Here is a 51076-nt window from a genome sequence, read left to right as displayed (position 1 = left end):
ATTTTCTGTTTCTGTTTTAGATGCATTCAATGTCACTGGGGTCAGGAATCTCCTAGTGGTTTCCTTTAATTGTTTAAGCATTCACTTGGAACATAATTTGTATTGCAACTTTTTTTGGCTTCTGGATCTTGCAGAATTTGAAAGGAAATAGTAGAACCAGCATTTACTGCCCATTTTCTGACAGTTACAGGATGTTGCTGATCTCTGTAGCCTGTACATACACCTGTGTCGAGTTACAGCTGTTACTGATACACTGACCCCTGTAGCCTGTACATACACCAGTGTAGAGTTACAGGCTGTTGCTGATACACAGACCTAGACTGATCCTTGTAGCCTGTACATACGCCTTTGTAACATTTGTTGCTGGTGCACTAATCTATACTTATCTTTGCATGTAAACAAATTCATGGCTCTAACCAATGAGGTGCCAGATGCAATGATTGGGTTACCTCCCATTGCTCAATACAACATCCTAAAAGGTACATTTCAAGGGACCTTTGTTGTTGTATCACAGCAGCTGAAGAACAGAGCCATAAAGTTGTGCAGCACAGGAATAGGCCGTTTGCTCCACAATGTCTACTTTAACCTTGAACTATCTGTCTGTACTAATCCCATCAACAGGAATATGCTCCATAACCTTCCGTGTACTGGCAATTCAAGTGCATGGCCAGATACTTAGATGTCGAGTGTCTCTGCCTCCACCATCCCCTCAGGCAGTGTGATCTAGATTCCAACCTCAATGTGGGGGAAAATAATCTTCCTCAGACCCCCTCTAAACCTCTCACATCACCATAAACCAATGCCCTCCAACGTGGAGTGACCTTTCTCACCATATCTCTCCTTCTTTCTTCTGTCCCATGTTTCCCCCCTCCTTCCTTCCTTTTCTTTCTTCCCCTGCCTCACCCCTCCCTTTCTCCACTCTCTCCCTTTCTGTCGCCCCCCCCCGATTCTTTGTGAATCTCTTTCCCTCTTTTTTCCTCTCTCACTGGTTCACTGCCAGATTCCTTCTTTATTTTGTTTCAGTTAATCTGAGCAAACTCTAGAAATGTTACTGAGATTAGACCTGTCCCGCAGAACCCACACTGTTGGTGAAAATAAAAGGAAGAAACCTTTATTCCCCCAAAGGAGCCAGTTCAGTGAAGCCAAGTGTGGGGGTTAACAGGGTAGACACTGTACGTTCGAATTAGTTCCTGACATGACGATGGCAGATTTCCTCCCAGCTTTATAAATATAGTAAGAACAGGAGGGTAACTGGGAAAAGAGTAGGGCCATTTGAGTCCTAAGGGCTAATGTGTGTGTGTGCGTGTGTGTGCGTGTGTGTGTGTGTGCGTGTGTGTGTGTGTGTGCGTGTGTGTATGCACATGTGTGTGTGTGGGGTGTGTGTGTCTCTGTGTGTATGTGTGGTGTGTGTGTCTGTGTGTATGTGCTGTGTGTGGGGGGGTGTGGTGTGTGTGTGGGTGTGTGTTGGGTGCGTGTAAGTGTGTGTGATGTGTGTGTGTATGTGTGGGTGTGTGTGTGTGGGTATATGGGGTGTGTGTTTGGGGGTATGTGTGGGGGGGTGGTGGTGGTTTGGGGAGTGCTAGAGGACGTGGGCAAGGCCTTAAATGAATAATGTTCATCCGTATTCACCGAGAAAGACGTTGTAGTTGAGATTTCAATTGGAATGGTGAATTTTAGAGCGCATTAAGATAATAAAGGAGGTATTAGATGGCTTATTGAGCATAAAGGCGGATGTCTCCAGGGTGACACAGTGGCACAGCGGGTTGTGCTGCTAGCTCACAACACCAGAGACCCGGGTTCAATCCCAACCCCCAGCTCTGTTTGTGTGGAGTTTGTACGTTTTCCCTGTGACAGTGTGGGTTTCCCCTGGGAGTTCCGGTTTCCTCTCACATCCTGGGGTCAGTTGGTTCATCGGCCACTGTGAATCACCCCCCTAGTGTGTAGGTGAGGGGTGGAATCTAGCGGTAGTTGGTGGGAACGTGGTTGGGGGGGGGGGAACAAAAAATGGGATTAATGTAGGGTTAGTCTAAAATGGGTGGTTGATGGGCTCAGTGGGCTGAAAGGCCTGTTTCTGTGCTGTATCTCTCCCTAAATCTGTGACTACAACTCCCCAATCTTTGTGGGGAGTATTTGAATTTATGCCCCCAGATCAGTTATACAGACTTCTGAATTATTCGTCCAGCAGCTTCACTGCTCTAACATGATATCTGTGTGCACAATGACAGAAAAGGATGGGAATTGATGCATCAAGTGGAGACAAATCTACTGCAATGGAGACCTTCGTGGCCCATCTGCCACCTCCCCCTCACACGTTCTGCTGCAGTCGAAGGGCAAACAGAACCTCATCCCTTCATTGTGAAATGTCACTCTGTTTTCTTACCACAAATGCTGTCTGAGGGGTTGAGTATTTACAGTATTTCCAACTTTTGATTTATCCGGGAGGGACAGGGGACGGTGGGGCGGGGTTCTCAGGCCACATTCAGTAGCAGTATTGGGCACATGTGCTTGGGAAGCCTTGTTTAACTTCCCAACAGACGGACAAGTGGGTAGGTACAGAGGAACAAACAGGTAGACACAGACGGACAAACAGGTAGGTACAGATGGACAAACAGGTAGGTACAGGAGTACAAATGGGTATTTACAGATGGATGAACAGGTAGGTACAGACGGATGAACAGGTAGGCACAGACAGATGAACAGGTAGGTACAGACAGACGAACGGGTAGGTACAGATGGATGAACAGGTACGTACAGACAGATGAACAGGTAGGTACAGACAGATGAACGGGTAGGTACAGATGGATGAACAGGTAGGTACAGACAGACGAACGGGTAGGTACAGATATCAGGATGACAGGGAAAAGAGTGATGATGATCATATCTGGAGTATTGACTCTAACAATGGGCAAAGTCCAGAGGATAATAAACTTAGCAGCAAGGGCCTTGGCAACAGGCAATGGCTCAATGTATCAGTTCCTTATATTACAGGAAGGTTACCTTCCATTTCTTCTGCAGCTGTGGCAGAACCCAAATGGAATAATAACTACCAATTTCAAAAGTATATCTACCAGCTCTGAATCAGAATCAGAATCAGATTCATCACGGACTATGACACTTGTCTATTGCATTTGGTGCTCTCCATATGGCCTCCTGTACAGTGGTGAGACTCCGTACAGAATGGGCGATGGCTTCACAGAACTGCGCTCCATCCACTATGGCCTTCTGGAGCCAGACATTTAAGTTCTGCTCCCCAATCCCGCTCGCTTGCTTCCTTTTCCCTTTTCTCCTGATCTATCCAGTTCCTCCTACACCCACCCACCCCCCATCACCCTGTCTCTTTCTCCCCCTCCACCCACACACCCCTCCCACTGGGTCCCCTCCCCCCACTGTTCCCATCTGCCCTCCCCACCTCCCTCCCCTGATTCCACACTCCACCTTCCTCTCCTATCAGACCCCACCATCTGCAGCCCCTTGTCACCTCCCCCTCCCACCCCCGAGCCTCTGTCGCTATTCCCACCCTTCCCTCCCCCATCTGCCCGTCACCCTCCTCACCTGGACCCACCTATTGCTCCACTTCTTGCTCTGTCCCTTCCCCTCATTACACTGACTATCTCCCCTCTATTTTTTAGTCCAGATCGACCGAAATATCGACCATCTATTTCCCTCTACAGACGGTCCCTGACCCTCCAGCATTTTGTTTCGTCTGCTCCAGATCCCGGCACCCCCAATTTTGTTTTGTGTCTGCACGAAGTCGATCATCTTGCATGAATTCCCCGCATCTGGTGTTGAAATAGTTTGCTGCATTGGCTCATACGTAGCGTCGCAATATTGTGCAACAGTCGGGGGAAGAGTGTTTTAATGTCAGGAGGGGGGAAATGGAAGGTGGGTGCGTAGCGGGGAGGAGACTGAGGGGGGAGCAGAGGCTATGTACACATGGGCTTCAACACGATAGCGTTCGGCGGACACCTTACTGCCCACCCGAAGTAGACCCCCGAGAGCATTGATGTCGCTGTGCCGACTAGAGGCGGGGCCGACAGCCGCTTTGGAACATACGGTCAGTTGTCAGAACTAACAGGAATTTGAAGACTGGTACAGTGCACACTGCAATCAACGGCACCGAAAGGCGAATAGAATTGGAAGTCACAGGAACCGATCGATGACCATCGCCGCTGATCTCCATTAATGTGCATTTTCTCCCGAAGATACTTGTACCCGAGTTCAGCCACACTTCACGTGAACTTCGGGCATGTGTCCAGACGAAGTGCTTTACATTCGGTAAAAGGCTGACTGAAGTCAGCTTCCTGCGCATATTATTGGGCAACTGTGCTGAGCTCGCTGGAGAAAGAAAAAGTGGCAGAAGATTCACGAGCGGCTGAGAAATGCAGCCCGTGCCAATTCCCCTTCGCCTTTTGCTTTTCACCGCGGTTTTTTCTCCCGGTAGGTATAAACTTTTACAGATAAAGCTGAATTCTAACTGCGGTTACCGGTTAGTCGCCTTTGTTGCCTTCAAACTGTGATTTGCGGGACTTATTACGTCAACGCGAGGCAGTTGAGTTTTGATATTGTCAGTTACGGTGAGATTATTTGACACATTGACTCGTCCCTCGAAGAATGACGCTGGGTACAAGTTGTCTATTATTGAGACAAAACAGAAAATGCGGGAAACAGTCGGCAAGTCAAGCAGCGTCTGTGGAGAGGACCACAGTGAACGTTTCACTTGGAGATCCTTCGTAGAATCAGAGAATAGTACAGCATGAAAACGGCCATTCGGTCCAAATCGTCCACGCCTACTGGTGGGCACCATTCCGTACTAACCCCATGGAGCCATGCCCTCTTCTCGTTACTACCATCGGGGAGGGGGTACAGGATTGGTATTGGTATTGGTTTATTATTGTCACTTGTACCGAGGTACATTGAAAAACTTGTCTTACAAACCGACCGTACAGGTCAACTTATTACACAGTGCAGTTACATTGAGTTAGTACAAAGTGCATTGATGTAGTACAGGTAAACACAGTAACAGTACAGAGTAAAGTGTCACAGCTACAGAGAAAGTGCAGTGCAATAAGGTGCAGGGTCACAACAAGTGACGTGAGGTCAGAGTCCATCTCATTGTATAAGGGAACCGTTCAATATTCTTATCACAGTGGGGTAGAAGCTGTCCTTAAGTCTGGTGGTCCGTGCCCTCAGGCTCCTGTATCTTCTACCCGATGGAAGAGGAGAGAAGAGAGAATGTCCCGGGTGGGTGGGGTCTTTGATTATACTGGCTGCTTCACCAAGACAACGAGAGGTAAAGACAGAGTCCAAGGAGAGGAGGCTGGTGTCCCTGATGCGCTGGGCCTGAAGACCCACAGTCAGCGATTCAGGAACAGCTTCTTCCCCTCCGCTATCAGATTCCTGAACAGTCCATGAGCCCATGAACACAACCTCGTCATTCCCTTACTTGTACTATTTATTCATGTTGTAATTTATAGTAATTTTATGCCTTGCACTGAACTGCTGCCACAAAACAACAACTTTCACGTCATATGTCAGTGATAACAAACCTGATTCTCATTCGCCCAGAAAAGGCCTACCTCTAATCTCCTCGAAATCTCTTCCCTCTTACCCCTAAATCAATGTCCTCTAATGGGAAACATTTCCTGCAATTTGGCCGATCTATACCTCTCGTTATGTTACGTACCTCAGTCCTGTCCCCTGTTAATTTTCTCCGCTCCGGGGAGAACAGACCCTGCCGCTCCATTCTCTCCTCCTAATTGAACTGCTCTGTCTGAGGCAACACCCTGAGGAATCTCCTCTGCACCCTCTCCAGTCCGAACACATCTTTTCTGTAGTGTGCTGACCAGCACTGCACGGAGCACTCGAGCTGAGATCAGACCAAGGTTTTATAAAGTTGAAACATCACCTCCCGACTTCTGTATCCAGTGCCCTGACTAATGAAGGTCGGTATCCCACGTGACTCCCAAAGCAAGTCGTCTACCTGCGCTGACAGGGATCTAGGGACGTGCACTCCAAGGACTGTCTGTTCCTCAACACTCCCTAGAACCGTACCAGTCATGGTTTATGTCCTGGCCTCGTCTTACATTCATCCCAGATCTCAATCATCACCTGATTCTCTTTCCACAGATGCTGCTGGTGTCTCCAGCGTTTTGTGCTTTTATTTCAGATCTCCAGAACCTCCAGATCTTTTGAATTTGAGTCACGGCCCCTAGTTCCCAGCTTTGGTTCTCACGTAGGGTTTTGGCTTCTCCGTTTATCAGTGACATTTTGAAGGGATTTAAGTCGTGTAAAGAAAAGGAGAAATACTTGAAAAGTTATGAAGGCAGAAATAAAACGTTTGGGATTGAAAGGCGAGCCTGGCACAATCTATCCTTCCTTCTTGCATGCTCTGTGATTGTAGCAGTGAGACAAAAATAGGAAGGAAGGTGAAGGCACTGAATTCAAGTAAGTCCTGCTGACTAATCAAGTTGAAATTCCAGCTTGGCAAATTTCTGGTCACATTTTCCCTGAAACCCTCAGATCTACTTTAATATTCTTCTCCTTGCATCTAATGTCGGTGGTAAAACGCTTCCTGCTTCAGCCTCACAGTTCCGGTGACCCTGGTTCGGTGCTGATCTCGGGTGCTTCTCGTTGAAGATACTCCCACAGTTTATTCCGCACGTTCTTCCGGTGACCCCGTGGGTAACCCCGGGTGTTCTGGTTTCCCCCACATCCCAAAGCCGCGCGTGTCAGTGGGTTAATCGCTGCTGTAAATTGTCCCCAGTGTGTAGATGAGGATCAGAAATGGAATTAGAGTAATTGGGTGGTTGCTGGTTGTTGATTATTCGGTAGGCTGAAGGGCCTGGTAATTACCCCTAGTGTAGGCAGGAGAATGGGGCAGAAAGCGCTGTGTGAGAAATTCAGGGTTACAGCGAAGTAAGCGGGGAACAGGACGAATGGTATAACTGGGAGCCGTCCTTAACTCGATGGGTTGAACGGTGTCCTTCAACATGATAAATAATCAGCTCTCAATCCTTGACTGTCTTGGCCAGAATTCGAGTTATTCTTTTCAAGGTATCTCTGACATGGTATCAACAAAACAGAACATCATTTTGGTCACTTTGTGGTTTTATTCGCATCTTGCATGCGAGCATCACTGGGCTGTACAGCATCTGTCGCCCATCCCTCACCGGCCCTCCGGAAGGTCATAGAGTCGTACAACATGGAAACAGGCCCTTCGGCACAACTCGTCCATGCCGACTGTGTTGCCCAGCGAGCTCGTCCCATGGCGAGAGTAAGCCGCCTCATTGAACCGCTGCAGTCCATGTGGGGAAGGTGCTCCTACGGTGCTGTCGGGGAGCGAGTTCCGGGATTTAGACCCAGCGATGGTGAAGACAAGGTGATAAAGTGGTAAGAAATATTCAAGTGTGGGTGGTGTGAAACGGAGGGAATCTGCAGTGGTGGTGTGCCCCTGCGCCCGCTGCCTTTGCCGCTGGTGGCACAGCTGGCCAACAGAGGCCTGTTGGTGCAGGACAGCTGAGTTAACTGCAATGCCTTATATGGCTCTCAGTGTGACCCAAGTCAAATCTCATGCCAAAATGACGGTCTCTTTACTATTTAGTTGTTCTGAAGTTTCCAAATAACGGACAATTATTCTTCATGACAGCGACAGGCGACACGAAAGAGGGGCACCGTGACTGCAGAGAAGAGAGCTTTGGTGATTGGGCTCATGATGTGGCGCTCAAGTGCTCAGACCCATCCTTTGCACATCCGCTCCTTGTCCTGTGGTCTTGGTCCGACTTCTCCGGCGTGACGAAGGAAGTTCTGCTGGCGAAACTCCTGAATGGCAGCGTCACGAAGCACGAGGAGCGGGCGGGGGCGGTGCTTTCCGCACAGACCTGCGTCAACATCGGAGACTGTACTCTTACCCTAAACCCCAGGAAGGAAGATGCCGGATTCTACCATTGTGTGGTTTGGACCAATAAACGCGTCACAGAAACCAAGATCTGCTTGGTATATAGAGGTTAGTCGTTCATTAAATAAACCTCCATAGAGTCACAGAGTTGTACTGCACAGAAACAGGCCCTTCGGCCCACCGTGTCCGCATCGATCACTATGCCTATCTACACTAATCCCACTTGCCTGCATTAATTCCGTATCCATCTATGCCGTGATCATTCACGTACCTGTGCAGATCCAAGTGACGTTACTGTTCCTGCCTTCTCTGGCAGCTCGTTCCATATACTAACAACTCTGAAAAATGTACCCGGCAGATCTCCTCTCTCTCACATTAAACCCATGCCTTCTAGTTTTAGACTCCCTTATATGGGAAATAGACCGAGTCTATCTGCCTTATCTATTCCTCTCTTAATCTCGAAACAGCCCTAGATTATCCTGATAAATCCTCCAATCCAGGTAACATTCTCGTAATTTTTTCTGCTCTGTCTCCATCTTAGTCACATCTCCATCAGTGTGGTGACCAGAACTGCACACAAAACACTGCATGCACACTAACCAACGTTTTGTGCAGCTGTAGCATGACGTCCCAATTCTTGTATTCAATGCCTCGACTGGTAGAATGCAGGCACGCCATAGACCTTCCTCACCACCTTGTCTACCTGTATTCCCATTTTCAGGAAACTGTGTACTTGTGTGCAAGGTCTCTCTGTTCTATAACATTCCTCAGGGCCCCACCCTTTATTGTATATGTCCCACCCTGGCTTAATTTACCAAAATGCAACACTTGCAGTTGTCTGAGTTAAGTTCCCTCTGTCATTCCCTTGCCCAGTTTCCCAGCTGATCCAGATCTTGTTGCAAGTTTAGTCGACTTTCCTCACTGTCCACCACACCACGAATTTTGGTATCATCTATAAAGTTACTAATCATGCCACCGACATTCTCATCCAAATCATTAATACATATCTCAAACAACAGAGGACCCAACACTGATCCCCGAGACACATCATGGTCACAGGCCTTCAATCTGGAAACCGCCCTTCATTGCCAGCCTCTGACTCCAATCACCAAATCAATTTTGTATCCAATTTGCTAACTCACCCCGGGTCCCATGTGATCTAACCTTCCGGACCAGCCTACTCTGCAGGGCCTTGTCAAAGGCCTTGCGAAAGTCCATGTAAACAAACTGTCTGTCTTCAAAAATTTCTCTTAAATTCATGAGACACCAACTCCCCCACAGGAAATCATGCTGATTATCCTTACTCAGTTCCTAACTTTCTCTGATCCTTTCTCAGAATCACCTCCAGTAAATTCCTCACCACTGATGTTGGGCTCACGGGTCTTCAGTTCTTGGCTTATCCTGATCATATTTTATGTTAAGAAGTGACCCAATACACCCCTCCTCCCATTTAGTCACAGAAACGATGGAAAGGAATCCTAGGTCATTAGAATAATGACCAGAAACCTGCTCGATCCAAATCCCATCTGGTTTACCTATGTCCTTCAAGCTTTCTTTTCTGGCCTGGCTGATCTTGATGAGATCCACCTAAAATTCCCTATGAATGTCCTGAAAAAGCCACTCAATTATATCAAAGCCAATAAGTTGAAGCAGACCAGGAATCACAGTGGACAGATATGGTGGATGGAGTATAAATTGGAATTACTGAAGACATGACGGGTGGGCGGATTGTACGTTGGCCTTATTGCAAGAGAAATTGAGCACTGGAATAAAGACGTTTTACAACAATCCGGAATATTGTGCTTGGTCCCCAAACCAAAAAGAAAAGGACCGTGCCTTGGAAGGAATGCAATGGTTCAACAAAACGAGTCCTGGGATGGGTGGGTTTGCCATCTGAAGATAGATTTCGCAAAGTAAGCTTGTAATTCTCCAGAGATCGCATTTAAAGTTACAAAATTCTAACAGGGCTTGACAAACTGGTTGCAGGAAGAAAGTTTCTACTGGGTGAGGAGTTTGTAACCGGGCGTTCCAGTCCCAGAAGAGAGGCCCACCCGTGCAGGATTAAGATGAGGTGAAATTTGTTCCCCCAAAGTTTAGTGAACCATTCGAATTCTCTACCTGGAGGGATGTAGATTCTCAGTCATTTAATTCAGCCGATTCATTCAAAGTCTGATAGATCTTGGATATAAAGAGAATCAGGTGATATGGGGAAAGAGCAAGAATTTCGAACTGCGGCAGCTCATTAAGTCCACACTGACCATCAATACCAATTTATACCAATCCCATCGTCCACCAAGTCCACACTGACCATCAATACCCATCTATCGTCATTCCATTGTCTACCGTCCACACGGACCATCAATACCCATCTATCGTCATTCCATTGTCTACCGTCCACACGGACCATCAATACCCATCTATCGTCATTCCATCGTCCACCAAGTCCACACTGACTATCAATACTCATCTATAGTAATCCCATTGTCCACATGTCCAAATTGACCATCAATACCCATCTATGCTAATCTCATTTGCCCAGCAGTTGGTCCGTAGCCTTCTATAAGGACAACAATACATTCATCCAACGTTTTGCACCTGCTCTGTTACACCTGACGACATTTCTTTCCCTGATTCTGGAGAGGCATTTGTAACCAGTGACTGATACTTTTTGTTCGTCTCCGTCGCACATTGCAAAGCCGAATCTGTCGGCCACCCAGGATCAAATTCACATCCGCTCAGTGTTCGGTGGGACCTGCGGCACTACCACTCTGTCACCTGCAAAATGTAGTTCCTGACTCGTGAAGTCTTCCTGAAGTTAGATAATTTAAAAATAGAAATGGCAGCAGGGTGAATGGTTCTGGTTGCAGTGACCTTTGCTAATTTCCTGATTTAGCGTGCACAGTGCATTGCACAGAGTACACGACGCTCTCCCATCGCGCTGCCCAGAGTGTCGTCTTTATCTTGAACTTTCTCAGCCGTGGTGAGGTCTTCCTGGTAGCGAGAGGTCTTGTGGGCGTCTGCACATAAATGAGTTTCCAATCATGTCAGAAATATTCCGATTAAGGTTTTCTGTGAAAGCGAAGCCCACAGTCACTAACTGCGCGTTGACTCAAATCCCTGAAGAATTACACCCCGTCATACACTAAACCGTTGGATTCTTCAGCAGCTTATTTCAGAACGACTTACATCGTGGCAGGAGCCTGTGGCGGAGTGTTGCTGATTGCAGTCGTCATCCTTTTGATATTCCTCAGAAGGAGAGCAAGGAATCGGGGCAAGTATGCGGCCAGAGTGGGAGATGATTGAGGGCCGAGCTATCGTGCGTAATGCGGTCTCGTTCCGTTATTATACTGCATTGATTTCAGGGGGTTAGACGTCTCTTGCAGCACTTATTACCCGTCCCTAGTTGCTCGTGAAAAGATGAGCCGCCCTCTTGAAAGGCCGCAGTCCTTTCAGCACCAGCAACCTCCACACCCACGCCTGGATGAAGCAGGTGCGGCACTGGATAAGTTACACGGACATTTCACAGTCTGTGACCAGGGGCTGGAAGGCTGTAGTTGTGCCGAACATTTGGACAAGCCAGGGTTTTACTGTCGAGCAATGAGAGTGGGGAAAGGCTTCATTAAGGTAAGTCTGAGGATTTCACGGAAACTGCCTCCCTTACCTGAGCCATCAAATGTCAAGAGGGCGACAATTTGAAGCAGACCACGAGACAGCAGAGGGCCTTTTGCCCGGCGTATGTGGGCGGGTGGGGGGTGTGTTGGAGGGGGGAGCAGAATCTAGAGCTCACTGCTTCGGATGGCAGAGGCAGGAACCTTGTCACGCTTAGAGAGCACTTGTACGTGTACACCGGATGTCATAACCTGCAGGGCCACGGGCCCAGTACTTGAAAGTGGGATAACGCCTGGGGACTCTGTCTTGGCAGACATGACACAATGGGCCGAGTGGCCTCGAATGTGTGGTGACTTTCAGTGATGGCATGACGTTTATTTATTTCAGGCATGGGGCACAGGTTATGTCAGATTGATGTACTGCATGGTAGAAAAGTTTCATTAAGGTGACGCCCGTGCTGAAGGGTTGTCCAACGATGTCAGATTTGCCAGAATGGACCGTTCATCTCTGTTCAAGTGAAGGGTCTCGACCCGAAACGTCGACTGTCTTTCCGTCCAGATATGCTGCCTGACCCACTGAGTTCCTCCAGAATCTTGTGTGTTGCTCCAGATTCCAGCATCCGCAGACTCCAGTGTGTCTGTCTATCACTTCTGAAGTTTAAAATAAGACACAAAGTTGGTAAAACATGTACAATGTTGGTGGCATCACGAGGTCGTTGCTGAAACGATAACTCCTGGGTGATGGAGTCTGCAGCTGGGGTGGGGAGGTGTCCGTTGACAGTCTGACATTTCGTGTCCGGAACGAGGAGTAGTTCTTTTCTCAGACGGTTGAATCTAGCACAGCGAATTGTGGAGATAGATCTGTGGAAGATACTCACGGCCGAGGAAGTTAGGAATGCGACTGACAGTCGGTTATTCACATCGCTTTAATATAGAGGGCACTCAGGCGTGTTCCGTAAGGGGCAGAACATTCGATTTTAATCGTTATTCTCCAAAACCAAAATGGAGAAAAACAAGTTGATATATTGTGAACGGCAAAATAATATTTGAATATGAATCTGGTTAATTACATCTCATGGCTAACTCTATTTTTCTTATTTCACCACAGCTCGTTCTTTGGAGTCCCGGGTACGTGAAATCAAATTCAAATCTCATTATTTTATAGAAATATAATACATATGACAAATGCATTTAAAATATTGAAATATCCGACATACAAACACAGAAATTAATGACCAATACTCCCTTTCAAACCGGATCTATTTAATGCAACCACGGGTAATCTAAATGTAACCACAACTTCGTATTCTTGTTATTTTTAGATTATGAACTGCCGTTCTAGATTCTCTCACAGGATTCCCTCGGGATCTTATATGATTCAATTAAATCACGTCTTAGTTCTCCATACGGGCGCAAGGCTAATCTGTCCAACCTTTCCTCATCTGGTGACTCGCCTATCCAAGGAATCAGTCCAAGAAACCTTCACTGAATTGTTATTATACATTAACAACCTTTCTTAAAGAAGGATAGTGTTAGTGTACAAAAACCTCCAGATTCCGTCCCACCAATGCCCTGTGTAAGTTAACTAAAACTTCACTACCTTTGGTCCCCTTGTGATTAACAGTGACATTCTGTTAGCTCCGATCTTCCCTTGCTTTACCTGCATACTAGTCTTTTGCGAATTGTGTATCAGGACACCCAGATCCCCCTGCCTGTCCCAGCGCTGCAGCCTTTCACCATTTATGTCCAAAATTACTTCCTGTCTTATTTATTTTATGAAGGAATTACTATCCGTTTAATTTTTGACATTTTCTTTTTTATTTCTTCTTGGTAAGGGATATTTGCTTTCATGCACATTTAACAAAGTTCTATTGCTTTTACAATGTTTGTAAATACAGTGCCTACTTTGCAAAAACATACAAAGTAGCTTCTCTTGTTAAAACTTATACAATATAGTAAAAATAAACAAGAAGATAATAATGTACAAGCATGGAATTCAAATCATAAAATCAGAGGCACAAATACCTGATCTCGTTATTCTTTAGGAGACCTAAGAACAGTTGGGGGAGGGGGGAGGGAGGGGGTGGGGTGGGGTGGGGTGGGGTGGGGCTTTCACACATTCACTGAAAGCAGAAATCACTGTCAGGCGTTAACCACGTGTATTTTAAATGTTGTCATTGTACCTACCTCAACCACTTCATCTGGCAGCTCGTCCCATGTACCCACCACTCTCTGCGTGAATAAGTTGCCCTTCAGGTCCATTTAAATCTTTCCCCTTCGCCTTAAACATATGCCCTCCAGTTTTTGATTCCTCTTCTCTGGGAACAAGACTGCGTGCATTCGCCCTGTCTACGTTCCTCATAACTTTACAAACCTCTATAAGGTCACCCCTTAGCCTCCCTCGCTCCAAGGAAAAAGTCCCAGCCGATCCAGTCTCTCTTTATAACTTAAGCTCTCCATTCCCGGTAACGTGCTCATGAATCTTTTAGTACCCTTTCAAATCTTTTTTTTTTTGGTCATGTCACAACCATTGGGTGCCAAGAAAATGCAGGCAACACAGACCTGGGAAGGCTAACTCACGTTTACCTCACCACGGGTACTGAGTGACTTGCTGAGTATTCTAGCATTTTTTTCTTAATTGCAAATTTCCTCAATGCACCACATTTAGCTTTCATGAAAGGGCAGTTGTTGCTGTCGGGATGCTATAAGTTCAGCGGAAAGCGTGGTCCCCGACACCACTTTTCACTGTGCGATGGGACTGAATAGCTAAAAACAAGCCGCAGTCTGTTTTACGTTTCTGTTGAGGCAAAGCTGCTAATTACAAACTTAAGAGAACAAGTACAGGGGGATCTTGGAGTCCAAGTAAATAGCTCTCTGAATATGGCAGCCCAAGTAGATAGGTAAAGAAGGCGTACGGCATGCTTGCCTCCATCGGTCGGGGAGTAAGAGTCAGGAAGCAATGTTGGTGCAGTATAAACCTTTGATCAGGCGCACTTGCAGTATTGTGTGCAGTTCTCGTCGCCCCGTTACAGGAAGGATGTCAGGGTTTTGACGAGGGTGCAGAAGAGTGTGGAAGTGGTAGATACGCGTTCAATTGTGACATTTAAGAGAGGTTTGGATAGGTACATGGATGGGAGGGGTTTGGAGGGATATGGCCCGGTGACAGGTAGATGGGACTAGGCAGAAGATCAGTTCGGCATGGACTAGGTGGGCCCAATGGCCGTTTCTGTGCTGTAGTATTCTATAACTCTATGACAAGGACGCTGCCTGGATGAGCTAGAAAGAGAGGGTGGACAAACTTAAATTGTTTTCTCTGGAGCGTCGGAAGCTGACGGGAGACCTGATAGAAGTTTATAAAATTATGAGAGGCGTAGATAGAGTAAGCCGCCAGAATCTTTTTTCCCACGTAGCAATGTCAAATGCTAGGGGGCATAGCTCTTAAGTGAGAAGGAGAAAGTTCAATGGAGATGTGCGGTTAAGTTTTTCTTTACAGAGAAGTATGTTCCTGGAACGCACAGCCAAGGGTGGCGGAAGCAGACACGACAGCGGCATTGAAGGGGCATTTAGACAGTCACATGAACAGGCAGGGAATGGAGGGATCTAGATTACGTGCAGGCAGGTATGTTTAGCTTAGTTCGACATTACGGTCGGCACAGACATGGGGGCCCAAGGGCCTGTTCATGTGCTGTGCTGTTCTGTGTTCTAGAGAAATATCGATGGTTGGAGAGCAGCGTTCAGTTACAATTAGTGATCCGGGTTTATAACGATCGTCAAAGTTCTTTTTAATTATGGCCTTTCGTTACAGATGCATCGGGAAAATAGTGTGAACCGAGAACCCGTGTACGTTGTAAGTATGCAAACAGATTCATAGTGCTGCTTAGAGTTTTATTTATAAAGAAGTAATAATATAGCCGAAACAAACATTCACTCAAGTTTGTCCATTCTTCCAAGGACCTCAACCTCGCTGAACGCGACGTCTATAGCAGTCTGAAGTTGTAAGATCAAACGGTGGGTTTTTCAATGTTCATTGTTTTGTTCCCGGATAAAGTTTAGAGAATCCTTACAACTCAGGCGCGTTCTCATTTTCCTTCAAGAATGCATGTTGGTTTATTCTGAGGAACGGTGTTGCTGGCTGGATCCCCTTGAGCACAGAACTCTGGAATGATATACCAGCGCAGAGCTGTGGAGGGAGACATTGCTGAGATGTTGTGATTGCATGGCGTCTTCGACCGAGGTTCGGCCTCTTCTCCTCGGCCGACTTCAAGAACCCATAACAGCATCTCCAAGAAAGCGGTTGGAGGTGTTGGGGCTGGTGTTGTCCTTGGGCCCTTAGCCAATAGCTACCTCTTAATTGACATACCAAACAGAACAGACGGTCTGGGCGGTGTCATGGAGACACGAGAATCTGCAGATGCTGGAATCTGCAGCAAACAAACTGCTGGAGCAACTCAGTGGGTCAAGCAGCATCTGTGGGGGAAGAGGAATGATCGACTTTTCCGGTCATGACACGTCCCTCCCCTCATCTCCCCACGCCGCAGACGTTGCTGGGCCCGCTGAGTTCTTACAGTCGTTTGTTATTTGGTCGATATCATAGCAGTTTGCAGAGCTTGTCTCCTCTACACCGACATGGTAGCTGCTCCAAAGAAAAACAATTTTCTGGTTGTAAGTCACTTTGAAAAGTGCGGAGTAAACGACAAGCTCCATATAAACACATGTCCATTGTTTTCCAGATGAGTGATGTTTGCAACCCATGGGTCAGTGAAAAGTACCGGTCTGGATACTTTTGCAAGATGTAAAACTACAGCAAGCAACTGTTTTCTACTGCACATTGTCCCACTTAGTCTGGGAGAGATGCTTCATGTAATTTCTGGTTGAAACAAATAAAATACACGTTGTTGTTCAACTTACTATATCGATTACTTGAACAGTTCCGAGTAAACAAGGCCACATATGAACCAAGGAATGTTCTAAACCTACCTCCCACTGATGAAGCTCTGTGTTATGTGTTAATATTTTGTCCTCTCCCCCTTTGCCGTCATAGATTGTATTGCGGAACTTGAAATTTACTGACATGTGCCATTGCAAGCTAAATATTAATAGGTACTGGACAGCATTTAAACATATCTTTTCACTTCAGAAATGTATAATATATTGTTAATCATGAAAAAAAGATTTACACTGTATCGGGGATAATTATATAGTGTTAATTTACAAAATTGTTAAAAACTAAAATTCTCGCAAGACGTTGGTTCAGTTTGGTGACAAGTTTAATCAGAGCGGACGTCTCCCTGTTTGTACATCAGGAAATAAAACATGGAGATACAAAAAACTGCCCATGTTCGAATCTGAAGCAAGCCAGAGGTCGCTGGAGGAACTCAGCGGACCAGTCAGCATCAGTGGAAGGAAATAGACTGTCAACGTTTCGGACCGAGACCCTTCATCTTCACTGAGAGTAGAGCGGTGTGTGTGTGTGGGGGGGGGGGGGGGGGCGCGAAATCTGAAAATCTGAAATGCTCCAAGTATACTTGACAGCAGGGTGGACGAAAGTGCCGAAGGTAATAAAGTTGACGAATTTTACACGGGTGCAAGACGCAGCACCAATGCAGTCTATGTAGCAGAGAAAGAGGTAGGTATGGTTATGGTATAGAACTGGAACCGAAACTGCTCTACATAGCCGACAAAAAGACAGGCGTACTTCGGACCCATGCAAATACACATGGCTTTCACCTTGAGAAAGCGAGAGGAATTGGAAGAGAAGTTGTTGAGGGTAAGCACAAGTTTCGCCAGGCGGAGCACAGCGTTGGTAGAGGGTTAGATAATCGTGTGCCCAGAAAGAAGCAGAGAGCTTTTAGGCCTTCCTGGTGGGGAATAGAGGTGTACAGGAACTGGACGTCCATGGTAAAGATGAGGCGGGGTGGGTCGGGGAATTGCAGATGTTTGAAGCGTTGGTGGGCATGTGAGATATCCCGGATGTAAGTGGGGGGGGGGGGGGGGGTGGTGGGGGGAGGGAGACGGCATCGAGATATGAGGAGCGTTCAGTGGAGGTGGAACAAGCAGAGACAATGGGTACCAGGGCAGTCCAGCAAGGTAGAACCAGGCAGTGCGGGGTTGGGGAATGATGAGGTTGGAGGCCGCGGAGGGGAGTTCTCCTGTGATGGTGAGGTCTGAAATGGTCCAAGTATATTATCTCCTACCCCCTCCGCTTTGTTATAACTGCTATAACTGGGCACTCCCTCTCCGTTCTCTCCGTCCAGATGAAGGGTCTCAGCCCAAGGCTTCGACAATCTACTTCCCTCCACTGATGCTGACTGGCCTGCTTAGTTCGTCCAGCGACTTGAGGAATTAAAATATATTTGTGAATATCTGTTCTGTTTGTTCTGTTTGAGTAACATGAGAGTGGCAGGAATTGCATCAGCTCCCATTGGAGATTTGCCAGAATACCTTCCCACGCTTTGCATTTACACCGCGTTTTTCATAACCTCGGAGGTCACATTGCTCTTAGTCACCTTAATATAGTTGAACTATATTCATCGTGTTGGATTTATTGTCAAGGGACAACAGATACAGGGGGATGTCAGCGAACAGCCTTGGTTAATCTCCACGTTTTATATGCGTTAAAACCCCCGGTCACCAGAAGGAATATCTGTCCTGTCCGCGGCCGCGTTCTCGATTATTCCATGGATAGTTTGCCCTGAACCTTCAACATGTCTGACAATTTTATTCTGAGGAAGTCCACCTCTCACAGAGTTAATCCTGGGAACAAGCCGATGAGGAACGGCTGATCTGCCTTCCTCCAGAAAACATCACTGATGCTTTCCAATCAGTTAATTGTAAATTAACCGTTGAAGAACTTTACAAGTTCATAGTAATTCAAAATTAAGGAAAAATTGATTAATGGTATGCAATCTAAAACATTAATATTGTTTATCTTTCTACAGTTGCTGCCTGGTTTGCAGGACTTTCTATTTTTCATTCCTTACAATTCACATCTGTACTACAAACCTTTGGACAAGGTACTTGTTGCTTACGTCGTCATCTCAAACTCGTTACAATAGAGAGTTCAAATCATTCAGCACTCGTCAGTTTCCATCCCATCTTTGCAGGACCAAGGGGATGTGATGACCATTTCTTTGAATGAGGGGCGGGTGCAGAGGTTTAGTCCAAGCTAGTTACCCTGGGACAGCTTTTCTGGAGCGTAGGAGGCTGAGGGGTGACCTTACGGATGTTTATAAAATCATGAGGTGTATAAATAAGGTAGATGGTCACCATCTTTTTCCCAGGGTGGAGGAGTCTAAAACTAGGTAGGGGAAGGCAGAGGTTTAAGGTGATAAGGAAAAGATGTAAAGGGGACCTGAGGGACAAGTTTTTCACCCACAGGGTGGTTCGTATATAGAACGAGCTGCCAGAGGAAGTGGGTGCGGCAGGTACAGTTACAACGTTTAAAAGACGTTTGGACAGGTACACGGTTAGGAAAGGTTTAGAAATATATATTGGCTCAACGCAGGCAAACGGGACTCGCTTGGATAGCATGCTGGTCCGCATGGATGAGTTGAGCCGAAGAGCCCATTTCCGTGTTGTATAACTCTATGACTGTGTTGAAGATGAGTTTTCTGGATCAGTGGAAGTTATCAGTAACTTTCTATGCAAATGGTGCAATGTGGCCTGATTTTGCAGTGACTGGGGTGAAAGTGAAGAGCGCGGTCTCTGTGCTTTCTCACTGCAGTTACTCATTCAAGCTGTTCTGATTACACCTCCCAAACACATAGCCACGACAGCCAGCGATGAGGGAAAGCTGGGCACCTTCATCCATTGCAGGAGCCCCTTCATGTCGAGCGCCATGCTGATTTGAAAATGTCAGTAACTGATCCTTTATGCTCACAAGGCCTAAATCTTGGGATCCCTTCATCACAGAATGCAGTGATTCAAGATCACCCCCCCCCCCCCTTCAAGGGCAATTAAGGATGGAAATAAGTGTTGGCCTCATCAATAGTGTCTTCATCCAGAAAAAAAAATCTTTTAAACGTCTAATAAATCGAAAGGAATTGAATGAATAGCTCTTCTGCTGCTGAGATGTGTTGATTCAAGCAGGAATTCGTGGTCAGACGTAAACCAGACAATACTTCAGTCACACTCCATTATATCTATTGATTCCAAACGCTGGAGCTAAGGCCTCGGGTGAATGTTTCAACTAAAGAGCGGCGGCTCTGTGTTCACAATCCTCATATCGAGGAATCAGCCTTAACTCTGCATTTTAAATACTGACAGGGTCTAAAACTAAGAATCTTCAATCACGCTCATTAAAAGAAGTGGAAAGTGTTCCATCATGTTCCAGAGTTGTTGCTTAGAGACAGTGTTATGTCATCAGAGGATCTTGTGGTAGGGTGAAGTCATAGGTCCCTGAAAGTGCCAACTCAAGTGAATAGAGTGGTGAAAAAGGCACATGGGCTGCTTGCCTTCATCGGACGAAGCATAGAATGTAAGAGCATGTCATAACTTTAATCAAGACATTAGTTAGATCACACTTGGAACATTATGTGCAGTTCTGGACCCCACGCTATGCGAGTGAGCTGCAGAGAGTATTGGATGTCGCCTGAATTGGAACATTGCATTTTACAGAGCTACTGGATAGGCTGAGTTTGGTGGAGGAGGCAGAGGGGTGACCTGATAGAGGTGCTCAAAATTATGGGGGACATAGATAGGGAAGATAGTCACAGTATTTTCCCCATTGTGGGCATAAATTTCAGGTAAGTGGGATGACGTTTGTCGGGGGGAGCGGGGTAGGGGGCGGGGGCGGAGGGAGGGAAATCACAGGTTTTCCACGCAGCGTATTTGACACCTGGAACATGCTCCCAGAGTTGGTCCTGGAGGCAGGTACAATCATAGTTAATAAGCATCTGGACAGGCACGTGAATAGGCATGGCATAGTAGGATACGTACCTCATGCAGGTAAATAGGTAAATAGATATGTGCGACAGTCTGCAGATAAACGTGTGTCACTTTCTGTGCCTTAAGACTAAACTCTAAAACTAAGTTAAAAATTACTGTCTCTGCAAAGACAGAACATTGTCTGGACTAAGGGATAAAGGAAGTAAAACCATCAACTGCTGACACAAAGTCAAAGTGAGCCCGCAAACTTCTGCTAATTCCTTCCAGAGGAAGAAGCAGTTTCTGCAGTTGTGTGATTCAACTTGTGGCGTAATTCCTTTTTTGTAGTTTCACAATTTTGATTGCAACATTACTTTGAAAATTAGTTTTCCTATTGCAGATCCTAAACTAAGACATTGAGAACATCCCATTTGTCAATTGAAACAAAACAACTTAAATGTCAATACAACGGGAAGTTTGACGCTGCTTCTCCAGGCAGTAAAAGAGGAATGGTAATTCCACCACAAATCTGAAAACCACAACTCAGACTAGAACTTCTTCCACAGAATTGAGGAAATGCTGCACTGTCAGACATGCAAACATGCACATTAAACCACAGTCATGGAAAAGAATGCTATAACACGCAAAGACCCTCGGGCATTGATCACAGTAAAAATAGTTCCTAAGGTAGTTGATAAACAAAACCAAGTGCTAGGAATCTATGCTTAGGCAGCACCTGTGCAGAAAGAAACATATTTATGGTTTCAGATCAAAGACCCTATTAGAAATAGTGAAGTTGGAATACAGGGGATGCACTAATTTGCAGAGGGGGAGGAATGGAGACAGCAAGGAGGACGTCTGCATTGGGCGGGGGTACCCAGGTTGTCTAGCTGGTTTTGGAGCTATTTGATGAATTATAATAGTTAACCATAAAAAGAAACACGAAGTGCGATTGGCGGAGCACAGAGTTTCTGGAAATCTGAAACAGAAACGAATGCTGAAATCACTCATGCAGCTTCTCTGTACAGAGGAAAACGGAGTTAGGCCAAATGACCTTATCAAAACTATCATAAGCAGAAAGGAGAAGAGTAGAGTGTGTACGAACGGACACCTCGGTCCACGATGCCCATGTGGTCAATCTAAACTAATCCCATCTGCCTGCACATGATCTGTATCCCTCCATTCCCTGACAGGTTGCGTGGTCGTCTAACTGCTTCTTAGATGTTACTGTTGTGTCTGCATGCACCACCTCCCCTGGCAGCGCGTTCTGGGCACCTACCATTCATTGTGCAAAAACAATTGCTTCCTTTCAATTTTGTTCCTCTCGCAAGGCATGCCCGCTAGTATTTCACATGTTTACTCTGGGTAAAAGGCTCGGACTGTCTATCCTGTTCATGCCCAAATAGGAAAAATAAGACTGATACGGATCAAATCAGTGCTTATCCCGAGGTTGAGAAGATGTGAAATTCCTCAAGGTTACTACAGCATTGAAACAGGAAAAAGGAGTAAGTAACCTGCTGTGCCATTTCATAGCCTCATGGCTGATCCGCTGTCTCTAGGCCATATTACCGCGCTGTCACTAAGGCCTTTGATGTTAAAGTTGGGTCGTGTTGATTCAGGATAGGAGACCAACAACATAGGCTTCTCTGTAGGCTACATTGCGGGGTGCAATGGTGAAGTAAAGACACAGGCGACTGGAAGCTCAAATCAACGCCCGGGCCAAACGGTGGTGCACCACAGCATTCGCCCGTCTCAGTTTCTGTTATTACATCCCCAGCACCGAATACATTACACTAACTGGAAGAAGTGACAGCTGATCTGAAAGGAGCGTTTGGGGCCCTGTATGGTGGAGAGGGACTACGTGTAACAACAGATGTATAAAGCAGCATCTGTGGAGGCAAAAAGTGTAAGCCAATGTTTCAGGTCGAGGTCCTTCGTCAGCACCGAGAAGGAAGTGGAGAGATTGTCAGGACATAGTGATACGGGGAGGGGTAGGGGATTACGGGACAAATGCTGGCAGGTGATAGGTGGAACCAGGTTGGGGGCGGTGGGGTGATATGCATATGGGACCAGGCGCGAGGGAGAGGTGGAGAGAGGGGAGATGGGAAATGTGAAAAAAGCGATAAGAAAACCAGGTCAACAGCAGAATGTGTGAGGGAGAAGAACACAGGTGGTGTGAGTTACCTGATCACTTGGAAAGACAAGGGACTAATCAGAGTTAGACAAAGTGGCTTTGTCAAGGACAATCAATCTGATTGGCGCTTTTTTTTTGAAGAGGTAACAAAGTGCATGGATGATAGTGTAGTTGATGTCGTTTATATGGACCAGTCTCTTCTACCTTCTGGGCGGAGATACGGGAGCTTGAAAGCCAGGACATACAGACTTGAGGACAGCTTCTTCCCCATTGTTATCAGACTTCTGAACCAACTATCTCTTTCATATCACCTTCCCGGTCGGGCCGTCATCTTCCCAGACTCTTAACTCGACCTCTCGCTCTCTCTCTGTATTGTCATTTCAGCATTTCTTTTTACACTACTTCAGATTGCACGGTAGCCTTTGCGCCATTTTGCTGTTTTGCTCTCGTCGTTGTTACCTTTTACACCCTGTACTCTGTGAGCTTCATGCTAACAAGAAATTTCATTGTACTCTGATGTACATGACGATGAAGTAAATTAACAAGCTAACTTGTCCTAAAAGTTATAGACCATGGGATCCAGCGAAAGTTGGGAAATTGGACCCAAAATTGTCTTGGCAATTGGAAAGAGAGGGTCATAGTAGAAGTGTATTTTGTGATTGGATGCCTGTGACTAGTATTGCTCCATAGATATCAGTGCTGGGACCCTTGCTGTTTGTAACGGAGATGGATGATTTGGATGTTGATGTAGGAGGAGTGATCAATTAATTTGCAGATGACACAAAGATTGGTGGATTTGTTGACTTGCAGGAAGCATTCCTTCATATCAGAGGTGACAAAACTAGAAGATTTGGATTTAGTGTGAGCAGTAAATAATTTAGAGGGGAGTTGAGGGGATTTTCTTTAACCAGGAATTAACTGCCTGAGAGTCGCCTACGGCACAAGAAGCGTCCGGACGAGCACTTGAATCGCCCAGGCATTGAAGGCTGTGGTCCAGGTGCTGGAAGGAGGATGAATACAGCTTGGTGCCCAATGGGCGGCATGCGGAAGTGTTGGACCGAATGGCTTGTTTCAAAGCTGTTAGACTCTACGGAGAATGTCATTAATCTATTGACTATTTAAAAAGAACTGAGAAATCCGCGCTAAAACGGCCTCTCGATTTTTTTTCCAATATCGGATGATATCGAACGTTAAACGTCTTCTCGGCGGGTTATCAGAAAATTGCGGGTAATGTCCCGTGCAGAGCTTGGTACATTATGACCTTCCAGGCCTGAAAATGGGAGCCCAAAGATCGGAACGCACTGGCGATGAGACGCCTAACCACTATTCCACCGCTGAACACTACTGAATTGGGCGCACAGCACAACCTCACTGAGGTGAGGTCGAATAAACTTGTATCTGGCCTTTTACCTTCATGCCGTCAGAGCCTGGAATCTCGCGTGGTCTCATTCCACGAGGGACAAGGTAATCCAATGTCGATTTTAAAGTTTAATTCATATCAATGTTTTCATTTATTTATGGTGGTTGTTTTCAACTAAAATTACTTTACTTAAACGTATTAGGTATGTTATAACCGTTTTTAAATGTCTTTGAAATCACTGTTAACCAGTGACCAGTCACCAAGTCATGAAGTCAGCCGGAGGACCAGAACTGAGGACTGCATATCTGAGTTGGTAACTATAGACCTGTGGAGCAGCTTGGCGGGCGGTGGTTGAAATTCTCAGCAGGTCCGGCCGCATCTGTGGGAAGAGAAACAGAGTTAATGTTTCAGGTTGAAGACTCTTCGTCAGGAATGGGAAGGAGACAAAAACAGCTTGGAAAGCTGTTGGGAAGGTGGGAGAATGGGATGTCCCTGACAGGGTGAAACCGGGGTGACCACGGGGATAAATTATCTGACCAATGAGTCAGGATGGATACCATGGACTTACAATCCCTCTGCACCTGCAAACACAGCGAGTTGACCAGCGAATCCCTCGTTGAGAAGCCCAACAACTGCCCTTCAACAACCCTGGTCAATCACCTCGCCGAGTTTCTTCTCAGTCGCAGGCACACACATCACAGAAACGGACCCTTCGCCCATCACGTCCCTACTGATCTACACCAATCCTATTTGCCCATTCTTGTATCATCAACTTCTCTTCCACCTCTTTCTAGAGATCGAAGGTCTGTTTATGGGAACTAGCGTGGGCTCAGGCTCTGCTCTCTTCGTGGGATACCACAAACAGTTCTTGTTCCGGTGTAGAGTCATAGAGCAATACAGCATGAATTCAGGCCCTTCGGCCCAACGAGTCCATCCGACCATGGTGCCCACCCATCCGGTCCAAATTCGCCCAATATCCCTCTAAGCCCCGCCCCTCAATGTACCAGATGTTTCTTAAATTATACTATTGTATCTGCCTGAGCTACTTCCTCTGGCAGCTCGTTCCATATACTCACCGCCCTCTGCGTATTGCATTAAAATCTATTTGCCACTTCTTGGACCACTTCTCTAACTGATCAAGATCCCCCCCCCCCCCCGTAATCTACGATAACTTTCTTCACTATCAACAGCACCCCCTAATTTCGTGTCATCAGCCGACGTGTGCACTCACGTAGAAATCATGCGTTAAAACGCACAAAAAGGGTCCCAACACCGACCCGTGCGACTACTAGTCACCACTAGTCACCAGCCTCGATTCCGAGAAACAACCGTCAACCACCACCCTCTGCTTCCTACCTCAGAGCCAATTTTGACTCCATCAAACTAGCTCTGCCTGGGTTCCATTGGACCTAACTTTCCAGATTAGCCGATCATGCGACACCTTGTCGAATGCCTTGCTAACCTCGACATAGACAATATTCACTGCCCTCCCCTCATCTCCCTTTTTAGTTGCCTCTTCAAAAACTCTGTTCGTCAAGTACGACTTCCCACGCAAAAAGCCACGCTGACTCCTCCCACTCAGACTATCTGTCCAAATGCTGGTGGAGCTCAGATCCCACCCCTCAACTAATTTTTCTCTACGTTTGTGGCTGCATTAACTGCTTCTTGCACCCACACAGAAGTGTTTTTGCTTTAAGGGTACACCCTGCTCTCTTTCACATTGTTCACATCTCTTCTATCTTCCCATTTTTCACTCAGCCTCCACCTCGGGGTATAGACGTGACTAATGTTGACTCCAAGGACACATATTCCCACTGCTAACTCAACGATGCGTCTTCCCACCCCATTTCCCGTGGGCACGTTACCTCAGTCTCCCAAGTTCTCTGACTACATCGAACCTTTTCCGATGGGATTTTCACTCTCGTGCCTTTTCAATTCTTCTTTAGCATTCGACCACTGTGCTGGGGCCACTTTCTGCCCGACTCTACCCTTGAATCTCCAAAAATTACTCTTTTACGGAACTTTCCCACTTTTCCAATAACTTCCCGACTGCTGATGTTAGGCTCACGGGTCTCTAATTAACACACTTCACTGCTGTACTCCTTGAACAAGGTGATCACATTTTCTATTCTCCAGTCACCTGGAACCACGCTTATGGTGAGCACATATTTAATGCAGACAAGACAAATAAATACAATTTATAGTGGTGTGGTTTCTCAGAAAAGGCAACGCGAATTATAGTTCTTGATTAGGGTGGTACATTTCTTTTATTTCTCACCAGCAACGGAGCTTCTGAACGAATTGATATTTTGACAAAGAAATTATTACTGGAATTAGGAATAACGCACAAACACCACACAAACCCGCTTCTAACTTGAAGCATTCAGGTCAATAATCCTAGGGTTATTCTGCAGTGTTATTCCGTCTGGATATTGACAAGTTGCAACAGCACAGGATTGAGTTAGCGGATATCTGATAGTGTCTTTAGTTTTAAATGATATTCTCATAATAAGGGAGCAGAATCTAATCAATGCTTATATCGGCGTGCACCGTTGTCTCTGGATTATGATCCTCTTTCCTTGATGAATGGGAATTTTCTGAAACCTTAAGGTTCAGAGTTGCAAATACAACAAAGTCATTGTCCTGTTGAGAAAACAAAACAGTATGAATGACGTGAACAGTGATAATTTTATGAATGAATCAAATGCTGATGACTTTCTCGAGCGTTAAATCAGCGTGAATACATGCGCATTTATGAATAAAGCACATATGTCACATTTACTCATTTTAGTTTGTCTTTGCTACTGCTTTCTCCAACAGGCAAGGAGGAACGGACGGGCATCAGTAACCAATGTACTGTATCCGTTCACTGTGTCCATTCCTCTGAGCTCTATAGGTTATTCTGGCCAGATTATGCTCATTGACAACAATTAGGTAAAAGGTCAACGGGTTATTTTTACGGAGATATTCGATGTCCTTGAATGAATTCATTCAATATTAACAATGAGTAACTTGTATCTGCTGACTTGTTTCTCTGAACTCCATTATTCTCCTAACATACAGTGGGCGTAATCCTCAAATTGTCGTCTTTTTACACAGTGAAAATGTAAACTGTCATGTTGGGCGCTAACGTGGAACGAGATTACATCACCTCCATTACAAGTAAACTCACGAGGGGAGGAAATGGTGACTGCTGCTTATGGTTAGTTGATAACTGTAACTAGAACGACACGAAAGTTACTTCTGGTCCGTATGTCTAACCCAACTCAGGAGTTGGTGGCATCATCGGAAATATGCTCCCTTGATATCGAGACATTTATTTACTGTTTTGCCACATAAAGTCCAATTGTTGATCCCGCCCGAATGCAGAGTTTGCAACTCTGGAGATTCCAGAATTAACTGGCTGAAAACTGAAATGATGTGTAAAACCTACATTTATCTATTCGTAACTGACTGAATCATAAATTACAGTCAACATCCCAGATACCACCATCTCCATCCCTGGGAATGTCCTGCCTCACCGACAGGACAGACCCAACGGAAGCGGCGGCACAGTGGTCTAAATTCTGGAGGGAACTGCCCTGTGAGACCTCAACCTTGACTCCGGATCCCATGAAATCTCAGCGTCAGGGTGAACTTGGGCAAGGAAATCTTCTGATTACCACCGACCGACCCCTCGGCTGATGAACCAATACCACTCCATGTTGAAAGCCAGTTGGAGGAAGCATGATGCAGAATATACTCTGGGTGGGGGACTTTAACGTTTAAGAGTGGCTCATAGCACCACTGCTGACAGAGATGACCGAGTGCTGAAGGGCATTGCTGCTGGATTGGGTCTCCTAAAAACGGTGAGGGAACCAAGAGGTAAAAACCTACTTATCTCCTTCGCACCAATATACCTGTCACAGATGCATCTGTCCACGATAGTATAAGTAGGAGTCACCACTGCATCGTTCTTGTGGAGATGAAATCCCGTGAAAATTCACTCCATCTTGTCGTATGGCACTACCACATGCTAAATGGGTCAGACTGCGAACAAATTTGGCACCTCAGAACTGGGCATCCACGAGGTGCCGTGGGCCATCAAGAACAGCAGGACTGTACTCAACACAATCTGCAGCCTCATGGCCCGCCATAACCCACGCTCTACCATCACCATCAAACTAGGAGATCAACCCTGGTTCAATGAATAGTGCAGGAGAACATGCCAGGACATACCTCAGAATGAGAAATCAACCAAGTAAAGCTACAAGAGAGGACAACTTTCATGCCAAACAACATAAACAGCATGCACTGGATAAAGCTAAGCAATCCCACAACCAAAGGATCAGGTATAAACTCAGCGGTCTTGCCACATCCAGTCGCGAATGGTGGACAATCAAATAACTCACTGCAGTAGCAGGCTCCACAAAAATCACTGTACCCAACGATAGTGGAGCCCGGCATATCAGTGCAAAAGAGAAAGCTGAAGCATTTGTAACAATCTTCAACCTGAAGTGCCGAGTGGATGATCCATTTCGGCCTCCTCCAGAGGTCCTGAGTATGACAGAGGCCAGTCTTCACCCAATTCGATTCACTTACCTGATATCAAGAAAATGCGAAAGGTACTGGACACAGAAAGGGCTCAGGGCCCTGACAACATTCCAACAGTAGGACTGAAGACTTGTGCTCCAGAACCTACCGCACAAATGGTCAAGCTGTTCCAGTACAGCTCCAACAAAGGCATCCACCCAACAATGTGGGAAATTGCCCAAGAACCTCCTGTCCACAGCAGGACAAATCCAGCCCAGGCAACTACCTCTCCATTAGTCTACTCCCGATCACTGACAAAATGATCGAAGGGATAATGGATAGGACATCAAGCCCCACTTGCTTAGCAACAACCTGCTCACAGAAGCTCAGCTTAGGTTTTCCCACTCAGCTCCTGATCTCATTGCAGCCTTGGTAGAAACATGGATAAAAGAGCTGAACTCCAGACGTGAAGTAAGAGTGACTTCCCTTGACATCAAGGCAACACTTGATCGAGTATGGCATCAAGGAGCCCTGGCTAAACTGGAGTCAATTGGAATCGGGGGTAAGCCCACCGCTGGTTGTAATCATACCCAGCAGAAAGGAAGATGGTTGTAGTGGTTGGAAGTCAATCATCTCAGCCACAGGACGTCTGTAGGAGTTTGTCAGTATCCTAGGCCCAACCATATTCAGCTGTTTCATCATGACCTTCCTTCAATCAGAAAGTCAGAAGTGGGGTTGTTCGCTGATGATTGCACAACATGCAGCACCATTCGCGGCTCCTCAGACAACGAAGCAGTCTACGTCCAAATGCAGCAAAACCTGGACAATATCCAGGCCTGGGCTGATAGGTGGCAAGTAATATTCGCGCCACACGTGCCAGGCAATGACTAACAAAAGAAAATCCAGGGTTCACTCTTTGATATTCAATCGATTCACCATCATCAACTTCCCCCACTATCAGTATCCTGGGGATTACTATTGACCAGAAACGGAACTGGAGTAACCATACACACACACACACACAAAAGAATGCCAGAGGCTGGGAATCCTGTGGTGACTAACTCACCTCCTAACTCCCCAAAGCATGTCCACCATCCACAAGACTCAAGTCAGGAGTGTAATAGAACACTGTCCACTTGCCTAGACGAGTGCAGCATCAAAACCACTCATGAAGTTCGATACTATACAGGACCTTGCAGCCCGCTTGATGGGCATCCCATCCACAACCTCTCACTCCACCAGCGATACAGTAACAGCAGTTTGTACCACCTACAGGATGCGCTGCAGAAGCTCACCAAGACTCCTGAGATAGCACCTTCCAAACCGACTAATTATACTAGCTACAACTACAAGGGCATCAAAAGCATACGGAACACCACCTGGAAGTTGCCCTCCAAGCCACACACCATCAAGACTTGGAAATATATCACTGTCCCATCGCTGGAATTCTCTCTGTCTCTAACAGAATTGTAGGTATAACCACACCTCAAGGGCTGCAGCACTTCAACAAAGCAGCTCACCACCACCTTCTCAAGGGCAATGGCAACTGGGGATGGGCAATTAAATGCTGGGTCACCCCACAAAGCTCACACCCCTTGAATGAAGAATGACAAAATCAGATCTCTGCTTTGAAATTAAACGATTGATAAATATCCGAGGCCAGGTTCTGAATTGTTCATGTCAACCTACCTTTCTTGGACAAGAATTCACTTCTTCCTTGGTGTCTGAATGAAAACAAAATGTTAGAATAAAGCGGCCCTGTCGGTAACATTCATTTTAACCCACTTAACTAATGATTCTTACAACATTGTCAAACTTTTGTGCAAAATGGATATTAATTTCCAAAATTAATTAAAAGTAATACCCAATTAATAATACAGCACAATGATGCAGCGAATGAAGCTGCTGCTTCACAGCTCCAGAGATCCGGATTCGAACCCGACCTCCGGCGCTGTGTGTGTGTGTGTGTGTGCGTGTTTGTGTGTGTGCGCGCGCGCGCGCGTGTGGAGTTTACACGTTCTCCGTGTAACTGCGTGGGTTTCCCCTGGTGCTCCGATTTCGTCCTACACAAAGACGCGTTGGTCAGGTGGCTTTAATTAGCTGCTATAAATTTCCCCAAGTGCGTGGGTGATGGGGAGAATCAGGGTGGGGTGGGAAGCGTTCACGAGAGAGATATGAACGGATTACAGGGAAACAGTAGAGAGAATGTGATTGATCTGTGAGCCAACATAGACGATGCGCCGAAATAACCTCCTGTATCTAAAGGAGATATAAAAAGAATGGAAACAATGATGTGTATATATCGAGGACTCCATTAAATGTCTCACTGGTTGCCGCTGTTTCATGATCATGGAACATAAAACAATACAGCAGAGGAACAAGCTCTTCGTCCTACTATGTTCTGCCGAACTTATTCGAAATTATCCTCATTGAATGGTTATTTCTCCCGCTTTGATGACGTCCACACCAAATGGCCAAGTAATCAATCCCCACTTGAACCAGAGTTGAAAAAGCAATGACCTATGTACTGCTCTGGATAGCACAAGTGATTGGGGATCAGAATAATGCAGACGCCTTGACTGATATGTAATGGGGTGGGAAAGGCGTGGATATTTCTATCAGATTACACTCCCTCGGCCTTTAAGACCAGAAATCCTCTCGGCAGGTATAACATTGTTTTCGGTCAAATTCAAGCCAGGGCAATGCAGGAATATTTCCATGGTTTCACACACTGAGAGGAGAGGAAAAACAGCGATTCAAGCTTTTAGCATCTGAGAAATATTACCGAATTTTTTTTTGTAATTATCAGCTCAAACACATTTATAACTATTGGTGTTCCCTTCGCGTTATGTCGTCAAATTTCGAGGGACTCTTAAATCGAGAAAGAGATCCGATTTTTTGGGATACCTGCAGCGGCCAGGGGCAACTAATTCTTTTTATAAAGCTTCTTTCCCTCTTATTTTTTCTGAAGACTGCAAATGCGGGGCGGTGTTTCCAGGCAAAGGAGTAGACATTAGGGCAGGCGAAGTAAAGGTGAAACAAGATTCAAGTGGAATACGTTTGGATTAAAGGCACAGAAAAATGCTTGGAGTGGGACACAGTTCACCCTCTAGCACAGAGGCAGCTGAAATCGAAAACACGATCGATTCAACGATCTGTTAGTGTACGGGAAAAAGGAGGGGGGATGGAGGGGGAGCCAAGAATTGGATTCGTTTAATTTGGCATTGTCAGCGCTAACAGTGGGCAGAAGGGCATGTTCTTGAGTTGTACTGTTCCGTGTTCTGTGAAAGAAGGAATAAGTGGAAAGAAATGCAAGAAAGAGAAAGAAAGGGGAAGAGTGGGATGGGTATTGCAGAGGGGTACATCGAGTGCGCTGAGGCTTGACACCTTCATGAACAGTGATCAGTCTGATCAACTGGAAAACGAATCCCACAGGCATTTCCTCCAGATCTAAAACTGCTCCGTAAACAGTTGATGCCACTTACCAGGAATCCTCCGTTTCGTTTTCTTTACCACCATAGTCAGTGAGACAGCTATGAGCAGCACTACAACCAGCGTCCCTACGGTAATATAGACCAGAGTGGAAGCGAAGGACTCCCCTATAAAATGACCCACGTGTTTGGGAATTCGAATGATAGACAAGGCAACACACAGTTTTCATCAACGCCAGCTTCATATAACTACACAGTGATTTCATTAATGCTAGCGTCCCATAGCCAGATCGACACACACATAGTTTCTCATCAGCGCTAGCTTCATATAACCACACTCACCAACACGCACACGACACACACAGACAGCATCATAAACGCCGGCTTCTTACAATCACACACGCGCGCACATAGTTTTCATAAACGTCAGCTCCCTATAACCACAGACATTCACACATACAAGATTTTCATCACCGGAAATTTCCTGTAACCAGACACCATGATATAAATCTCCTCATCTCCCATTAAGAACCACGTCGCTATTAACTCAGTGAAAGTTCAACGATAACTGTTGAGGTGTACCTGCAATTCTCGAATCCAGCTCCTGTACCACAATTGCAACTTCACCCCTTCCTTTTCCAATGGCATTTGTTGCTTCACAGACCCACGTGCCATTGAGAGAATAATCGACATATGTTATAAACAAACGATTACGTTTGACCTGGACAGTAGGAGGCAAAGGCCCCGTGGACCTGAATAACAGAGACAATCCTCTGTTGACAATACTTCAGATGCTTCAATAAAGATAGACTCAGACAGTCATAGGGTTGTACAGTACAGAAAGAGGCCTTTAGCCGACCACGTTCATGCCTGACTGTTTGACCATAGACACTAATCCCACTTGCTCGTATTATCTCCGTATGTTTCAATGTGTTGCCTATTAAAGTCCCTGTTTAAATATCTCTTAAATGTAGTGACTGTATCTACCGCCACTTTCTCTCACAGCGAGTTCCAGACATCAACCACCATGTGAAAAACTTTCCTCGCAAATTCCTTTCAAAAACTCCTTCGTCTCGCCTTAAACCTGTGCCTTCTCATTCATGCCCTTACCAAGGGAAAGCGATTGCGACTATTTATCATATCTGTGCATCTAAAAGTTTTATAAATCTCAGGTCACAATTGTACCTCCTTCATTCCAGGGAAACAAGTCCAACCTATCAAATCCCTCCCCAAAACTAATGTCCCCCAATCCAGGCAACATCCTGGTGAGGCTCCTCTGCACTCTCACAGTGCAACCACTTTCTTCCTGTACTGTGGCAACCAGAACTGCACACAATACTTAAAGTGCGGTCTTACCAGTTGCGACAAAACCACCAAACGTTTGTATCATATGGCCCACTCCATGAAGGCAAACATACCAGATGTCTTCTTCACTACCTCACACAGTTTGTGCCGTTTTCAGGGAAATACGGCCTTTAACCCCAAGGCCACTCTGTTCATTAACATTCCTTGGAACCCTATCATTTACTGTTATGTCTTACTCCATTTGACCTCCCATTTCGCCCCTGTCGGGATTAAGTTCCCATTTATCAACATTCTGCCAAATTTTCATCTGATCTTGTTAAAATGAAGTTGATTCCTGTAAAACTTTTGTTCTGCATTGAAGTGCTTTAAACCTTTTCCCCGAAGATTTTAACTCGACATGATATTCATGATGTAGGTTTGAAATTATAGAGATCAGGCTGGTTCAAGGCAAGACAACCTACATTGTCCAGTGATAGCTTGTAACTGGAGGGTTTGCCTTCGAAAGGCATTCGAGGCTATGTCTGGAACTCTTTACATACCAGTTACCATCGTACCCTGTAATTGTTACTTCCGGTGGGTCTGAGAAAAAAAAAGAAACGAAGGGAATTAACGATGAGAATTTTGTGCCGCCAATTGAAACAAAATATAATATGCAAAATAATGCACTACGTAGAAATGCAAACAAGATCAAATTTATCTGGAGAAATATCTTGCCAATGAGAATTATTGAATGTTTATAATGGAGGCAGGCATCAGAGAGAAAGTACTGGAATTTATTGTTTAGGAAATGACAAAAGTGTACTCAGAACATAATAACATTGTTAGATAGTATTAGGAGAGGTTTAAAGGTCTGCACAATATTGTGGGCGAAGGGCCTGTATTGTGCTGTACTGTTTTATGTTCTATATTTCCGTTCTGTTCTCCCGGTTTCTGTGTCTCGACCGTAACTACCCTGAGGACGGGATATCCCACACAGGTACCTACGAGATGTCTTCCTTTTCCCTTAACTGAGGTTCCCCCAAGGTTGACAAAGCCCGTGTCAATGACTCATTTTTTTTTTGCTGCACCCCTTACTCTCATTATCCTCTCCCCCATGGATCACAGCAATGATAACATTACGGTCCCCGTTTCACACCATCAACATCCGCAGTCAGTGGATATTTTCCTACTGCACAATTTAACAGTCGGCGGCAGTGTTTCTCCGACTGAGCTTTTCTTACAATTGGCGACACAAGTGGTTTTGACCTCCGTAAATATTTCTACACACCAGGAACTTTAAATGTTCTTGAGCTACGTTGCGCGGGCAGCAATTCATGTGCCTTTGTGGACAATACAAGGGAAGTAGCAAGGCCACAGAAATATTCCGTTATATTCTTTACACGTCTCTAATGCACGATACGTTTAATACGACAGTTACAATTTTCATTATGCGTTTCTTAGTTTGTGATCCGACAAGACTTACACCGAACTGAGAATGTCACAGTCAAATTCATCACATCCGTGAACGCTTTGTGCGACACAAGACAGGCCACTTTCTTCCCGTCGTCTTTACTGGTTGGTATTATTTTGTATTGGCTGAGAACGGTCACCGTCCCATCTGCATTTGCAATCCTTGTAAACGTGACGTTCCCTGGAATTCTATCACTCCAAGTTATATCTGCCGCCGGTTTCCCGTTGGCTGCCGTACAGTTTGCGACTGGTACTTCTGACGATACGGCATCTGCTCGGACCATGACCACCTCCGTCAAAGGCTTCACTGAGGATAGAAGAGTAGCACGGAGTAAATGAAAATTTCAACCCCACGCTACAATTATAATGATAATTCTCCACTTCAGTTTAAAATACTTCCACAAACGCCTCACTGGCGCAGTAATTGCCCATGAGACTAAACTCAGAAAGATTTAGGGTCACGGACAATTACTGCGCGAATGAGGTTCATTGGAAAGCAAAAGACGAATACAATATCTGCTGGTTTGCATTAACCTCACTTACATCTTCCTGTACATTTCGTCAAACCGCAAATCAACAACGGAATTGCTAATTTTCACTTTTGTATTTAGTAAACCGATATAGATGGGAGCAATCTCTACAAGTATAGAAGGCCAATGTAAACTGTCTTCATAGATCAACACTACGGAACTGGGCCTGTCGGGTCATCACACCTGTGCCAATTGTCACGCATCCGTCTGCACTTGACTTACTTTCCTCAGACATCCCCATAATCTCCAATCCAGTTCCTCAATCGATTACCTACTTAAACTGTGGCCAAGTAACCTACAAACACGAAGGCAACCGGAGACACCAAGGGAAACACGCAATCTCACAGAGACAACATCCAGACTTGCTTATATGTTCGCTGAGAACATATACGGAGCGGCAACAAACGCAATATTTCACTCGCTGCTCAAAAGAACGGAAAAGGCATTGTATTTTGTTTAGCAAGTACTCAGATGTGTGCCTGCAGAAGAGTAAATCTCAAGTGTGAAAATATTTTTACGTGTATTTATGGGACCTGGGCATCACTGGCACGACTAGAATTTACTGCACATCGTTAATTACTTTTGAGACGATGACAGTGAGCTAACAACTAGCGCAGCTGGCTGGTGCAGGTACCCCCACAATGCTACTGGCAAAGAAGTTCGGGGTTCAGACCCAGTGACGATGAGGGAGCAAAGATAAATTTCGAAGTCAGGCAGGTGTCCATCTTGGTGAGGAACTGGCAGGCGAAATGTTCCCCATGCAGCTCATAGCTTTCTTGGGTAGATAGTGGGTTTGGGCGGCGCTGCCTGGGCGAGAAACTCCAGCGCACTTTGTAGCTGGGGCACACTGCTCAGAGGGAATTAACATTTAGGCTGGTTGATGGATTGGCAAAGAAGTGTGGTGTGCTTGAGGGTTGTTGCAGCCGCACTCACCCAGGCAAATGGAGGTTATTCCATCACACCCCTGACCTGTGCCTTGCAGATGGTGGACATACTTTGGGGTATCAAGAGATGAGTCATTCGCTGCAGGATACCCAGCATATGATCTTCCCTAAGAGCCATGACGGTTGAATGGGAGGTCTAATTATGTTAATGCTGATCCACCGGAAATTGATGGTAGGGAACTCGTTGATGGTAACCAGCATTGAATGTCAAAGGGAGGTGATTAGGTTTTTTTGTCGAATGCGGCACTTCTATGGCACAAATGTTGCATGCCTGTATGTTATCTAGCTGTTGCTGCATACAGTAATTTACCTTTCACAAATAACGTGAATAAAATTGAACATTGTGCAATTATCAGCTTACACTTCCACTTCAGATGAAGCAGCAGAAGATGGTTGTACCAAGGCTATTGCTACAGGGAACTCCTGCAGTGATGTTCCTGGCTGAGATCATCCACAGCCACAGCCATTTTCCACTGTGTGAGTTGCGACTCCAACCATTGGAATATTTTCCCTTTGATGACCAATGAGCACAGAATTCGTGCAATTGCCGCCACAGTAATGAGATATGAAAATAGAAATCAGGCACAGGAATTGTCCGCTCAATCTCTCCAACCAGCTCTGTCATTTAATAACCGGACTGTAACCTCCCACCGAATCACAGCGACCTTCATTCCTTCGTTTTTCCAACCTTGAAACACTGCTTCCCGTGCCCTCAAATAAATTACATTTCATCATCTCTCAAAACGATGGCCCCTTACATATAAACAACAACTCCCAGTTATAGATTGTCACCCAAAAGGAAACATCCTCTACAACTCCATCTTGTCCATATCTCTCAGGATCATTTTTCCGAATCAAATCAACTTGCATCAGGAGGATAACACCATGGACTGTGCTCTAGTTATGGTTTCACAAAACCGAGACAACGCCGCCCTCCTTTCGTGCTCAGTTTCCCTAATAACAAACGATAACACTTTGTTAGCTTTCCTGATTACTTGCAGTACACCTGGTGTTATATTTTGCAGATCATGCTCTAGGACCCCTCGAAGCCTTGCAGCCCCAGGGCATTGCAATCTTCCGGCAGTGATACGACATGATCTTTTAAAATTTATCCTGCCAAGTTGGACATTTCCTCACAATATTCTCAATTTGTCAGATATTGTATACTGACTTCACCTATCCATATTCATTTGTAGCTTACTCATATCCTCGGCATAATTTAATAGCCTACCCATCTTTGTGCCACCAGGTAATTTGACAGCCCAGCCTTCCGTCCCTTCCCCAAGTTATATCTGTAAATTTTAAAATGTCATGTCCCCAACTCCCATACCCGTGGCATTTCACCCAGTAAATTTTCCAACCAGGAAAATAGATCAATTTATTCCTACTTGGTCCTCCCTACAGCCAGCTAATCTTCCAATCGCGTCGATATGGTTTTGAATAAAGGAGTTATTTTTTTCAATGTTGCATTATAATGAAAAATTCCTTGAATGCAGAGAATTTTGGAGAATTAAACCAACGAGTTAAAATTTTCAGTTCTTTCAGTCACTTCTCCTTGGAACCCGAGATCGCGCATCATCGTTGTCAACTGGCAGCTCCTATAATTTGACGCCGCGCCGTTGCCTACCTAGAACGGTCAAATTTGTTTGGGATTCTTGCTTGCCGTTGGGAAATGTGTTAACCTCGCAGTTGTAAAGGCCTTCGTCACTCAGCTGCAAGGGGTTGATGGTCAGCGTGCAGTTTGGAGCGGTTACATTGATCAAACTGAATCTGTCGGATCCATTTGGGTAACTTGTCCCAAACTGTGGGTTATACACAGCCAGGTTCACATTCCCAATCCTAGATTTCTTTAACCACGTTACTTGCACCAACGTCAGGTTCCTGGTGTAATGGATAAAATAGCAGGGGAGCCTGACTTCATCGCCAGCGATTCCGGTTACAAAATCCTCCACCTTAACGATCTGGGCTCCCAGAACTACGGAAAAGAGAAATGAGAGTAATTGATTCTCCGATCAATTTGGCAACTTTTTACAAACAAGTCTATTGTGAACCCGGGATCACATTTTATCCATTAGGCAGTTTGTCATGTGACTCTGATTGGAATTGCCTGAATCACCAATACATTCTCAGAGTTAGTCGTTGAGTTACACAAAGAAATAAGCCCTTCCGCCCAATTCGCCCAATGCGACCAAGTTGCCTACGTGAGCTAGTTCCATTTGTCTGCGTTTTGCCGATAGCCCTCCAAGCCTTTCCTATCCTTATACCTTTCCAAATGTCTTTTAAACGTTGTCATTGTGCAGCGTATACCGCTTCCTCTGGCAGCTTGTTCCATACACCCGCCACCGCCTGTGTGAAGAAGATCCCGCTTGGGGCCCCTTTGAACCTTTCCTCTCATTTTAAACCTATGCCCCTCGTATTAGTCTCCACTGCCATGGGAAAAAGACTGACCACCAACTCATCCGTGCTCCTCAAGATTTTATCAACCTTTATATGGTCACCCCTCAGCCTCCTATGCTGCAGAGAAAACAATCCCAGCCTATCTCGTTTCTCCTTATAACTCAGGTTCTGGCAATATCCCGGTCCTTCCTGTACGCGAGCGAACAGAACTGTATACAATACTCCATCTGTGTATATGGAGTGTTGTATACCAATGTCCTGTATATTTTGAATTTCAGAATGTGGGTTCTTTTCTGAATTTCGAGTTAACTCATCGACAGGCAGAATATTAGTGCACATGTCGCGGAGTCAAACATTAGAGATCCATGCGCTGGCAGCTGAAGCAGTAAATATCGAACTAACAATTGCAGATCGAAGGCAGTCCTACAGGCTGTCTACGGCCCCGTTAAAATCATTTTATAAAAGCGAATCTTGGAACTGTTCAGCAAGTCAGGGACATCTGTAGGAAGAGAAACAGTCAACATTTCAGCCCTGGCAATGTTGGTCAGGCGAAGAAAGACCCTGAAACGTTAACTCTGCTTCCCCTCGCACAGATGCTGTCCGACTTGCTGAACCTTTCCAGAATTTTGTTTGTCGTTTAGATTTCCTACATCTGCAGTTTTTTAAAATTTAATTTATTCATGAAATCGGTGATTGCCGAACCGCTCAGCAATGAACTCTGGAAACATTCCTTGGTCCGTGACGCACGGAATAATATGAATCAGTTCACATCTGAATTGGCGGGTCTCTTCCTTTAAAACATTAAGCTCAACCAAGCGCCTATGCTACATTATAACCGATCCTGTAATATTCATGACAAGTTAATCCACTGAAACTTTAAAATTAACGTAGATTGGCGTCGAGTTTTTTTTAAACTTACCTGCGAAAAAAGAGAGTTGGAACAAAACAGAACATAACCGACTCATTCCCGAGACAGTTGCGGCATTTGAAAAGAACGATTCCCTCAGTATGTTGAGATTAACTTTGCAGCTGGGGCTCTAGCTGACGTTCAGTGACTGCATCGCCGCTGTTTGTGGTTAGTGATCAGTTAACAAGAGGAAAGTGAACATAGTTCTTGGCCCACGACCAAACTCAGCCAATGATGGTGGATCTCAAATCCAAACAGGGCCTGAAGCCTGCTCATAAGCAGTCGGATGAAAGCACTGATCCGTCTCACCCAATCGTCTGCATTTTCAGTCCTTTGGTATTTTTTTTACCAGCAGAGTTGGTTTCTAGATTCAAGGAAGGCGAGGCGAAGAGAAACAATTTGTAGATCATCACATATTCACAGCAGCCTTCGTTCCTCCATTGTTTTGCGGACACAAATGCAGAAATTATCGGTTCCTGTTTCACTATAGAATCAGTAATTATTTAATGTTGAATTGACTACTTCAACCTAACAATATTGACGTTGCGATCAGACAAGTAAACTAAACTCCTTCAAAGATATTAAATGCTTGAAATAGAAGCAGCACAGTTACGTCGCCGGTAGAGCCGCTACCTTGCAGCGCCAGGCACCTTGTCTCAATCCCGAATTACCCCGCTGTCTTGTGAGTGGAGTTTGCACATTCGGTCATGTGTGAGAAATAAAAAAGGGTAAGGGTAGGATTAGTGCAGAAATGGATGGTTTGGTGATTTGGATGGGTGGAATGTTTAGTACCTTTACGGGTGACGTTATAAGTGGTAGTGAGGAGGTTTAGTGGACCGAGGAACGGCAGGTGGCGTTTAATTCAAATGAATGCAAGATGTTGAATTATGGTAAGAAAAACCAAGGCAGGGCTTACACAATAAATGATAGGGTCTTGGACTGTTGTAGAACAGAGTCCTGGGAGTGGATGTTCATCGTTCCTTCAGAGTGGCGACGGGTAGACAGGGTGGGGGAGGCGGCATTTGGCAGGCTTCCCTCCATTGGAATGGGGATTTCATGTTGAAGTTGTTAAGGATATATTTGGAGTACTGCCTATGATTCTGGTCGTCCAATGGGAATGATGTTATTTAACTGGGTCACAGGGCAAAACTTGAACGGCACACCACTCTGAAACTTCTCCCCGCTCACCTTCAATGCATGGCCTCTATTTGACATTTCTACCCTGGGAACATATTCTGACTCTCCACCATTTATAGCCTTCTGTTGACCGCTGCTGTCGGCAGACAACGGGAATCCAACCTAATGCAATTAATACCTTCACTTCTTTCAGCTACTTAAGTTGTTGTCGTCACCTTCATCGAATAACTGTTTCTGATTGGCATCAATCTTTATTAATTTGTGCTGCTCAAGTTAGCGAATAATGTTCTGTCCTAATGCAGGGTCTCGACCCCAAACATCTGAAATTCCTTGCTCCCCCACCCCACACACACATCGATGCTGCTCGACCAGCCGGGTTCCTGCAGCAGATTGTTTACGTTTTGCTAGCTATATGTCGTGGAGCCGTGTTAACATGAATGAAGACGTGTTAACATGACAGCCATTATTCCGGACCAACTGATAACTCAGAATCTTGTAGTAATGCTCTGTAGATAAGGATAAGTTACCACGATAATGGCTTTGAAATTCAATTAAATAACTCAGGAATTTAAAAAAAAATGATATTGTAATTGTGGCAATAAAAACAACGGATTTTACCAACATCTCGTCTGATTTACTGAGATCTTTGCTGGAATGGCCCATGTGTAACTTCAGATCAGAAGAAATACGATTGAATTCCAACTTCCCTTCAAAATTGCAGACCCAGGAGAATTGACCACGGACAGCATATCGGACGGTCAGTAATGCCCACGTCACGTGTAATAACTAAATTGTAGCCTCCGCTCTCCAAAAATAAACCTGTAGGGAATTGTACTGAAATTAGGTGATTAGCTGTTTGCGGCTGGATACGGCAACACGGAAAGCAGAGGTAAATTCTCTTCTTTCAAACCTCGGTGGTGTCTAAGGAACTCCTGAGTGTTTTCTCCTGGTGATGTGTTTTGATAGTCTACGAAAGGGTGGGGTACACAATTGGTCTATTACAAGGAACATGTTCCATTGCTGGCTGCCTATTCAAAATTGGCACGTCGGTAGGAAACAGAGGGTGGTGGCTGAAAGTTGTTTCTCGGAATGGAGGCCGGTGACACAGGGGCCTGGGTGCGTACCTTTGTTATTCGTTAGTTATATAAATAACATGGATGCAAATGCGCAAGGTTTGATTGGCAAACATGCGGATGATACAAAATTAGGAGATGTTGTTTATCACTGATTACAGGGGGATCTTGATCAGTTAGGGAAATGGGCCAAGGAGCAGCAAATGGATTTTAATACAGACAAGCGTGAACTGATGCATTTTGGAAAGTCAAGACTGGTACTGTGATTGAAAGGGCACTAGGGAGTGTAATGGAACAGAGGGACATCGGAGTACAAGTGCACAGTTCGTTGAAGGCGGCGTCACAAGTAGGCAGGGTTTAAAAGACATTTGGAAGTTTATTCATCAGTCGGGGTACTAAGCATAGAGGTTGGTGCATTCTGTTGCAGCTGTACAGGTCATTGGTGAGGCCGCTTTTGGAATACTGTGTACAGTTTTGGTCACCCTGCTAGGAAAAACATGGTTAAACTGGAAGGAGTACACAAAGTACTTATGAGGTTGTAGCCAGGCCTAAAGGATCTGAGTTAGAGGGAGAGGTTGGCCAGGCTAGGTCTTTATTCCTTGTAACGCAGGAGAATAAGGGGCGACCTTACAGAAATGTTTACAATTACGATATGCATATATAGGTGGGTGATAACAGTCTTTTCCCCAGGGTAGGGGAGTCCAAAACGAGGGGGAATATATTTAGGGCGAGAGGAGAAAGATTTAAAAGTAACATGAGGGGCAAATTTTTTGTGCAGAGGGTGGTGAGTATATGGAACAAGCTGCAAGAAGTGGTTGAGGCAGGTACAATAGTATCATTTAAGTAGTACTGGTATAGGTGTATGGAGGGGCAGGGCTGAGAGGGATATGGGCTGAACACAGGAAATTGGGCCAAGATGGGTGTGGCCCCGTTGTTGCCATGGACTTGTTGGGCTGAAGGGCCTATATCTATGCTGTATTGTTCTGTGACTATTTGGAAATTTATTCATTGGATCTGCATTTATCTTTCAATCCGATGTGCATTTTCAAAGTGTGGCCACGTCATAGTTCTTTGAAGATTTAAACTTCCAGGGACTGTGGAATTTCTTTGTTTTATCAATCATTCACTTTCCTGCACTCTGATATGATGTGAATCCTTTACAACAAAGCTGCCATCTAGTGGACATCTCTTTGGGGGCGACGTTAACATTGAATCACATTTCCGTATGGTCTGATGTTACAAATATATTCAGATACTTCATCTTTCCCCCACGCTTTCTTCTGTTACAGTGGTAACATTAATAGCAAATATTAATCTTCAACATTCCTGAATATTTAGAGATCCTGGGCCTGGAAATTAACCTGAACTGGTCAATCTCTCAGAGAAAGAGAGCAGAGAAGAAATAGGTTGAGTTACTACAAACCCACTCCCCAAACGGTCTAAACCAAGTCTAAAAAAATCAGTAATAAAACTAAAATAATCAGAATCAGGCCCAGTAAATTAGGCTTAGAAAAATTAGGGTCACGTGTTCCAGATTAATTTGACTCTGATGGGTGACCCAATCCCAAAAAAGATCTTCCCCCTCACCCGACATACACTCCTATACACTCCTGCAAACTCACACCCTGACCCAAACAGAACCCACCCCCAATAAACCAGCTCACCTGTATCACCTCCAATCCAACATACATCTCTATGTACTTGTTAGGGTCCAAGACAACTTTTTTCCCCCAACAGAGACCAGGCAACATTCACCCCTTCTGACCACACATACACTCCCGTGCATTCCTCCAAACTCTTACACCGGGGTCTCAGCTGGCTCCCCTGACACAGCACATTACACGTTCCACCCCCATCCCCCACCACCTTACATACATCCCGATATACAGATCCAAATTTCTCAGACAACTTCCTCACACAGGGCAGCAATAGACACCCGCTCTGATCCCACATACACTGTTGTACAGTCTCCCCAAACACTTACACCTGGGCCCCAGCCTGCTACCCCGACACAGCACATTACACATTCCACCCCCCACTGTCCTACATACATCCCTATATAAATAGACTGGTATCACACAGACTAGCCAATAGGCACCACTCCTGATCCCACATACACTCATGTACATTCCCCCCAAACAATTACAAACAATTGGGTCCCCAATTCGCCACCACCACCCCCCAGCTCCTTCTCATAAACCTAACATCACACAACCCTAGCCAACTCCCTGACTAACCCTAGCCAACTCCCTGAAAAACCCCAGCCAATCCCTCGACAAACCCAAGGCAACGCCCCAAGTAAGCCTTGCTAACTCCACGACAGACCCAATCCAACTCACCGACAAACCCCTGCCGACACCATCACAGGCCAAAACCTTCCACAAACACAGGTTAAAACCTGGTCCCGCCTCACATACACGACTACAATACCTGGGACCCCTATCCCACTCTATTAAGATATGGAGTCTGGAATAAGGCACAGATTGCAAGAAAGGCGAGTGGAGCAGGACCAGGATAATGAAGGTGTGGGCCAGATCAAAGTGGCAGGGTCCAGTGAGACTGAATCTCAAGTAACGAGATCAATGAACACTAGAAGGATAATTTTCCTACTGCCCGCTAACTCACAACCTAACCCTAACCGTAAAGCCCTTAAAGAACTTAAAGAGAATAAAGAGATTGTCATTAAACCAGCAGATAAGGGCAGCAGTATAGTCATCATGGACAGGCAGCAATACCTACTAGAGGCACACCGACAGTTAAATAACACAGAACACTACACTAAAATGACAAAACCGATGTACTTGGTAACATAACAGGAGATCAGAGACATTCTAGAGGAGCTCAGAAGGTGTAGGCACATCAACCAGAAGCAATTTGAATAACTGACAGGGACACAGGCCCTGACGTGAAAGTTTTACATTCTCCCCAAATTACACAAGCAGCCAGACATTTGGACTGTACTCGGAGAAGTACCTCCAAGAGGGCCCATTGTACCTGACTGTGGCAGTGAGTTCTACATGACAGCAGAATATATTGACTCCTTCCTCAATCCACTGTCACAGAAACACCCCAGTTACATCAAAGACATGTACCTCTTTGTCCAAGTAGTCAATTTCATCTCAGTACCTCCTGACACCACACTTTTCACCATGGACATTGAAAGCCTATACACAAATATAGAGACAGACAGGGACATAGAGGCAGTTAGAGAGATCCTACAGAAATACCTAGACCTGGTGAGGGACGACGAGGCTTTAATCAAACACCTCTGGCTGAGCCTGACAAAAATTGACTTTGAATTCAATGATGAGTTGCACGATAGGTCAAAGGCATGGCAATGGGAAAGAAATTTGCCCCTGCCTATGCCAACATATACATGGCAAAGTGAGAAGAGACAGTCTTCCCGAAATGTCCCAAAAAACCCATGAGCCTCTACAGATATCTAGGTGACATCTGAGTGTCTAGACACATTCTGAGAGAGCATTAGAAGAATTCATCTGAATCATGAACACATATCACCCCTCTATAAAAGTGAAGGCCATCATAAATAGAGAGAAAGTTGATTTCCTAGACACCACTGTTTTTAAAGTAGCAGCAGAAAATGGTAGGCAGACACTAGCGACTAAATTCTTTTTCAAACCAACAGACACCCATACCCTCCTTCACACAGTGAGCCATCACCCAAAACACACCTTCAGGGGCATTGTCAAATCAGAACTGACCCGTTTCCACCACATTTGCACCAGGGAGGAGGAATTCAACCAGGCCACGACTATCCTCTACAATGCAGTTAGAAAGAGAGGTTACAGTAAACGCAGACTCAGACACACCAAATCAGATTTCTTCAGAGGACTCACAAATCCCAGGCCACATAATAGGGCAACATCCAAGCTACCATTGATAACAGGGTATGGTAGGATGGCCATCAATATCCACACACTAATTAAGAGCCACTTCCAACAACTGAAGGGCCGGATGAGCTCACTGGGAGGATACACAACAGTGTTAGCTTTTGAAAGGGCTAAGTATCAAAGAGACCTATTAGTTAGTACCAAACTGTTCACAGCTCCAAATTGTGGTCGGAGACACTGTAGAGCATGTAAACATTTACAAATAGCAAAAAGCATACAGAACAGAGTGACAGGAAAATGGGTACAGATAGAGCCAAGGATAACCTGTGGCCAGCAGAATCTAGTCTATGCAATTCAGTGTAAAGAATGCCACATCTTATACGTAGGAGAAACAGGTAACAGCCTAAAAGTTAGACTCACAGGGCACCTCAGTACTATTACAGGACAAGACCAGTGCAGACCTGTCAGCAGGCATTTCCAGCAGCACAGGATCCAGTCTTTAGTTGTCCTGGGTCTGGAAACTAACCTGAACTGATCAACCTCCTAGAGAAAGAAAGCAGAGAAGAAATGGATTGAGTTATTGCAAACCCACTCCCCAAACAGTCTGAACCAAGTCTAAAAAAATCAGTAACTAAACTAAAAAAACTAAGAAAATCAGAATCAGGCCTAGTAAATTAGGCTTAGAAAAATTAAGGTCACACGTTCCTGATTAATTTGACTCTGGCTGCAGACACAATCCCAATAAAGATCTTCCCCCTCACATGACATGCACACCAATACTCTCCCTCATACTCACACCCTGACCCAGACAGAACACACCACCAATAGACCAGCTCACATGTATCACCCCCAATCCCACATACATCACTATATAATTAAGTTAGGGTCCAAGACAACTTTCGTCCCCCAGCACAGACCAGGCAACGTTCACCCCTTCTGACCACACACACACTCCTGTATATTCCTCCCAAACACTTACACCCGGGCCCCAGCCGACTCACCCGACACAGCACAATACACATTCCACCCCCACCTGTCCTACATACACCCCTATATATATAGACTGGTATCACAGGTACATTCCCCCCAAACAATTACAAACAATTGGGTCCCCAATTCACCACCACCACCCCCAGCCCCTTCCCATAAACCTAACACCACACACCCCAAGCCAATTCTCCGACAAACCCCTGCCAACACCGCACAGGCCAAAACCCTCCACAAACACAGGTTAAACCCCGATCTCACCTGAAATACACAACTACAACACCTGGGACCCCTATCCCACTCTATTAAGATATGGAGTCTGGATTGAGGCACAGATTGCAAAAAAAGTGAGTGGAGCAGGACCAGGATAATGAAGGTGTGGGCCAAATCAAAGTGGCAGGGTCTAGTGAGACTGAATCTCAAGTAACGAGATCAATGAACACTAGAAGGATAATTTTCCTACTGCTCGCTAACTCACAACCTAACCCTAACCCTAAAGCCCTTAAAGAGAATAAAGAGATTGTCATTAAACCAGCAGATAAGGGCAGCAGTATAGTTATCATGGACAGGCAGCAATACCTACTAGAGGCACACAGACAGTTAAACAACACAGAGCACTACACTAAACTGACAGAGCCCATGTACTTGGAAACACAACAGGAGATTAAAGACATTTTAGAGGAGCTGAGAAGGTGTAAGCCCATCAACCAGAAACAAATTGAATACCTGACAGGGACACAGGCCCTGGCGCGTAAGTTTTACCTTCTCCCCAAATTACACAATCAGCCAGACATTTGGACTGTACCCGGAGAAGTACCTTCAAGAGGGCCCATTGTATCTGACTGTGGCAGATAGTCCTACATGACAGCAGAATACATTGATTCCTTCCTCAATCCACTGTCACAGAAACACCCCAGTTACATCAAAGAAACATACTACTTTGTCCAAATAGTCAATTCCCTCTCAGTACCCCTTGACACCACACTTTACACCATGGACAATGAAAGCTTATACACAAATATAGAGACAGACAGGGGCATCGAGGCAGTCAGAGAGATCCCACAGAAATACCCAGATCCGGAGAAGGAAGACGAGGCATTAATCAAACTCCTCCAGCTGAGCCTGACAGAAAATGCCTTTGAATTCAACGATGAATTGTACTACAGGTCAAAGGCACGGCAATGGGGAAGAAATTTGCCCCAACCCATGTCAACATATACATGACAAAGTAGGAAGAGACAGTCTTCCCGAAATGTCTCTAAAACACATGTGCCTCTGCAGATTCTAGATGACATCTGGGGTGTCTAGACACATTCTGAGAGAGAGTTAGAGGAATTCATCCAAATCCTGAACACACATCACCACTTCATAAAAATGAAGGCCATCACAAGTAGAGAGAAAGTTGATTTCCTAGACATCACCATTTTTAAACTATCAACAGGAAATGGTAGGCAGAAACTAGTGACTAAAGTTTGTTTCAAGCCAACAGACACCCATACCCTGCTGCACACATCGAGCCATCACCCCAAACACACCTTCAGGGGCATCGTCAAATCACAACTGACCCGCTTCCACCGCATTGGCACCAGGGAGGAGGATTTCAGCCAGGCCACAACTATCCTCTATACTGCACTTAGACAGATAGGGTACAGTAAACGCAGACTCAGACACATCGAATCAGATTTCTAGAGAAGCCTCACAAATCCCAGGCCACAGAATAGGGCAACATCCAAGCTACCATTGATAACAGGGTACAGTAGGATGGCCATCAATATCCACACACTAATTAAGAGCCACTTCCAACAACTGAAGGGGTGGATGAGCCCACTGGGAGGATACACAATGGTGTCAGCTTTTAAAAGTGCGAAGAATCTAAGAGACCTATTAGTTAGTACCAAACTGTACTCAGCTCCAAACTGTGGTGGGAGACACTGCTAAGCATGTAAAATTTAAAACTAGCAAAAAGCATACACAACAGAGCGACAGGAAAATGGGCACGGATAGAGCCGAGGATAACCTGTGGCCAGCAGAATCTAGCCTATGCAATTGAGTGTAAAGAATGCCACATCTTATAAAAAGGGGAAACAGGTAACAACCAAAGGATTAGACTCATAGGGCACCTCAGTACTATTACAGGGCAAGACCAGAGCAGGTCTGTCAGCAGGCATTTCCTGCAGCACAGGATCTAGTCTTTAGAGATCCTGGGCTTGGAAATTAACCTGAACTGGTCAACCTCGCAGTGAAAGAGAGCAGAGAAGAAATGAATTGAATTATTACAAACCCACTCCCCAAACGATCTAAACCAAGCCCAAAAAACCTAATTAAAAAAAACTAAATAACCGCAATCGGGCCTAGTAAATTAGGCTTAGAAAGGCTGGGGTCACATTTACCTGATTAATTTGACTCTGACTGGGGACCCAATCCCAAAAAAAATCTACCCCCTCACCCAACATACACCCACATACACTCCCATGCACTCACGCCCTGACCCAGACAGAACCCACCCCCAATAGACCAGTTCACATATACGACCCCCTCATCCCACATACATCCCGATCTATTTAAGTTAAGGTTCAAGACAACTTTTTTTCCTCCAACACAGACCAGACAGCACTCACCCCTTCTGACCACACATACACTCCTGTTCATTCCCCCCAAACACTTAGACCCGGGTCTCAGCCGGCTCCCCCGACACAGCACATTACGTTCCACCCCCACCACCCCTCCACCATCCTACATATATCCAGATATACAGATCCAAATTTCTCAGACAGCTTCCTCATACAGACCAGCCCATAGACACCCCTTCTGATCCCACATACACTCCTGTACCTTCAACCCAAACACTTACACCCGATCCTCAGCCGGCTCCCCAAAAACAGCACATTACACGTTCCACCCTTGCCATCCTAAATTCATCCCTATATACATACACTGGTATCACAGACAACTTCCTCACACAGACAAGCCAATAGGCACCCCTCCCTATCCAACATACACTCACGTACACTCCCCCCCAAGCACTTACAACCGGGTCCCAAATTCAGTAGCACCACCCCTAGCCCCTTCCCCTAAACGTAACATCACACAACCCCAGCCAACTCCCCGACTAACCCTCGCCAACTCTCCATCAAAACCCTTGCCAACTCCCTTACTAACCCTTGCCAACACTCACACTAGGAAAACCTCCACAAACACAATATCCCACCCTATTAAGATATGGTAGCTGGAATAAGGCACAGATCACAATAAATGCAAGTGGAGTGGAAACAGGATAATGAAGGCGTGGGCCAAATCAAAGTGGCAGGGTCCAGTGAGACTGAATCTCCTGTCACGAGATCAATGAACACTAGAGGGATAATGTTCCCACTGCCCGCGAACTCACAACCTAACCCTCAGTACTATTACGGTCCAGACCAGAGCAGACCTGTCAGCAAGCATTTCTGACAGCATGGGATCCAGTCTTTAGAGATCCTGGGCCTGGAAGCTAACCTGAATTGGTCAACCTCTCGAGAAAGACAGCAGAGAAGAAATGGATTGAATTATTACAAACCCACTCCCCAAACGGTCTAAACCAAGTCTTAAAAAAATCAGTGAAAAAAACTATTACATCAGAATTGGGCCTAGTAAATTAGGCTTAGAAATATTAGTGTCACAATTTCCCGAATAATTTGACTCTGACTGGGCACCCAATCCCAAAAATGATCTTTCCCCTCACACGACATACATTCCTATACACTCCCGCACACTGACACCCTGACCCACAGAACACACCCCCAATAGACCAGATCGCAGGTACCACCCCCCAGTCCCACATACATCCCTATATATCTAAGTTAGGGTCAAAGGCAACTTTTTTTCCCCCAACACAGATCAGGTAACACTCACCCCTTCTGACCACACATACACTCCCGTACATTACTCCCAAACAATTACACCCGGGTCTCAGCTGTCTCCCCCGACTCAGCACATTACATTTTCCACGCCACTGCCATCCGACATACATCTCGATATACAGATCCAAATTTCTCAGACAGCTTCCTCACACAGACCAGTCAACAGACATCCCTTCTGATCCCACATTCACTGCTGTACATTCCCCCCAAACACTTACACCCGGGCCTCAACCTGCTCCCCCGACACAGCACATTACAGGTTCCAACCCATGACATGCTACATACATCCCGATATCCCTATATACATATCCAATACTCTCAGAGACCTTCCTCACACAGGGAAGCCAATTAGGCAGTCCTGATTCCACATACACTCCTGTTCATTCTCCACAAACTCATAGACCCGGGTCCCAAATTCAGGACCACCACCCCCAGCCCCTTCCCCTAATCCTAACATCCCACAACCCTATTCAACTCGCTGTTAACCCTTGCCAACACCCCCAGAAACCCTTGCCAACACCACCACAAGCAGAAACACTCCACAATCAGAATTTTTCAAAATTCACCACCATCCCCAGCCCAATACCTAATCCTAACATCCCACAACCTTATCAAACTCCCTGCTTACCCTAGTCAACTTCCCAACAAACCCTTACCAACACCTCCACATTTCAAAAGCCTCCACAAATACAATTTCCAAAATTCACCACCATCAGCAGCCTTATATCTTAGGGTTAGGCTTAGGTTGTGAGTTAGCGGGCAGTGGGTAAATTATCCCTCTTGTGTTCATTGATCT

General features: G+C 45.5%; 2 protein-coding genes across 4 annotated transcripts; one reads left to right on the top strand and one right to left on the bottom strand.

Annotated features, from left to right (window-relative positions):
- The first annotated feature begins 3858 nt into the window (after window positions 1-3858).
- On the top strand, window positions 3859-16405 carry LOC127587220 (uncharacterized). 3 transcript variants are annotated; one of them, XM_052045431.1, is made up of 7 exons: window positions 3859-4437; window positions 7646-8002; window positions 11061-11165; window positions 12611-12630; window positions 15308-15349; window positions 15454-15510; window positions 16233-16405. In XM_052045431.1, exons 1-6 carry the CDS (start codon window positions 4380-4382, stop codon window positions 15499-15501), a joined length of 630 nt encoding a protein of 209 aa, XP_051901391.1. In that variant the 5' UTR covers window positions 3859-4379; the 3' UTR covers window positions 15502-15510; window positions 16233-16405. The 3 variants fall into 3 exon arrangements, with proteins under 3 accessions (XP_051901391.1, XP_051901390.1, XP_051901392.1); XM_052045430.1 differs by having other exon boundaries at window positions 11058-11165; XM_052045432.1 differs by lacking the exon at window positions 11061-11165.
- Window positions 16406-26098: 9693 nt separating this feature from the next.
- LOC127587217 (nectin-1-like) lies at window positions 26099-39950 on the bottom strand. Its single transcript, XM_052045423.1, has 8 exons — window positions 39349-39950; window positions 37660-38007; window positions 34572-34865; window positions 33571-33688; window positions 32387-32556; window positions 31859-31972; window positions 30063-30097; window positions 26099-26504 (listed from the first exon to the last, which is right to left on the bottom strand). Exons 1-8 carry the CDS (start codon window positions 39392-39394, stop codon window positions 26385-26387), a joined length of 1245 nt encoding a protein of 414 aa, XP_051901383.1. The 5' UTR covers window positions 39395-39950; the 3' UTR covers window positions 26099-26384.
- Window positions 39951-51076: the final 11126 nt, after the last annotated feature.

This window comes from Pristis pectinata, chromosome 39 (assembly GCF_009764475.1).
Source record: "Pristis pectinata isolate sPriPec2 chromosome 39, sPriPec2.1.pri, whole genome shotgun sequence".
In the NCBI taxonomy this organism is placed as follows: domain Eukaryota; kingdom Metazoa; phylum Chordata; class Chondrichthyes; order Rhinopristiformes; family Pristidae; genus Pristis; species Pristis pectinata.
This window is presented reverse-complemented; position numbering and strand designations above follow the sequence as displayed.

Bases quoted from the DNA above. Each gene is read 5' to 3' on its own strand.
- LOC127587220 (XM_052045430.1), top strand. From the start codon at position 4,380: ATGCAGCCCGTGCCAATTCCCCTTCGCCTTTTGCTTTTCACCGCGGTT. The intron at 4,438-7,645 runs GTAGGTATAAAC...TCTTCATGACAG, and splicing joins CACCGCGGTTTTTTCTCCCG to CGACAGGCGACACGAAAGAG. The intron at 15,350-15,453 runs GTAAGTATGCAA...CATTCTTCCAAG, and splicing joins ACCGAGAACCCGTGTACGTT to GACCTCAACCTCGCTGAACG.
- LOC127587217 (XM_052045423.1), bottom strand. From the start codon at position 39,394: ATGAGTCGGTTATGTTCTGTTTTGTTCCAACTCTCTTTTTTCGCAG. The intron at 34,866-37,659 runs GTAGGCAACGGC...TTCTATCCTCAG, and splicing joins AACAAATTTGACCGTTCTAG to TGAAGCCTTTGACGGAGGTG. The intron at 31,973-32,386 runs GTACACCTCAAC...GTCATTTTATAG, and splicing joins GCTGGATTCGAGAATTGCAG to GGGAGTCCTTCGCTTCCACT.